The sequence below is a fragment of the Rutidosis leptorrhynchoides genome, chromosome 4 (genome assembly GCF_046630445.1).
Source record: "Rutidosis leptorrhynchoides isolate AG116_Rl617_1_P2 chromosome 4, CSIRO_AGI_Rlap_v1, whole genome shotgun sequence".
NCBI lineage: Eukaryota > Viridiplantae > Streptophyta > Magnoliopsida > Asterales > Asteraceae > Rutidosis > Rutidosis leptorrhynchoides.
This window is the reverse complement of record NC_092336.1, coordinates 15,927,060-15,999,148: the sequence shown is the minus strand read 5'-3', so window position 1 is coordinate 15,999,148 and position 72,089 is coordinate 15,927,060. Positions and strand designations below refer to the sequence as shown.

The 72,089-nt window shown below is 32.8% G+C and overlaps 5 protein-coding genes and 1 non-coding gene across 14 annotated transcripts; 2 read left to right on the top strand and 4 right to left on the bottom strand.

Moving 5' to 3' along the window:
• Positions 1-17,068: 17,068 nt before the first annotated feature.
• On the bottom strand, positions 17,069-19,531 carry LOC139843449 (uncharacterized). Of its 3 annotated transcripts, none has more exons than XM_071833526.1 (7): positions 19,326-19,531; positions 18,999-19,121; positions 18,870-18,927; positions 18,335-18,408; positions 17,629-17,717; positions 17,433-17,544; positions 17,069-17,361 (listed from the first exon to the last, which is right to left on the bottom strand). In XM_071833526.1, the coding sequence occupies exons 1-6, from the start codon at positions 19,497-19,499 to the stop codon at positions 17,475-17,477; spliced, it is 588 nt and encodes a 195-aa protein (XP_071689627.1). In that variant the 5' UTR covers positions 19,500-19,531; the 3' UTR covers positions 17,069-17,361; positions 17,433-17,474. The 3 variants fall into 3 exon arrangements, with proteins under 3 accessions (XP_071689627.1, XP_071689629.1, XP_071689628.1); XM_071833528.1 differs by having other exon boundaries at positions 19,322-19,450; XM_071833527.1 differs by lacking the exon at positions 17,069-17,361 and having other exon boundaries at positions 18,865-18,927.
• Positions 19,532-21,485: 1,954 nt separating this feature from the next.
• On the bottom strand, positions 21,486-27,274 carry LOC139839897 (elongator complex protein 3). The gene is made up of 9 exons (XM_071830101.1): positions 26,715-27,274; positions 25,295-25,364; positions 25,021-25,193; positions 24,608-24,782; positions 24,169-24,335; positions 23,093-23,312; positions 22,872-22,976; positions 22,207-22,359; positions 21,486-21,716 (listed from the first exon to the last, which is right to left on the bottom strand). Exons 1-9 carry the CDS (start codon positions 27,194-27,196, stop codon positions 21,558-21,560), a joined length of 1,704 nt encoding a protein of 567 aa, XP_071686202.1. The 5' UTR covers positions 27,197-27,274; the 3' UTR covers positions 21,486-21,557.
• Positions 27,275-27,905: 631 nt separating this feature from the next.
• LOC139840352 (uncharacterized) lies at positions 27,906-31,925 on the top strand. 7 transcript variants are annotated; one of them, XR_011757371.1, is made up of 9 exons: positions 27,906-28,150; positions 28,319-28,445; positions 28,539-28,631; positions 29,334-29,485; positions 29,674-29,794; positions 30,200-30,583; positions 30,852-30,916; positions 31,218-31,422; positions 31,764-31,925. XR_011757371.1 is itself a non-coding variant. In XM_071830620.1 (7 exons), exons 3-6 carry the CDS (start codon positions 28,596-28,598, stop codon positions 30,326-30,328), a joined length of 438 nt encoding a protein of 145 aa, XP_071686721.1. In that variant the 5' UTR covers positions 27,906-28,150; positions 28,319-28,445; positions 28,539-28,595; the 3' UTR covers positions 30,329-30,333; positions 30,547-30,669. The 7 variants fall into 7 exon arrangements, 1 of the variants encoding a protein (XP_071686721.1); XR_011757369.1 differs by lacking the exon at positions 31,764-31,925 and having other exon boundaries at positions 30,200-30,333; positions 30,547-30,583; positions 31,218-31,624; XR_011757370.1 differs by lacking the exon at positions 31,764-31,925 and having other exon boundaries at positions 30,852-30,908; positions 31,218-31,624.
• A 3,600-nt stretch (positions 31,926-35,525) lies between these two features.
• Positions 35,526-35,990, bottom strand: LOC139840435 (uncharacterized). The gene has a single exon (XM_071830702.1). The coding sequence runs from the start codon at positions 35,988-35,990 to the stop codon at positions 35,526-35,528; it is 465 nt and encodes a 154-aa protein (XP_071686803.1).
• Positions 35,991-40,752: 4,762 nt separating this feature from the next.
• Positions 40,753-41,433, top strand: LOC139840434 (uncharacterized mitochondrial protein AtMg00810-like). Its single transcript, XM_071830701.1, has one exon. It carries the CDS (start codon positions 40,753-40,755, stop codon positions 41,431-41,433), a length of 681 nt encoding a protein of 226 aa, XP_071686802.1.
• An 18,956-nt stretch (positions 41,434-60,389) lies between these two features.
• On the bottom strand, positions 60,390-60,496 carry LOC139845749 (small nucleolar RNA R71). The gene has a single exon (XR_011758508.1). It is a non-coding gene; the product is annotated as a small nucleolar RNA R71 (small nucleolar RNA).
• Positions 60,497-72,089: the final 11,593 nt, after the last annotated feature.

The window sequence follows — 72,089 nt, the reverse complement described above, 5'->3', positions numbered from 1 at the left end:
GGGAGCTCCTGTTTTGTTTGTCAAGAAGAAGGATGGTACATTTAGGTTGTGTATTGACTACAGAGAGTTGAACAAACTTACCATCAAAAACCGTTATCCACTGCCGAGAATTGACGACTTATTTGATCAACTACAAGGCTCGTCGGTTTATTCAAAGATTGATTTACGTTCTGGATATCATCAAATGCGAGTAAAGGAGGATGATATTCCAAAAACTGCTTTTAGGACGCGTTATGGTCATTACAAGTTTATGGTTATGCCGTTTGGATTGACTAACGCACCAGCTGTGTTCATGGACCTTATGAACCGAGTGTGTGGGCCATATCTTGACAAGTTTGTCATTGTTTTCATCGATGACATACTTATTTACTCAAAGAATGATCAAGAGCACGAAGAACATTTGAGAAAAGTGCTAGAAGTATTGAGGAAAGAAAAACTGTACGCTAAGTTTTCAAAGTGTGCATTTTGGTTGGAAGAAGTTCAATTTCTCGGTCACATAGTGAACAAAGAAGGTATCCAGGTGGACCCGGCAAAGATCGAAACCGTTGAAAAGTGGGAAACCCCAAAAACTCCGAAGCATATACGTCAATTTTTAGGATTGGCTGGTTACTACAGAAGATTCATCCAAGATTTCTCCAAAATAGCAAAACCCTTGACTGCATTAACGCATAAAGGGAAGAAATTGGAATGGAAGGATGAACAAGAGAAGGCGTTTCAATTATTGAAGAAAAAGCTAACTACGGCACCTATATTGTCATTGCCTGAAGGGAATGATGATTTTGTGATTTATTGTGACGCATCAAAGCAAGGTCTCGGTTGTGTATTAATGCAACGGACAAAGGTGATTGCTTATGCGTCTAGACAATTGAAGATTCACGAGCAAAATTATACGACGCATGATTTGGAATTAGGCGCGGTTGTTTTTGCATTAAAGACTTGGAGGCACTACTTATATGGGGTCAAAAGTATTATATATACCGACCACAAAAGTCTTCAACACATATTTAATCAGAAACAACTGAATATGAGGCAGCGTAGGTGGATTGAATTGTTGAATGATTATGACTTTGAGATTCGTTACCACCCGGGGAAGGCAAATGTGGTAGCCGACGCCTTGAGCAGAAAGGACAGAGAACCCATTCGAGTAAAATCTATGAATATAATGATTCACACTAACCTTACTACTCAAATAAAGGAGGCGCAACAAGGAGTTTTAAAAGAGAGAAATTTAAAGGATGAAATACCCAAAGGATCGGAGAAGCATCTTAATATTCAGGAAGACAGAACCCGGTATAGGGCTGAAAGAATTTGGGTACCAAAATTTGGAGATATGAGAGAAATGGTACTTAGAGAAGCTCATAAAACCAGATACTCAATACATCCTCGAATGGGGAAGATGTAAAAGGATCTTAAGAAACATTTTTGGTGGCCAGGTATGAAAGCCGATATTGCTAAATATGTAGGAGAATGTTTGACGTGTTCTAAGGTCAAAGCTGAACATCAGAAACCATCAGGTCTACTACAACAACCTGAAATCCCGAAATGGAAATGGGAAAACATTACCATGGATTTCATTACTAAATTGCCAAGGACTGCAAGTGGTTATGATACTATTTGGGTAATAGTTGATCGTCTCACCAAGTCAGCACACTTCCTGCCAATAAGAGAAGATGACAAGATGGAGAAGTTAGCACGACTGTATTTGAAGGAAGTCGTCTCCAGACATGGAATACCAATCTCTATTATCTCTGATAGGGATGGCAGATTTATTTCAAGATTCTGGCAGACATTACAGCAAGCATTGGGAACTCGTCTAGACATGAGTACTGCCTATCATCCACAAACTGATGGGCAGAGCGAAAGGACGATACAAACGCTTGAAGACATGCTACGAGCTTGTGTTATTGATTTCAGAAACAGTTGGGATCGACATCTACCGTTAGCAGAATTTTCCTACAACAACAGCTACCATTCAAGCATTGAGATGGCGCCGTTTGAAGCACTTTACGGTAGAAAGTGCAGGTCTCCGATTTGTTGGAGTGAAGTGGGGGATAGAGAGATTACGGGTCCGGAGATAATACAAGAAACTACCGAGAAAATCATCCAAATTCAACAAAGATTGAAAACCGCCCAGAGTCGACAAAAGAGCTACGCGGACAGTAAAAGAAAAGATATAGAGTTTGAAATTGGAGAAATGGTCATGCTTAAGGTTTCACCTTGGAAAGGCGTTGTTCGATTTGGTAAACGGGGGAAACTAAATCCAAGGTACATTGGACCATTCAAGATTATAGATCGTGTCGGACCAGTAGCTTACCAACTGGAGCTACCTCAACAACTCGCGGCTGTACATAACACTTTCCACGTCTCAAATTTGAAGAAATGTTTTGCTAAAGAAGATCTCACTATTCCGTTGGACGAAATCCAAATCAATGAAAAACTTCAATTTATTGAAGAACCCGTCGAAATAATGGATCGTGAGGTTAAGAGACTTAAACAAAACAAGATACCGATTGTTAAGGTTCAATGGAATGCTCGTAGAGGACCCGAGTTCACCTGGGAGCGTGAAGATCAGATGAAGAAGAAATACCCGTATTTATTTCCAGAAGATACGTCAACACCTCCAACTGCTTAAAATTTCGGGACGAAATTTATTTAACGGGTAGGTACTGTAGTGACCCGAACTTTTCCATGTTTATATATATATATATATATATATATATATATATATATATATATATATATATATATATATATATATATATATATATATATATATATATATATATATATATATATATATATATATATATATATATATATATATATATTAAATGAAATTGTTATTTACATGATTAAGTGTTTCCAACATGTTAAGAAATCAAACTTGTTAAGACTTGATTAATTGAAATAGGTTTCATATAGACAATTGACCACCCAAGTTGACCGGTGATTCACGAACGTTAAAACTTGTAAAAACTATACGATGACATATATATGGTTATATATATAGTTAACATGATTTTATTATAAGTATGTATCTCATTAGGTATTTTAACAATGAGTTATATACATAAAAATGAGACTATTAATTTAAGAAACTCGAAAACGATATATATAACGATTATCGTTATAACAACGTCTTACTACGTACATATGAAGCATATTAAGATATTGATACACTTGGTTAATTATGTTAAATGATAAGTAAATATATTATTAAGTGTATTAACAATGAAATACATATGTAAAAATAAGACTACTAACTTAATGATTTCGAAACGAGACATATATGTAACGATTATCGTTGTAACGACATTTAACTGTATATATATCATACTAAGATATATTATATATCATAATATCATGATAATATAACAATTTAACATCTCATTTGTTATAATAAACAATGGGTTAACAACATTCAACAAGATCGTTAACCTAAAGGTTTCAAAACAACATTTACATGTAACGACTAACGATGACTTAACGACTCAGTTAAAATGTATATACATGTAGTGTTTTAATATGTATTCATACACTTTTGAAAGACTTCAAGACACTTATCAAAATACTTCTACTTAACAAAAATGCTTAGAATTACATCCTCGTTCAGTTTCGTCAACAATTCTACTCGTATGCACCCGTATTCGTACTCGTACAATACACAGCTTTTAGATGTATGTACTATTGGTATATACACTCCAATGATCAGCTCTTAGCAGCCCATTTGAGTCACCTAACACATGTGGGAACCATCATTTGGCAACTAGCATGAAATATCTCATAAAATTACAAAAATATGAGTAATCATTCATGACTTATTTACATGAAAACAAAATTACATATCCTTTATATCTAATCCATACACCAACTACCAAAAACACCTACAAACACTTTCATTCTTCAATTTTCTTCATCTAATTGATCTCTCTCAAGTTCTATCTTCAAGTTCTAAGTGTTCTTCATAAATTCCAAAAGTTCTAGTTTCATAAAATCAAGAATACTTCCAAGATTGCAAGCTTACTTCCAAGTTTTCTAAATCCATTCCAAGTAATCATCCAAGATCAAGAAACCTTTGTTACTTACAGTAGGTTATCTTTCTAATACAAGGTAATAATCATATTCAAACTTTAATTCAATTTCTATAACTATAACAATCTTATTTCGAGTGGAAATCTTACTTGAAATTATTTTCGTGTCATGATTCTGCTTCAAGAACTTTCAAGCCATCCAAGGATCCTTTGAAGCTAGATCTATTTTTCTCATTTACAGTAGGTTAATCCAAGGAACTTGAGGTAGTAATGATGTTCATAACATCATTCTATTCATACATATAAAGCTATCTTATTCGAAGGTTTAAACTTGTAATCACTAGAACATAGTTTAGTTAATTCTAAACTTGTTCGCAAATAAAAGTTAATCCTTCTAACTTGACTTTTAAAATCAACTAAACACATGTTCTATATCTATATGATATGCTAACTTAATGATTTAAAACCTGGAAACACGAAAAACACCGTAAAACCGGATTTACGCCGTCGTAGTAACACCGCGGGCTGTTTTTGGGTTAGTTAATTAAAAACTATGATAAACTTTGATTTAAAAGTTGTTATTATGATAAAATGATTTTTATTATAAACATGAAACTATATCCAAAAATTATGGTTAAACTCAAAGTGGAAGTATGTTTTCTAAAATGGTCATCTAGACGTCGTTCTTTCGACTGAAATGACTACCTTTACAAAAATGACTTGTAACTTATTTTTCTGACTATAAACCTATACATTTTCTGTTTAGATTCATAAAATAGAGTTCAATATGAAACCATAGCAATTTGATTCACTCAAAACGGATTTAAAATGAAGAAGTTATGGGTAAAACAAGATTGGATAATTTTTCTCATTTTAGCTACGTGAAAATTGGTAACAAATCTATTCCAACCATAACTTAATCAACTTGTATTATATATTATGTAATCTTGAGATACCATAGACACGTATACAATGTTTCGACCTATCATGTCGACACATCTATATATATTTCGGAACAACCATAGACACTCTATATGTGAATGTTGGAGTTAGCTATACAGGGTTGAGGTTGATTCCAAAATATATATAGTTTGAGTTGTGATCAATACTGAGATACGTATAGACTGGGTCGTGGATTGATTCAAGATAATATTTATTGATTTATTTCTGTACATCTAACTGTGGACAACTAGTTGTAGGTTACTAACGAGGACAGCTGACTTAATAAACTTAAAACATCAAAATATATTAAAAGTGTTGTAAATATATTTTGAACATACTTTGATATATATGTATATATTGTTATAGGTTCGTGAATTAACCAGTGGCCAAGTCTTACTTCCCGACGAAGTAAAAATCTGTGAAAGTGAGTTATAGTCCCACTTTTAAAATCTAATATTTTTGGGATGAGAATACATGCAGGTTTTATAAATGATTTACAAAATAGACACAAGTACGTGAAGCTACATTCTATAGTTGAATTATCGAAATCGAATATGCCCCTTTTTATTAAGTCTGGTAATCTAAGAATTAGGGAACAGACACCCTAATTGACGCGAATCCTAAAGATAGATCTATTGGGCCTAACAAACCCCATCCAAAGTACCGGATGCTTTAGTACTTCGAAATTTATATCATATCCGAAGGGTGTCCCGGAATGATGGGGATATTCTTATATATGCATCTTGTTAATGTCAGTTACCAGGTGTTCACCATATGAATGATTTTTATCTCTATGTATGGGATGTGTATTGAAATATGAAATCTTGTGGTCTATTGTTACAATTTGATATATATAGGTTAAACCTATAACTCACCAACATTTTTGTTGACGTTTAAAGCATGTTTATTCTCAGGTGAATACTAAGAGCTTCCGCTGTTGCATACTAAAATAAGGACAAGATTTGGAGTCCATGTTTGTATGATATTGTGTAAAAACTGCATTCAAGAAACTGATTTCGATGTAACATATTTGTATTGTAAACCATTATGTAATGGTCGTGTGTAAACAGGATATTTTAGATTATCATTATTTGATAATCTACGTAAAGCTTTTTAAACCTTTATTTATGAAATAAAGGTTATGGTTTGTTTTAAAAATGAATGCAGTCTTTGAAAAACGTCTCATATAGAGGTCAAAACCTCGCAACGAAATCAATTAATATGGAACATTTTTAATCAATAAGAACGGGACATTTCACATTCCGAGCATCTATTGATTCTCAAGTTAAAACTTCAAATCAATATATAGGTAAGGTATCAGTTATCCCTTTGTTACTGACATCACGTTGAGCATGAGACATGGATAGTAATCAATCTCATATTTAGCTCATACATTATGTTACTCGATCAAGATTGAAAATGATAAAACAAACACCATTGAATATATCAACATAGTTTGAGCGTGGCCACGCATCTTAATCAATTTAAATCATCGAGGGGCCCATAGATGTCAATCTCTCATCCAGATGAGAGGAACAAATCCCGTCTAGACTACACACGTCTCTCATGTGTCTCATATTATACTTAACAATAGCTTTTATGATTGCCTGGCTAAAGAACAATGTTTAACTATGTCAGAGTATAACAATCCTCACACTTAAGACCCAATATGTATCTACGGTCTAAGGATATAAAGATATTACCATTTTCAAGAATCACTTATGACATCGATCCATGAAGTGATCTTGAAAGTGGGTCATGTCCAATGTTTATTCTTCAATAAACATAGGTGAATTTGGTTGCAACTCCCTTGCTCTACTTTCATCTTCATGAAAGTCAACCAACTTATTCACATTAGTCTTAACTTATAACTATTCCCATAGTTGTGATCGACTATGGACGTTTTTGAATAACGGGGTTATTCAAGGATTTAAACATACTAATAAAGAACACAACAATTATTAATGAGTATGATTATCTCCAAATACATCATATCATTTAATATAAATGTTGCATAAATGTTCCAAAATATCATAATACTAAATTACAAATCATTTCAATCATTAACATTACGAAGCCCTATGCACCGAGCATGACCCTCGTGTTTTGATTGTGCCAAAGCCTTTGTAAAAGAATCAGCAAGGTTTTGGTCTGTGTGAACTTTACGAATACATACATCTCCGTCTCCCACTATGTGACGTATGTAGTGGAATCTCCTAAGGATATGTTTGGTGCTGTGATGCGATCTAGGTTCTTTTGCTTGAGCAATAGCACCGTTATTGTTGTAAAATATTTCTATGGGGTCTTCTATGCTTGGCATCACCCCTAAATCAGCAATGAACTTTTTCATCCACGCAGCCTCTTGTGCTGCCTCTGATGCAGCAATGTATTCAGCTTCTGTAGTAGATTGTGCAACTACTTTCTGCTTAGAACTTTTCCAAGTTATAGCTCCTCCATTCAAGATAAAGACATATCCAGATTGTGATCGTGAATCATCTCTATCAGTTTGGAAACTAGCATCCGTGTAGCACTTTACAGTAAGATCTTCTTCCACACCACCATAAATTAAGAACATATCTTTAGTCCTTCTCAAGTACTTTAGGATGTTCTTGACAGCCATCCAGTGGCTTTCACCCGGATTTTGTTGGTATCTACTCGTCATGCTCAAAGCATACGATACGTCTGGTCTTGTGCATAACATGGCATACATAATGGATCCAATTGCAGAAGCATATGGAGTTCTATTCATTCGTCTAAGCTCATCATTTGTGCTAGGACTTTGAGACTTGCTCAATATTGTACCATGTGACATTGGCAAAAATCCGCGTTTGGAATCTTGCATCTTGAATCTTTTTAAAATCTTTTCAATATATGCACTTTGGCTCAAGCCAATTAGCCGCTTTGATCTATCTCTATGAATTTTTATTCCTAGAATATAAGCAGCATCGCCAAGGTCTTTCATTTGAAAACACTTCCCAAGCCAAGACTTTACCTTTTGTAAAGTTGGGATGTCATTTCCAATAAGTAGTATATCATCTACATATAAGATTAAAAATACTACTATGCTCCCACTAGCCCTTTTGTAAACACATGGATCATCTTCATTTTGGATAAAATCAAACTCTTTTATTTTCTCGTCAAAACGAAGATTCCAGCTTCTAGATGCTTGCTTTAATCCGTAAATGGTTCTTTTAAGCTTACACACTTTATTAGGATACTTAGGATTTACAAAACCTTCTGGTTGTTCCATATAGACATCTTCACTTAAGTGTCCATTAAGGAATGCGGTTTTGACATCCATTTGCCATATCTCATAGTCATAATATACGGCTATGGCGATGAGTATTCTAATTGATTTTAGCATGGCTACTGGAGAGAAAGTTTCGTCATAGTCAACACCATGAGTTTGAGTGAAACCTTTTGCCACTATTCTTGCCTTAAATGTATGTACATTTCCGTCCATATCGGTTTTCTTCTTGAAAATCCATTTGCTCCCAACAGCCTTGCTATCAGGAGGTAGATCAACTAAGTCCCATTCTTCGTTGTCATACATGGACTGCATCTCTTCATTCATGGCTTCATTCCATTTCTTAGATTCAGGATCTAATGTAGCATCTTTGTAGTTAGTGGGCTCACTTTCATCCACTAAGAAAATGTCGTCATATCTTTGGGGACTATGACGAGGTCTACTAGATCTACGAATGTCTTGTGTTACTTCAGGTTCCTGAGCAACCAATTGTTCAGGTTCTTCAACAATTTGTTGATAGCTAGTGCCAACCTCAGGTGTGATATTTTGTGGTTCTTGAATTTCTTCAAGTTCTACATTACTCCCACTTGCTTTATTTAATAGAAACTCCTTTTCTAGAAAAGTAGCGTGTCTAGAAACAAACACTTTGTTCTCCGTAGGATTGTAGAAATAATATCCCATAGAATCCTTTGGGTATCCCACAAAAATGCATTTGATAGATCTGGGATCAAGTTTGTTGGAAGTTTCTTGCCGAACATGAGCTTCGCAACCCCAAACTTTCAAATAAGATAAATTTGGAACCTTTCCATGCCATAACTCATATGGTGTCTTATTTACCTTTTTGGTTGGTACCATATTTAGTATGCGAGCAGCAGATAATAAGGCATAGGTCCAGAAAGATGGAGGAAGTGAAGTATGATTCATCATAGATCGAACCATATCAAGTAGGGTTTGATTCCTCCTCTCAGAAACACCATTATGTTGTGGTGTTCCGGGTGGAGTGTGTTGTGAAATAATTCCACAGTTCTTTAGATGATCGTCAAACTCTTGACACAAGTACTCACCTCCTCAATCCGATCGAAGAACCTTTATCGTTTTGCCTAGCTGATTTTGAACCTCATTTTGAAACACTTTGAACGTTTCAAATGCCTCATGTTTATGTTTCAATAAGTAAACATAACCAAATCTGCTGAAATCATCAGAAAATCTAATGAAGTTTCTTTCACCATTTCTTGACATAGTTCTAAAAGGACCGCATACATCGGAATGTATAAGTCCCAAAAAATCCTTTGCTCTTTCTCCGGAACCGGAGAAAGGTGCCTTTTTCATCTTCCCGCTTAAACAAGATTCACATACATCAAATGACTCAGAGTTAGTTGATTTTAAAATTCCATCAGATTGGAGTTTGGTTATGCGTTTCTTGTTTATGTGACCAAGACGACAATGCCATAGATAAGTTTGATTCAAGTCATGCTTGGATCTTTTGGTGTTTATGTTATACATAGAACTATTATTGGATGAATCTTGTATGTCAACTTCATATATGCCATTGTGAGGTCGTGCCTCAAAATAAAAAATACCTTTATTGAAAACTGAAATATTTCCATTAGGAAAAGCATACGAGTATCCAGATTCATACAAACGTGCAGCTGAAATAATGTTCCTAGTTAGACTAGGGACATAATAACAATTATTTAATATTAAATACAGGCCATTTGGTAATAAAAGTTCATAAGTGCCTATTGCTACGACCGCAACATGTGCTCCGTTGCCAACATGCAATACCAAATCGCCTGGTTTCAGCTTCTTAATCTTTCTTAGTCCCTGCACATTATTACAAATGTGAGTTCCACAACCAGTATCAAATACCCATGAATTACTAGAGAAAGCAAATAGTTCTATCATATAGATACCTGAGGTGCTAGCATTGCTAGCCTTTGTCTTCTTCAGCTCTGCAAGGTAAGTCGGGCAGTTTCGCTTCCAATGACCAATTTCTCCACAATGGAAACAAGTGGCATCTTTGGCAGGTTTTTCTTTCTTCTTGACAGAATCCTTTGGGACAAACTTTTTGCCTTTGTAGTTGCCCTGACTCTTAAGTTTGCCTTTACCTTTGCCTTTGGCTTGTGGCTTCTTGATTTTTCCTTCCCGAATCATGAGGACTTCAGAGGTTTTGGATGGAATATTCTTCTCGGCAGTCTTAAGCATTAAATGCAACTCCGAGATAGATTTCTCCAAATTGTTCATATTGTAGTTCAAGACGAACTGGTCATATGACTTTGGTAGTGAGTTGAGGATCAAGTCTATTGCCAACTCAGGACCAATGGAAGATCCAAGCCTCTCAAGTTGATCTATGTAGCTCTTCATTTTTAGAACATAAGAGCTTACAGATGCCCCCTCTGTCATCTTGCATGCGTGTAACGCTCTGACAGTTTCAAAGCGTTGTTGCCTAGCTTGTTGTTGGAACATTTCCTTTAGCTGCTTAAGCATCTCAAAGGCATCATGATGTTCCAGGTCCTTTTGCAAGTCTGGAATCATGGTGGCTAACATGAGGCATGCTACCTCTGTGGAGTCATCCGTGTGCTTAGTCCAAGCATCTCGGATGCTCTTAGTGGCATTAGCAGGGGGTTCTTCGGGAACGGGTCCATCAAGTATATACGACTTCTTTTCGACTTTGAGAACAATTCTCAAATTACGATACCAGTCTAAGAAATTCGTATCATTGAGTTTTTCCTTCTCTAAGACAGATCTTAGAGAAAGGTGGTGAACGGGTGTAGTTGCATTGGGTGACATCTACAAAATTAACAAAGTTCTTTTAGTATTTTAATATTTGATCCTTTAATAATTAATTACCCTAACTTTCTTATAAAAAATTAATTTGTTAAAGGCTAGAATTCAAGTTACATTTAACCTTGAGTGGTTGGCTGATGCTCTCTCCACTAAGTTTAAATTAACAAGGTAGGTAGCGATTACCAATTGCAAGTCTAATACAATTTCTATATCTTAATGGGATCTTTAACAACAATTGTCAACTGGTATGTTTAATCCCATCTATGCCTTGGGCCTCTTGTGTTTGGCTGATGCTCTCTCCACAAGAAGCACCAATTAAGTTGTCCTATTTAAAAACTATGATGTTCGGCCCAAGACTGTCATGGGAATCGCGAAACACCATCTCGGTAATCACAAGACGACCATGGTGGTTGGCTGATGCTCTCTCCACAACGACGTACAAATGACAAGCGAGTGTCTTAAAAAGGATGGCATAAACTTACATTTTAAAAGGGATTTTGTGTTTTGTATTATTTCAATTTGACAAAACATTTCATATAATAATTGTTGCATGCATTCAACAATATATTATACGTATACTTTAGATAAAATCATATTTTATATGTTGGTCTTGAGTTTATAGAATCTCTATTTTAGTCACTCACGGCGTGTCCAATTTTAAACTAATATCCTATATTAATATGTATACATTGAGCGTGCTAACTTAAGACTAATTTTAGTTTCTAATAAAACTCATTTTATTTAAAACTTTTTACAAGAGTTTGGTTTAAATTTATTAAATTCATAATTTATTAAAATTCATAATTTTAATGTTAACTTTGAGCTTTATGTAAAAACTCCTTTTTATTAAAACTCATTTTATACTTTTACGAAAAACCATTTTCAAAATTATATATAAATTTACCAAACTCTTATTTGTGTTTTATTTGTTAAAAAAAATTATTTTCTAGCATGCAAATATCCTATATACAAACATGCAACATACAAACATAAACACAACAATTAATAGGTGCATAGCCAAGCCTTTTCCTAATCGGTTTTCGTGAGCCAAACGAAGGGACCGGGTCAATCTAAGGACATAACAAATATCCATGCTTCATTGTGATGTCTTGAAGCTCCCACTTGCCTAGTCAACATTTGGTGTTGTAAATGGCTCCAAAATTGCTTAGAACTCCATCTTGAATTTTCTTCATGTCTTGTTACATTTTTATAGATAAAATATACAAGTCTACACTGTACTTTTACATCTCAAAATTAAACAAAACATGAAAAATAAAATTATTACAAACCATTATAAATGAAAGAATAATTTACAACCCAATCGAATTTCAACACAACCAAACATCACAAAATGGTCTAAAGACTTTCTATGCACCATGCAACTTAATATATCAACTATTATATATATATATATATATATATATATATATATATATATATATATATATATATATATATATATATATATATATATATATATATATATATATATATAACAACTTCTACAACCATACATGCATGTAAAAGGAATGGTTGTAGCAAATAAAATAACTAAGTTGCATTTTAGAAATCTACAACTTTTCCTTTTTAGAAAAAAAAGTTGTTCATTTCTAATAATAAGAACAAGTTCTTATTGTATATAACATAAGTTTCTTAACACATGCAAAAGCGGCTCTTGATATCACTGAAGGGGTTATGTATGAAATTTCATAAAACTATTTAGCAGCGGAAGCATGTACAACAATTATTTAAACCTTTCAAAACTCCCCACCAAAGATCCAATTGCATGTTGTTAAGAAAACTAAATAATAAATAGTGAGTTTAAAGACTACAACCTTTGAAGACTTTGAACTTGAGAAGTTATGGATACTAAGAATACCAAGAAGCCAACGTAGCCTTCCTCTATCGGTAATCCACACTTGAGCAAAGTTCCAATACCAAATGGATGCTAGTCCTTATCAACCAATAATAAGTGAAATAACAAGATGAAGAACACTAACACTTTTACTTACTAAAAGAGTTACTTGAAAGTTATTTGCATGAGTTAAAATGAAATGACACTTGAATCCATTTCATTCATATGTGTGTACGTATGTCAATAGCAAGTGTATGTAAGTCACTTATTTAAGAAGTGTTCTTACACACATCACACATACAAAAGCAACAATAATTGCTAGACATAATGATGGCATAAGAACTATGATCATATCACTCATGACTTATGACCATACCACTCATGATTAATGACCATACCACTCATGACTTATGACCATACCATATTGTATTTTTCTAATAAATATAACACAAGAGAATGTTACTTGTAACATTACTAGTTCATGTGTACATACTTATATTCTCATGCTACATCATTATTTTTCCTAAATAATAATGTTATTAAACATTTTATGGTTGATGATATCTAAATCCCATTTAAATACTTAATTGATATTTATTTGCTATTTGTGTGTGACCCTATAGGTTCATACCGTTAGCGACTAGTGGCTATTGGTATTATTATTAATCCCTTATCATGGATTGCAGTTGTACATGAGTGGTAGTGGCCTGCCTCTAACACACTTGAGGTCAAGAGTTCGACTCCACTCCAGGGCAACAATTAATGCAATTTTATCCCTGCCATGTAAGGATCCACCCATGACACCTTTCCCACATTGTATTGGGGGGTAAAGGGGAGGGGGTTTTACTTGACCGTGCCCTTGGATCTGTTCAAGGTTTCCTCCCGGGCAGCAATAGGGGCGAGTTAATATCACTGCATCGGCATAGACAAAACGGGAGATGATCGCAACGGGTGGTTAAGTCCCCCTCGGGTGATCCCAAATTCGCTGTTCTAAAAAAAAGTATTCTATTGATGATGTTATCATGATGTAATGTTGACGTTATTATCATTATCGTTTCATTATCTAAGTATATACTCCGTATATATAAGAACTTCAACTGTAGTTTTTAACAAGTGATCATTATTCTGTTGTGACTACAAAACCAAATTATTCCTCATTTTATGTATTTATAACTTTTTTAAATGTCAAGATACCTTTGAGGAAAAAATAGTTATACAAGGGATATGATTATTTTATTTTATTTTTTTATTTTGGCAAAAAGAAGCATATATTAAAAAACAAGCGAAGCATACAAGAATAAAGCAAACCATTCAGGCTTGCCTGAGTGGTCACCGAGTTGCTCAATGAAGCACACCACCCGGGTTAAATTCCTGGCTATGTCAAATTGTTCAAAAAGGGAGTGTGACTAGAGGGTGCGCATAATGCACAATTCACCCGGTACCAGGTCTCGCGCTCGGGGGAGCTTGATTACCCGAGGTTTTACCTTCTATGGGGAGTCAATGTGCTCGTTATAGGAGGGTTTACTCGCTTACCAAAAAAAAAAAAAAAAAAAAAAAAAAAAGAGAGCATGACATACCTCAACTCTACAAAACAAAACAAACGAAACCTATCCCTTCTACGGCAATACTAAACAATAACAAATACATCAAAATAATCGAAGTTGTCCCATCTTTCATGACACTCTAGGATTAAGATGCAAACACCCAACTACATAATGCTCAATTTCATGTTACACCTAGCTTTCAAAGTCTCTCCACCTGCATAATGGCAGCAGATTGTTTGACTTTAAAAGTCAACAGTTTGACCCGAATGAATTCTTTGACCTCTTTGCTTAATACATCAGTCGATCTCTTCCTATCTTTAAACACTCGCCAATTTCTTTCTTGCCATATATAATAGACCATGGCTGCCACAACCAATCTATTAATGATATTTCATATATTTTTGGTGTAAGGGAAGATAGCCAAATTTCCAACAATAGTCTGTAAATCATCACCTATTCCTCTGAACATTATCATAGCCTTCAGCTCATACCACACTTTTTTAGCAAATTCACATTTAAAAAATAAGTGACTAGTAGAATCATTTTGCTTCCCACATAGAGCACAAGTGTAACAATGATTAGGATACCATCTTTGCAGCTTGTCTTGAGTGGCCAATCTATCTTTTAGAGATAACCAAAGAATAAAAGCATGTCTAGGGTACATTTGAGGAAACCATACCACCTGATGCAATTCAACTAAAGGCATATTATTCCTCAAATCTTTCCATACCTGCTTGGTTGAATAGTTGACCTTTTCTCCATTATTTGTGACCCATAATGTCACATCTTTGGACTGCTCATTTAACACAGGAACTTGAATTTGTTGCAGTATAGGGTATTTTCCAGTCCAACCAGCAGGCCAACACCATTGGTTATTACAAATCATTTTGTTCACATTCATATTATCATCCAATCTTTCATCGAAAATATACATAAGATTAAAACACTAAGGTCGTCTCATTAATTTACAAGTGACTTAAGTTGGACTTGTAAACATTAAAGATTTCATTTACAAATAAAGATAATAATATATATTTTATATTCCTACTAATTATTTAGCCCAAAATAAAACAAGGATTTTATATGATTTATGTAAAACATATATATACCATATTTTTTAAAGTGTAAAGCCTTTTCAAACAGTTCTGATTTCACACACCCTCTAAGATCCTGTAAAACACACCCAAACACTTTGAATCTATAATCTTTGACAGAAACACTTATTCAATCCCTAACGAAAAACATGAATCACAATATTTGTATGATTATAATTAGGGCAAACTCCATAAAAAGGTAACATATTATACCAGTTTTTCTATTTTCGGTAATATATTTCGCTATAAAAAAAGGAGTCCTTTTTCAAAAGTTAATCAAAAAGAGGGGTGTCGTTAACTTTTGTTAACTTTTTCAGTTAAGTGTCAACTTTGCATAACATGTCAAGTCTTTTATCGGCCAACGTTTTCAACTCGCGATTTTGACGCACATTATCGACGTGCAATTCCAACACGAGTTTTCGACCTGTGTTTTCGACGCGCGTTTTCAACTCGCGTTTTTCAAGGAGCGTTGATCCACTTAAAACAACTTGAAATAATGAATAATAGATAATAGATATGCATAACTTATTATGTTTAGTGTAACATTACAGATGAGAGATGATCAAGTGATCTCAGCCCTGATGAAGAAATATAAACAAATTACACAAACAATCAGAAATCCATTGTAAGCGATCAAGTAGAAAGAATCACGAGAGAGAACCACACAAAGTAGTAATACCAGCACAACATCTGAAGACGAAAACCATCTATATTGGAGATCAACGAGCACGTGAACTCCAATATAAACCGCAGCAGCTAAAATTACTAAAAAGATGGGACTCACGCTCATCTCCTCGGACATTCCTGATCCTATTCAAATCAGATACTTGGTTATATCACATATATGAATATAGTATTTGATTTGCTTACCATGGGCATTAAATTACTGATGTAGGTAACCTAACCCAAACAGTTATTGATCAAACAGTTTGATAATGACAGATGATTAATAGAATTGATTTTTCTTGACAATTTAAATAATGAGGAAGAGCTAGTAAGCTACATGATTTTCATTTAATTGGATACGCTCGATTATTTAAATAGACCTGTACTTTTTGCTCGTAAAAAAATCCACTATTTCACTTGTACTCGCAATGAGGCGTTGTAGTTAAGACATGCACTTTTATATTTAACTACAAAGGTGATCGAAGCAAAGGATGATCTGAAAACTCGCATCTATCCCCTTAATCTAAGACCATAATCATAGACTTTAAAAGGTCTCACAAGATTAATGATTTATATGCAAGAGCTCATCATGAATTAATCATATATAAGCACCCCTAAATCCTAATAGAGGGACTAGAACAAAAAGTAATAACTAGAACCATTTTGGACAAAAAGTATTTCCGGTAAGGCCAACCCTACCGTTACAAACAAATAAACCAAATTATATCCAACCTACCCAACCCGACCATTTTGCCACCTCCGATAGGGACTTGACTCATAAGTCATATCATCATGCTCTGCCATGTAGAGCAGTTTGGTCCCACAAAATTCTATTGGATCATAATTCTTCCTGGCACCATGATGAGAATTCAGATGACCAAATCGAGAGTAGTAATGCCTTTGAACTGAATTACATATCACTACACTTTAAAGATTTAAGTCATTATTACAAAGAAAGGAAGCATAGCCTTCCCAAAGGTAATTTCAATGCTGTGAGTTTTAAGAAATGCAAATGCTGAAAAACATATCAAATGGTTGCCATTTCTAGTAATGACCAAACTAATTTTACACATTTTAGTTAGCAGTTATACAAGATACCAACAATATAATTTCCAAAAGTAGGGCTCTTCAGCTGTCTAAAAATGGTAATTCGTGCTCCCAATCTTCAATCTTGAATATGATCCACAAGCTTTGACTACATAATCGAGACAACTTTCAGTCTAACTTATCTGAGATACGAATATCTAATAGTTTCAAGAAACATACCTTAAGAAACCCTGAACCAAGCAATATCTCAAAACTAGGCAGCTATGATGGCTTTTTCTTTAGATTTGGTTTTGAGATGCGCCTCAGTACCTGAGTGCCCTTTCTCATTTCTCTGCAGTAATAAAACTTATTGTATTTAGTTCAACTTGAAGCTAGATTATAGGGAAGAAAAAGATGAAATGAAGTATGTGGGCACCTTTGGTACAAATATACAATTATATAGAAGATAGGGAGCAGCATCATGATCAATATTGATATAGCCAAGTAAAATATGCTGGTATGCTTCTGCAAACAATTAATGTAAGTCATCACTAGCACAGATATTCACAAAATTTACAATTGGAAAGATAAATAAATTGAGTTATGTTTGTAGAGACTTTTAATGAAACGATTCAATGTTTGTAGGAGGTGTGTGGATATGCGTTTAGGAACGGACTATTGCAACTTGTGGTCGGTTTCTGGTTGAAACGGGTCTACTTTATATAAAACCATTGTAGGTCAGGTTGACCCACAAATACTTTTGCGGTCTCATTTTTTCTTTCAAAATATAGAGTATATAATAATTATGGCATGAACTGAGATTAAAAAATCAAATTCTTACAACAGTAACTTTAATCTGACAAATATAACAATTTAGGGAGTTGTCTACAATAAAATTACTTTGAGCCATAAAAAGCCTATATGACTACTTCGACCAATTTGGAAAATTCCCCTTTTAGCTTAAAAACAATTTTACCTACTTGAGTTAAAACAATGGATATAATCAGCAAACGAATTGAACCTCTTACATAAAGCAACTGATTAATTTGGCAAAAGTATAATTTCTTAGACCTCTAGCATCTAATTAGTAGATTGTATTCAGTAACAAAGACATACGAAATACTATCGAAATGAATGCTTACCTTGCCTCCCCTACCAAAAGGCTTGCTTTTGCCTGAACAAGTGTGGGCATCACAAAACTGGCGCAAAAATAGTTCTGTCAAAACATAACAAGGTCACCTTTAACGTACATGGTAAGAATACTAAAAACAGCATAAAGAATCATTAGATGTGGCAAGATGAGCGGAATAGGTACCAGGGTCAAAACAAGTTCAGGTTATACCTAGTCATAATAAATTTTTAACTGATACTCATCAAGGTTCGGTTAACTTGCTAAAAACTTCAGTCCATATTTATTTTATTTTAATTGACAAAAGATGCGTTATATATCAATATGAACACAGTATTATTACAATATTCAAATATTCAATTAAAGATAAGACATTGGAGGTTGCGAGTATCAGAAATATAATCCGGACAACTTCCAACCCAGTGCCCTTTTAGCTATTATTATTCATTTAACTGACGGTTTGGATAAAATACAGGCCAAATCAACCCACTTATAAATAAATGATTAAAATTTCCACCTCTAAGAGCCATAGAAACATCAAACCTTACCATGAAGTCGGCCTGCCGATGGACCCTGATGAACAGGAAAACAGCTGTCTGCAAGACTCTGCATCAAAACTAAAACCGTAAGCCAAAATATTTTGTAATGAACACTAATGAATTCCAGTAGTAAACAACCTCACATAAGTGACGGTTTCTTGCTGCAGCTGCAGGGTTGCACTTTGTTTTTGGAACAGCAGAATTAGCTACATGATCACAATGCAATGCTCCACATAGATCCGCCAAACAATTGGTGTGAGTCTGAAATGTAAAAAAAAAAAAAAAAAAAAAAAAAAAAATGTTAAAAATTAAGGTTCTTAATATTTACGAACCCAAGCTACTACCGGTAATGAACGGGAGCTATAAAAACAAGATGTACGTTGCATCATTTAAAGACAAGTATGCCAATTTGAATTACAAACAGCTTATACATAAATAAAAATTAGTGGAACTGAACGCACATACAACATTTAGAAGATTGTAGTGCCTGTTGTCAAAATGTTGATCAAGAAATTTCTCTGCTCGAAAGCTTTTCTTACAGTATCCACAACGCCATTCATTCACGTCCACGTGAATCTTGTGTTCCTCTTGATCTCTAAAAATGTCATTGCCAGGATGAAGCTTACACTTATGTGACATCTGATAATTTTCTCGTTCAACAAATGGAACCAAATACTGCATGATACATAGGAACATTTTTATTCATTGTGCAATAAACCATAACCAGTTCATCATTTCAAACAGTTAAACACAAGTAATATCAAAAGAATTGATGCCAAGTATATCAAGATACATCAGTAACAGATACCTCCTCAATAATTTTGTATGCGGCCCTACTTCTTTCTCTGGAACAATGAACTTCATGAGCATGTTCTTCTGAATCCTGGAGCAAGAATAACGCAAAGTTGAAATCATTTTTGGTAAAAACCTCGTATATTTGATACACGAATAACATTCAAAATAAAACGAGTTAACCATAACAATCAAAATAAACTTTTCACTGATACACTATAGGCCATTCCATGAACATAACATATGAAGCAATTCAATAACACCTAATACTTCACTTGAGCCTTAATGGTGGAACATCTAGCAAGTACAGTTTCCAAAATTTGTTCATCCAAAGATTTAAACCTTAGAGTTGCGATAAATTTCTACATACTATATTTCTTTAAAATCGTATTTACAACGAAATTACCAAAATCAATATTTTCATATTGAAAATACTCAAAGCTAATAATAATAATAAACCTAGCTTTATACAAGCAGTTAAAATTAAAATTAGGGATTATGATCGAGAATACATTTCTTTACATAATATAGGCAGTAATCAGAAATTCACGTGATTAAACACCTATAAATGTATAATCAACTCAACGAAATGAAGTCGAAACTAGAACTTGAAACAACGTGATCTGAAGACACAATTTTGCGATTGAAATATAAGATATACATACATAATTAGGGCAAAACATACCTGTGAATTTGCGAAGACTTGAATTATCGATTGTAATGAAATGAATATAACGAGAAATTTACATGCCCTAATTCTCGGTCTCCCCATCACGTGATTTAAATCAATTTCTCAAACAAAACATACTTTTTGCTGGATTTTAGGCAAAATCAATAGGGAGGTGTGAACTGTGAAGGAATGTAAACCGAAATATTGTTAACATGAAGGGTTAAAATGAAAATAATAAGTTATACTTAACCCCCTATATGTTATGAATGTTTTCATTCAGCGCAATTTTTCAAATATGCAAAAACGAAACTGGGGAATGGGATGGAGAGAAACATTCATCATCGGTTATCTTCTTAATTTCGAAAACATTGTTGGATAAATTGTATATGTGGTAGCACACACCCCAGGTCACTACAGAGTAAATGCACACTCATTACTTATAAACATATTATTTGATCTTGGCAGCAATTTCCATTGGGAGATTAAGTACGTTATATGTTAGTATGTTACATAAAGATTACAGTGATACATTTTGTGCAAGCAGACATGTAATAGGATCGGTCATGACCAACCCTTAAAAAGATTACTGATATTACTATTATAGTAACACAATTTTGTAGTGTGTTACACACCCAAAGTACATACGTTAATTGATATTATACACGTCAAAAGTTAACAACACTTGTTAGCACATACCAACCAGTTCTCGACTTGGAGTATATTCCATTCCGATTAAAAATTAAGTTGGTCATATTGTCCCACAAACAAGTTTAACACCAACATTCTTTTAATGTTGTAGTCAAGCTCGCTATTTTATGGCACCAAACAAGTATCATCATCGTTCACAAAGACAAATAATAACTGCAAGGCCAAATCATTGAATTTTGACTTATAACCCAAACAAACGTAACCCGCTTATTTGGACACTTCTGGATATAATACCAGTTACTATGCCAAAGCTTAGCAAGATTCATTTGCTGGCAGGAAAACGTTGATTACATCTTAAATATGGCTTCTCAAATCTTTCTTAACACGATTTGCAAATTAATTACATCTCAGAATGAAATTTGTTAGGATAATGAGTTACTGACTAGCAGCAGCACATAAATTTCTTTGGTTCAACTTTCAAGTCTTTCAGCCCGATAGACTTAATAAATAAAGGCTAAAGGATTATAATTAAATAATTTCACACACAGTTACTAGCATACAAAACTGTGTTCTGTGCAAACCACTAGTTATACAAGATACTTCATCATGTAAGGACCTTCGAGCTCGTAACCCAATTTCCTATAGTAATGTCGTGTTCCTACACCTGAAATAACAGCTATCTTTGTTGACCTATGCTCCCTACGAGCAATTCGCTCTGCTTCCTCCATAAGCAGTGTGCCATACCCCTGCCAAATCCAACAAAACAAAAAAAACAAGTATTCAGTGAAGCTGTAAACGTCAATCAAAATAGAAAGCATACATCTAGCGTATATAAAATATAGTACTTCTAAATAATTACTGTGTTGCTTTACCATTACAAGTGTAGTTGTCTGCAAGTTGTAGCCCAAAGATTTAAGCAAGAAAAATAATAATAACAATAAGAAAAAACGCACCAGATTTAACAAGCTGAAATTTTCACGTCCATTTTGATAAATAGTTTTGTATTGGTCATAATTAATAGTTATATATAAATATATAAATAATCAAAAAAGTGTCTGCGAAACAACGCGACTAGCAGCTCATAACCCACACTAATAATAGACACGTTTCAACCAAGAACTATTTTGACCTGTTAATCAACCCACCCATATTTTGACTCCTATAGAGAACACGCATCCTCTACTATTAAAAGTTTACCAAGGGAAGTTGTGAATGTTGCTGAACAATTAGAAGTACCTGGTGTTGTAGTTTATCAGCATCACGGCCATGTACTGGAACAGCAGTTCCATAAACATGGAGTTCACGAACAATGGAGCATTTCCCAACAAGTTCTGGGCATGTTACGTTCTTACCGCATCTTCTCAGACGAAGTAATCCAACAAGAATATCCTGCAACCGTTAATAACAATATGTAAAAAGGATATAGGTAATAATGATTAATGAATTCGGCTAGCAGCCAAAATCGCCAATAATATAAGGCTGATCAGCACTGTGAGTGTTAAGTACTGTCAAAACAGATTCCCCACAACCCACCCGCCAGTCAACAAAAAATACTGTCAAAGTTTAATCATAAGAAACAAATTTGGCACAAAAGAACACTTATTAAAGATTTAATAGAAAAGATCAAAATCTTCATTTGATATACTAAGCTACAAGCATGATAAAAATTGGGAAAAAAAACTGCAATTTATAGTATAATGTTATTTATAACATTCAGGTGACGCGTAACACCAAAGCTATACATACACTGAAAAAATCAAATACTACCGTAATTAATAATGAAGCAACAATCCAGGTGCAGCACAATAACTTTTCAAATATTCATTTTTCAGCAGGGCATTGATTGGTGGGCATAGTTCATGGTGAACCGTGAACACAAAAAGGAAAATTGTGGTATTTACCTGTCGTGTGTCTTCATACGAAAGGAAAGTTTCCCATCCCTCATTGGCAGTATAATCTCGCCTAACAAGCTGAACTTCATCTGGTCTAATTTTATGGTGAATATCCTAGGATTAACGAAGAGGGAAATTGAATGTGAGTCTAATCAAAGTAGATGACAACTGTTAATAAGAATGGTAAAAAAGTTGAGTCAAGTATATTAAAGAAAAGAAATAGTGCATACTTGAATCCCAGCTTCACGTGTACGAACATCTCTGCATTTTAAGCCCAAATCGTCCATACGAGCTAAAGCAAGCTCTCGAAGATTCCCTTTTTCAACACCAGAGGTGACGAGAGGCATAGGAATATCTCTCTGAACCCTGTATACACGTGTCCATGGAGGTACCAGGGCCAAGATTCGAGCCACAATGTCTACAAGCTGCTCTGGAGGGTAGTTTCTATACCTGCAAATCATATCATGATTTAAGATAAATATACAATCATATTAGCTAAAAAGCGACAATGTTAGGGCACGCCGAGTAATGGTTTTAAAAAGTGCAGATGAAAACAGTATATGTTTAACACCAATTGACATGGACCAGGCCACCAGGTTAAGTAGACCCGCAAAAACGTTTGTGTCCATCTTTTAAATTGTTAGTATTTATAGATTCAAGTGTATTAATAAAGAATGTTAGTTACGAGTACGATAACAAATTAATACAACAAAACAGCAACATTAATAATCTAAATCTCTAAAATAATTTAAAAGGTTGTATGCACTAAAAATTAAGGTAGTAAAAGTTGCTAGTCGAAGATAATCAGTCGGGACCTTGGAGAGATTAATCGGGGATTATCGAAGATTAATCAGGTTGTATTCACATTTAAATAATAATTATATATATAAATATAAATATACAAGAGAACCATATACACAAAAAATAAACTCTGGCATAATTATCTAGAAAGATCAAAAATCGTTCAATTATTCTATTACTCCAAAACCTTGATATTAATGTATACTAATATGTTGACCACTTTGAGTTTGACCAATTTAAACCGATTTTGACCTGCTGACCGGCCTTTAACGACTTGGGCCAAGTCGAGTCGGACCAATGCCCAAGCCAGACTAATCCGCCGACATTTACAACGTTGCTAAAAACAACCTTTTAGCTTTTAAAACTGGATACAGTCACCCGTTTGAGATAAACTCATAAACACCACCCCCTTGTCATAATAGATGAGTAAAACTTGCCCCTCCTATATCGGATCTAAGTGCAACATGACAGAATGTCTATGTTTTCGAGTGTACAACACACTAACCTGCCAGTTTTCCAGAGCTCATAAAGACCTGTTCCACGAATAACAAGTGTTGGATATATTTTGAGCCCATCAGCTCTAAAGCGAGGACTCTCAAAGAACTCCTTGAAACTTTCCATATCCCTCTCAACGCCAACATTTGGAAGATCAGGCATCATATGAGCAACCACCTAGGACAAACCATGAAAAGTTAGGTCAAGTGAAAAATAAACGGAGAAAGTCGCAAGAAACATAAAATTAGTAAAACCTACATCTAGCATTCATAAGGTAAAATTGGACATGAATGGAACCCGTGTCATGAGTCCTTACAATATAGATTTGAAATGAATAATCATAACAGAAAGAACGATTCATTATTCGACCGATGACACAATTTTAAACAAAAATTAAACTAGTGATATCTGATTGAAAATACAAGATCATAAATCGGAAGTAGGTTCACCTTAAAACCAGCATCTTTTGCCAAAGCAAAGCAATCGGCAACAGCTGCTACCGTGTGGCCTCTATTGGTATCACGAGCAACATCCTCGTATGTGCTCTGGACCCCAATTTCTAATCGCGTACAACCATAAGAAAGCATTTGTCGCAAATGAGGCCCAAGACAGTAGTCTGGTCTCCTAAAGAAGCAGAACAGTCGATTTACGAGTGAATCTCAAAAACATAAACTTACAGAATCATGAAGCATTTCATTTTATTCAATCATTCCAAATCATAACATAAACTAAATGCCCATAATCAACTAATTATTGCTGGTGACAATTTCTTGCTGAAAGAACTTTGACTACAATTTGCTTAACACCTAGAATGACAGATTTAAATCTAAGTACCATATAAAAATTATGGTAAGTAACTTACGTCTCAATAGTCATCCCAATACATTTAGTAGCACCATGCTCAGAATAAGCAACTGCCTCTTCAACATTTGCAGAAGTGTGCCCCGATAAAGCATCATGAAGATTCCTAATAAAGTAGTCCCGGTATTCAGCTGGTAATGACATGAAAGTGCCACCCATCAAGATGAATTCAACCTGGATCAACCGTGTAGATAATTTTCCATGAGCAACGTCAATAATTCTCATTTACAGCATTTTCTAAAAGAGGATATATAGATAATGGAATTGTGTCAAACCTTATCTACACTATGACCCAATCGCTTAAGCTGATCAATCCTGCTCCTGGCTTGGACATATGGGTTATATCTGGAAAAAGTCGAATTCAATAATCAACGCATGTCAACTGTCACAAAGAAATTTTTGATGTAATTTAAAGGCTTTAAAGGCTTAATGCCAAGTCCATAAATAATAACCATGATATCCTACAGCATGATACCCAAGCGGTGCAGTAGACAGTTACCTCCACTTACTGTATAAACTAGGTGAAAACTAGATCTGGATTATATCCATATCCTCCCAAAATCTCAGACCATATTGACAATTCTACACATCCCTCCCCTCTCCCTATACAATCAGCTTACATGGATGATTATCCCCTAACTTTCCATGTATAATCAGATCATGATTAGAATAACATCATCAAAAGTTTAACGCTCAGAATGTTTCTTTCGAATCAAATAAATAGAGACAAATATGACAAAATAAAATTGTCCAAATGTAGATTTCATGTAAGTGATAAATTCATAAATACACAAATCCACATTACATGCACCCCGAATATATGCACAAATTTAAAGTTGTAATTTTAGTAATTCTAACGCTTCAGCATATTATTGAGCACATACAAATATAAAAACGAAAACTAAGTTGACTACGTATCTAATTAAATGGAGTAATTCAGTTTTATATATATTGCTTGTGCTAACAATTCTTATGATGTGTTTGTTTACCTCTTAATTGAATGGTGAACTGCGTTTGTTTCTGACCTCTAAATGCCATATAAATGACATGTGATATAAATGGTTCAGCATTCAATTCCATTCAGAGTTGAAACAATCTCTTAACCATTAAGCACCTAAAATTTCTTTAATACCCTCCAAAACACTAAACAGACATGTATATTGAGTTTTTTATTCATGTACCACGTTAATAAAGTAATTTTACCCAATTCCCAATTCATATCGTTTATTCAAAATGATTATCAAACAGCTTATTTTCATTCATAAGCAAATTTATTCAGAGACTTTGAATCATTCAGATTGCAAACCATTCAACACTAATCATTGAATTTTATAAAACGCAACCTTACTTTAGAAGCCTCCATACATAATCCATCAGATTATTATTTATCATTGAGCACTTCAGTAGGGATATAAAAACGAAAACTAAATTTGTTCCTTCGTATCGACTTTAATAATTCAACAATACAAACTGTGTGTCCTAACAATTTATATTTTAGTAGCCTTCATACATAACCATTCATTCATTCATTCATTCATTCTTTTACCTAAACTGCCAGTATTTCAGCCTTAATCTACTATTGGGCATAAAACGCAAATCTGTAGGTAAGTTAGGGTTTCTTATGTACTGCAGTATATGAACAAATGAATTAACAATACTAGAACAGAAACAAAATAGCTATAAACTCGAACTAACCTAGCACGAATAGCTCGCATACTTGTAGGCTCATATCCAGTATAAGACTGTGTACTATACTCAAAATCCGAATCAGGTCCACCAGGACAATACACACATATATTCCCCGTTGTAGCAATATGCGGACACCGATGCGGTTTCGACATAACCGCAACAACTGCAATTCCAGATGCGGTTCGGACCGGTTTCGCTCGAAGTTTAGGCAATAAAACCTCACGTTCAGCATCAGGTAACGCAGCGATCATTTCAACGAGCTTCGGAGCACGTGATAGACCGTATTTACGGCACGCGGCTGATTTTAGGGCATTTAGGTCAACATTTTCGCCGTTATGTGAGAGTTCTACCATGTTATTGACGATTTCAGCTATGGCTCGAACTCGTGATTCTTCTTCGGTTAGTCCTAGTGAGATGACGCCGCCACGGCCTGGACGTGGAAGCTTTCTGGTGTCGGTTGTGACCGTCGCCGTCGTTGTTGTCGTCATGGTTGAGTGACGGAAGAGTTGCGAAGGCGGGGATGGAAGGTTTCGAGGGTTTTGACTAATTTGGCGACTTCAAAACGTGTCGTAATGACTTGATGGTTTAAGAATAAAAATTCTGATTTCTAATTATTATTTTTTTTTTTTTAAGAAAACAAATAAACTTTTATAAAGAAAAAAGAATACAGAGTAATAAAAAAATTAGATTTCTTAGACCAATCCTAACTGCCCGCCATGCATAATGGCTTCGAAACCGCCCTTCGAGGGCGCCGATGGCAATCAAACCGTCCTCGGCCGCCCTCAAACTCCCTCACCTTGTTCGTCCTGAGATATTTCATCGCTGAGCATATATGAGGACGTGCAACGGCTATTTTTTTAATATTTAACGGATCAATTTGCAGCTATATATATATATATATATATATATATATATAATCTATTAATCTATTAATCTATTACTGTAACTATTAACTACATATAAATCTATAACCATTTGTCCACATGTCATTCAACCCATGAATTAAGAGCCACTAAGCAACACTCATATAAAACTTATACATATACAATATTTGTTCCTATTTTTTTTACCTCACAAACTACCTGTACATAATACGGAGTACATGTAGATACATACACCACATCACCCTCTCATGTGGCCCAAATTTTTTAAATCATATTCAAATTTGAATTTTTAATCCCCCTGCAGGGGCACCATGTGCTCAATATCTCTCTCTTCTTCATCGCTCTCAACCTACATTAGAAAACCGCATCGGTCTCTTTAATTCATATTTGAATTTTGAAGGGTTAATCAAAATTAGGGTTTCCTTAATCAATTTGTTTCATTGATTACTTCAATGGCGTCCTCAATCATGTTTTTCAGCTCTCACGACTTTGAATCGATTTCTTCAATCCTCAAGGAATCCGAACCCGGCGATCCTTCACATCCAACTCATATACAAGGTTGAACTCAAAATTCGTAATATATAATCTTGCTATTTGATTAATCTCTTCACCTCTTTCTTCTTTATCTAAAAGTTTCTCACTAATATATATATATATATATATATATATATATATATATATATATATATATATATATTTTTGGGTACTCATCTCATATTTCTGCAGGATTGAACGTATTGGACATTCATAATCTTCTTCTATTACTTCACAATTGGGTTTTCTTCTTCCTCGCATCAAATTTCCTGTTTGCTTCAATTTCTCTTATATTTCTGCTGCTTGCGTTGATTTTAAGGTTACATGTTTTCGATTTATAAGTTTTAAAGTTTGTGTTTGTAGTTTAGGATTTGATTTCACACTTACTCTTTTTGTATTTATTATTTAATAGCTTCAAATTGGAACAAAAAAAATCATCTTCTTTGACGCTCACTATGTGTTCGATGAAATGATTGAGAGAAGTTTGACTATAGGCATGTGTAAGGTATCCATGTTTTTTTATTGATTCTTATGGTTTTTGATTTTGGGAGACTTGGCTATGGCAACTTTACTTAGTTTTTGGATCCTCGGCCTTTGTTTGGCAGTTACCATGGAAACTCGAAAGCGAGATACACATGTTTGTATCTTACAAAGTTTTATCTACTAATTAGGGTGTGTTTGTTAAAGTGGTTGTCAAAGTTTTATTCTTTCTTATGTTCAAAGACATATTTACTGAAGTTGAAACCATGATTGTTGCTTATTGCAATAGATTTTTATGATTTACTTAAAATTTACTTTTTATAATTCTTGATTACCTTTAAGTTTACATGTATAATTTAAGTTTATAATTCCTAATAACCCTGACTTTGCTTTACATGTCATTCTCCACAAATTTAATTGTGGAAGAATCTATACAGCTGGACTTAGGTTTAAGGTTTCAACTTTTAATCACATCACATAAGTTAGCAAAAAATTACCATTAGTCTATAACCCTAAATAGTCCTTTTTAGATTCGAGGTTTTAATAGTGCAATTTAAAGCATAAAAACTATCAGAAGACTATGTATCTGAGTAGGCTTTATAACTTAAGATAAGTTGCATTCTGTACCGTAGACATATTAACAAGATCAATTATTATACTACTAAACGATTTTTGATCAACGATTCTATTAACCGACTTACACACAGATCCTCTAAAACTTTAACAGGTGATGCCGAAAGCTGGGCCCACAGTCCCATCTACTGCGACATCGATGGAAGCTGCGAAAGTGGCATCTTCTCCCAAAGTGGAGGTTGCTACTGATCTTTTCGAAGAAACCGTTTTCATACGATTCGCACTAAAGAATACCATTTCAGTCAGGTGTTGATTTTTATAACATTTAATTATGAACTCATTGTTTTCTTTGAATAAAAAAACTTTTCTTTATCAAGAATGAGTAGTGAACTATGTATATTTATCAGTGTATAACTCAATGGTATGAAATTCAACTAATGATCATCCCTATGCACGCACTTCATCTCCTTATGCACGCGCTTCATCTTTCGAAGACCCATGAACAAGAAATTCAGAATATGCCAAATCACCTCCATGAACGTTGGTTTTACGGTCACAATTACAGTGTCACTTGCAGATGGGTGTGAATCTGTGGGTTTTACAGTCACAATTACAGTGAGCCAATCTATACCTTATTCTTTGTGTGTAAAAAGTCAAAATAAGGGTCGGATGTAAGAGAAGCAGTATCTTTATATTGTGCTTTCGACAGTAGGTTAACTTAATGCACAACGAATAAGTAAATGGGTCAAAATTATCACCTACACTATAAGCCTATAACAACTTTTTATGCAGGAACCGCTAAATAAAGATTCATGAACAGATATTCACTATGCAAGATGTCATCTTTACACAACCTTTCATGAGTAAATGGGTCAACATTATCCCCTCCACTATAAGCCTCTAATAAATATTTACGAATAACTTTATTGCTGCAACATGTAGATTTTCTTTTATAGTCATGGGTTGTTTCTTCTATTTTAAGATTAAGACTTTAGTGTTCTGTATTTATTTCACTTTCAGGGAGTATTGAACAAAATGAAGCTGAATTATGAATTCAGAAGGTTGAAAATGTACTTTTTAAGGCTGCAAAGCCTTTGTCTTAAACTCTGTATCCGTCTCAGCATGTGGCAAATAGGATTGCTGATCTGAAAAAGGTATTTCTAAAAATAATTATACAAAAGAGGGTCTAAATACAAGTGATAAAATTCAGCTCTTCTTAGTACATTCAGGTACCTTTCAAAGAAGAAAGATTAGAGTAAAAGTGTAGCGTAGCTTTTCTAGGGTCACATTTTAATCACATTTTTTTCCTTTTACCTATATTTATGTTCTTTGTGTCTTTAATTAGTTTTGTAATGTTGTTGTTTTAGGTGATTCAGCTCCAGATCGATTACGGCTTCTGTGAAGGTACATACATTTTTTCCTGTATTTTAATTTCAGATGTTTGTATCACTTTTATTCAGTAATATATTTCTATTTTTTGACTTACATTTGTTGTTGTTACGCCCCAAAATACTTTGATATTAGGGTTTGTAATTAAATGGTTCAAATCGAGCTTGAACGTGTTCATGAAGTCGTTCGAATTGTCCCAATCAAATTGCTGTTACATAATATCATTGTGCAGATCCGATTTTATAAACAGGTATTTTATCGTTACATTTTTCTTTGTTTGCAGAATGTTGGGTTGACTTGGAGACATGTATTGGCTTCTTATCGAGATATCGATGTTGAGGTAAAACGGTTAGTATTAATACTCCTTTTTATGTTATATTGTTAACAATGGCTAGGCTACGCACTCTGATTCAGCCATTCAGGGCTTTAATATTAATTTAAATTAATATTTACACCATACTAACATAAATCACAGGCCCTTTGTTCATAGCTTTATGCATCTGTTTATGGTTTGTGTAACTGATTATTTTTGAGAATCTTAATATGTTTATGGTTTCTGTAACTAATTTTGAAGTTGCATTCGTTGTAAATTTGTTGTTTAAACATAATTAACACAATAATTCGTTATAAATTTGTTGTCTATATGTAGGTAAAACAACATGTCGTGCGACCATTAATCCAAGTGAGGTCCATTCGGGTGATTTTTTAGCTGTGTCAAAGATCCGCGGACGATGGGGCGGGTTTGAAACATTGGAGAAATGGTTACGGGTGCGTTTGCGGGTCATACGGCTGTTTGTATGAAGGATGATGTCGGAAATCTTTGGGTTGGGGAATCGGGTCACGAGAATGAAAAGGTAAAGGTGTTTATAAAATAATTCTATCGTATCTGAATTTACGCATGGTTTAGTAATCTTGGAGAAATAAAGAAATCGAGTCGACCCATCGTTAACACCCCTGTTAGTCTCATTTAATCATATTGCATTGGATATATTCATGTCACTGTCTTAGTCATTCTTTTTTTTTTTTTTAGTATTAACCATCCTTGGTCATTCTTTTTTTTTTTTCTTCCTTTTTTTCATCGATTAATTCTCAACTGAAGATAAAATGGTTCTAATACGGGCTCATAATGTATGCGTTCGTATAAGCTCAATAGAATTTTTAAACTTATGGAATGTAATGTTTGCTTTTATTTCAGTCTATTCTATTAGACATTGAAACTGCAGTTATTCGGTTTTTGGTTGCTCATTGCTTATCCAGCTGGGAGGTCAAAACGGTAATCCTTCATGGCTTCATATATACTTGAAATTGTACTTGCATTTTGTTTTTTGAAAAATATTACAGTAGATGTGGAAAATTCAGAGGGTCAACTTGCATTCAATATGATTCTCTTTTTTTTATTGTTATAAGTTTGCTAAATTAATTATTCACACTATTATTTTGACTTGCTAAAAGTATATTTAGCTACAAGAATTCAATTCAAATGCTATTACTCTTAAACTATAAGAACTTAAATTAACTTATAATATTATCCGTTTCTTCCACCTTGAGATGCATTACTTAACATCAATTTGTTTTTTTGCTATATACATATATAATTTCTATGTTGTCAAATCCGAATTAACTAGATTTCATGTATTATTAAAAATATCAATTTTTAAAAATATAAAGATGAAACACATCTTACGAGTGTTACTTTTTCGGTAATTATATCATTTGTTGATACTAATTTAATAAAAATTCATTTATAATAAGTTATAATATATCCACCGTGCATCGCACGGGCTCAAAAAATCTAGTATATATATATATATACACACACGCGCGCACACACACACACACACATACTATATATACATAAACAAAACACTACACACCCAAAACACTTCAACATAAAAATCACACACTTCACACACACATCTTCAAAAATGGTAACAATTCTCCCGATGATCGTCTCGTTCGATGTTTATTACAGCAGTGAATTCAATTACGAATCCAAATTGTTCGATTACAAACGTGGTTCAAAAATTTCGTTTGAAGACATTGACATTCGAGACGTTTGTTTAGACAAGTTGCTTGAATTTTTGAAGAAAAATGTACCGTTTGAACATACAAACGTGTTATATTATGACGACGACTATGTTATGGAATTGTTCGCTCTCTACCTTCGTACCGAGGAACAACGCAACGGTATAAAAGAAACTCTCATCTTCCGTTCAAATCGAATTTCTCTATATTTGGAATTTGATGATGACGATGATGTATCATTTGACCTATATGAAGGTGATCCATTTCATCCAGATTCTCGTTGAAAATAAATCGTACGTTTTAAGTTTTAGGATTTTAAAATAAAGTAGTAATTGTATTAGGACTTGCTAATTATTGTAAATTTTAGTTTTTTAGGACTTTTAATAAATTGTAATCGTTTTTTATTAAGTGTATTTTTATTTTAATAATAGTATTATTTAAAAAAATAAATATATTATCGAAATTTAATAATAATAAAAAATAATAAAATTTGAGTAAATATGTCATGATTGGCAATGGTGTGTTATGGGAATAAGTGATGAGGAAGGAGGAGAGAGAAAGCTGATGTGGCGTGTGAAGTGTTGAGTAAGGCGTCACAACGAACCACCTAGCTAAACATAAACGAACCACCTAGCTAAACATAAACGAAATTATGCTGATGGTTGTGATTGGTCTTGCCACAACGAACCACCTAGCTAAACATAAACGAAATTATGCTCACCACAAAAACTAGGCTATAAAAACAAAGAACAAGTAACGAGCTAAGAGGTATCCAATATATATTAAATATATACGGAGTAATTTTTTAAACTAAAAGTTGAAATTTATTAATTTTTTTATTAGTATTTGTTAAAGTAATTGAAGTTTATGGTTATAAATTGGTTGTCTAGTAACAATAATAAATAAAAGATTATTTAGTTAGTTTATATTTCATAAGCTATAATTTTTTCTGATTAAATTATTTTTTAAGAGTTCAAAGCTTATGATTTTCATAAGATCTCGTTTTCATAAGCAAAATTTATGGCTTGAAGTTTATTAAAATTGTAAGTTCACTCTACTAAAAGCTCTCGTAAGTTCGTCGGCCAAACACAAATAATCATTGGTTTACAAACTTCAAAACCACATCTTCTTTGAAAGACAAAAAGACATGGTTACAAATATCAAACATAACATCTAAAAAAATAAACAACGTAATAATATTTACATTTTTGTTGAGTTATTATTAGCTTTTTAAAGTTTACATTTTGTGTGTTTTGTTTTATAGTGGGTGTCTCATATATATGTGGTTTCTTTTGAGGGTTGATGTTTTGATTACAAATTTTGATTATATGGTGTATTTCGGAATTTATTGTCGAAAGTGTATATTAATGTAAATAGTGTTGCACAAATATATGGTGCAACACTAAACTATTTTTGGCAAAAGGTGTAATTGGCAGTAACACCCAAATCTACGGTTTTTTTTTTTAAACCCTCAAACTCACTACGTAAGAGTCGAATGTCTATAAAATACATCCATTGGATACCTTTCATGTGTTAGGATCGAGTATCATCTCACTTTGTCAAGGGGTTTAAATCTTTGTCAAGAGTGAGACTCAAACATACGTCCATTTCGACAAAAGCTTTTACATGACGAACCTCAACTTCTAACGCTACTGGGCTATTAGCTCATTAGTAACGTTATAATTTTTGTATGCACTAATATATATGTATTATTTTGTGCTAACATTAGAGTTACTTTGTACACTTTTATAGGAGTACAATTTTAGTATAATATTGTAAGGTTGAAGATGGGTTTATCAAATATGGAAATAAATCGATAATGTTACATTTATTTTATTATAAGGTCTCAAGTATTTTTCATTTTGAAAGTGTAAATTTTAAAAGAAAAAAAAAAGTGCGAAAGTAGATAAAAAGGTTTGTGTGAAGAAAATGTGGAGATAAGGTATGTATTTATAATGAGAATGCTAAAAGTTTAGTAGGATAAAAAAGGAACTAGTTGTTAAGGTTTAAATTCATTTTTTATTGTATCAACTAAAAGAGTCGTTGGCTGGTGGTGTGATGTGCTTAGAAAAGACGGGTTATAGGGTGAGGGGCCAAGGGCAAGTCCGAACTATTGCAACAGTGCTTTTGAGGGCGGTGTGTAGAGGTGAGCACAAGTAGCATCATGGTCGTCTCAACAATTTAGTAGGCCCTAGACGAAAATAAAAATGAGATCTCATACATGTTTAATTTTTTTAATACATATACATATAATAAATAATAATAATGTATCTATTTTATTTACAATATATTTAATAATTTAAAATTATAGGATTAAAACTTTAATTGACAATATTTTATATAATTTACTTGACGATTTTGACAAAATTGTATATATATTAAAGTTTTTGGGTCTTTCTAAATTTTCGAACCCTTGAAAGTTGTTCATCTTGTCTATGTCGGAAGACACCTCTTACTATCATTGGGAATGGTCTTCGACATATTTTCATGTAGTATATGTATGTAGCCCATAATAGTTTTGTTGGTCAAGTCATCTTCAAAACAATAGCACATGAGATACTACCCGCCAAATGTAAACCATTCATTCATTTAGTAATAAAAAAGAATTTATTTATTGCGTGATATTTAGGCTAAACAAATTTAGTAAGAAAGATACATATAATATAATACCAAGCATAAGTTAAATCAAACTAATATAGATAACTATTGGCTAATAAATAAATAAATAAATCTAAAATATCATTTACTCGTATAATTTGTAAATCCCTTTTATACTTTTTTTTTTTTTCGAAAAGCAAAATTTTATTACTCACGAAGAATGACCAAGCGGAGAGCCCGGTCAACAAAAACACGAGGCTATGGCATAGTTACATACTCGATTCTACGCTATAGAAAACAATATGAGGTTGCTAAGAAAGCAACATACAACAAATCATTCAACACAAAACTTAATAGGGTTAGTTAACCAATCAAGCCACTCGATTTTCTCTTTTGAATAACGCGAAGCAATCCACTCATATGATTTCAATTGGATGTCCATAAGAGTCGAAGAACTATTCCAACTTTTGTTCGAGAAAACTTTGAGGTTACGATTACGCCAAATGAGATACGCACAAGTCCACTCCAAAGCTTGCCAAATTAGCTTACCCGACCTCGATAAAGGGCGAATACAATTACCTCGAAAGGCCTCACTTAAACTTAGATTAGAGACTCCACCGAGATTCCACCATTTATAAACTCTTTCCCAAACGTCCAATGAAGATCGACAAAAGAACATTACATGGTCAATGGATTCAATATCATCGTCACATGAAGGGCATCTAACGGAGTCCAAGTCAATACCTCTTTTGTCAAGTTCGGTACGGACCGGGATCTTCCTGTTTAACACCCTCCACATGAATATTTGAACTTTTAAATCCCTTTTATACTAATAATCCTCTGCATCACTATTAGTCAGTAACCAAACTTGATCATTCTCTAATCAATTTATCTTTAAATCCCTAAGTCCGATATCATGTAAAATAATAAAATAGTTTACTATTGATATAATCATAGAGATTTCATAGAGATTATATATTATAGACAAAATTATGTAAAAAAAACTAACGCTGAATAAAACTAATGATCTGAATAACTGACTAATAAATCTAAATATTATCTACGAATAATGTTCCTTGATTAGTAACGTTCAATGCATTGCATGTAGGATGTAGCCCATAATATTTAGCAACGTGTTGTTAGTATCTCTTCACAAAACAGTGGCACGTGAGTTGCTAGATTCACCACATGCCTTCCATGTTCTTTCACTTCTTGGAATTTAGGGACAAGTAAATTTGTTTGTTTTATAAACTGTTTTATTATTATTATATACGGAGTATTGTTTATTGCATATGTTTACTTCTTCTTCAAGGAAAACAAAGCGAATGACAATAAGTATCCACATAATTTTATGTACGGGTATTAGCACCTACTTATATATTAGTATAGTGCAAATTTTTTGTTCAGCTATTAGCACCTACTTAGGAAGCTATTTTACTATTTTAGGTGTCTTTAGACTAAAAATGAACGATTAATTGTGAAAGTATTGAAATATAGGTCAAATCTGAGAGCTATCAACTAACACGTTGCATTTATTGAACGATGTTTAACAAGATTGTTGAATCTGGCAAATTGCCATTGAACTCAATTGAAAAACATGAATATATATGTCGATTAGGTTACAACTGAATACAAAGCTAGCTATTTATACTACCACTAAATGACAAAATATGACTTAAGAGACTATCAACTAACTAACCAATTTCTCAACTCACCACCAGGAGTCGTGACACTGGGTTCGGTGTTAAATTTCAGTGTTAAGCTATTTAACATGGGAAATCCTTCAGTGTTAAATTTCAGTATTCAATTCATTATTTAATTATTATTTTTAATACTTTAATAATATTATTTAAGAAAGAGAAGAAAAAAAATAAATAAACCACAACGTTACCCATCCAACATTGAAATTTAACACCGAATTTAACACCGGAGGGGAGTTGTGCGCACCGGTGTCCCGGTGTTAAATCTCCTTAACGCTGAAAAATGTATACGACTCCCGGTGCTCTACTGCATAATTAGCATGACTATGCTAGACTATCAACTAACTAACCAATTTTCCCAACTCACTAACTGCATAATTAGCATGACTATGCTAGATATAACTACAAGTAACAAAGTGACTTTTCCGCTTCATATATTGGGATGATATAGTGTTGACCATAGCTTTCACTTTTGGTGTCGACTTCATGTATCTCTTTAACGTTTTAAGCTAAAATGAAGGATTAACCGTAAATGAGTTGCACTAATTGAACAGGTTCTATGTTTGCACCATATATTTTAACTTAACATCGTATTACTTATTAGTCATATTGTATATAAGAGACATATTTATTAAATATTAGCATATAAGAGTCATAGTTGAGGTAGGAATCATGGTTATGGTAGGAGTCGATTTTCTAATTAAATTAGCTTAATGCCCAAGTCATAGTTGTGTATAAATACATCAATTGTAATCAATGAGAAGGCAAAAAGATTTATTATCTTTCATGGTATCAGAGCAACTTCGATCCTCACGATCAATTAAGAAAAAACACGTAATCTTAATCTTTTCTTTTTATCCACGATCGACTATCGGCGTTTTCATAATTTTGCATATTAATTAACTCTGTTGCACAGGTTTTCATGTTTGCATATTAATTTCTTATTCCCAAAGAGTATAAGAAATCTCATCTACTTTTGTGTACACCGCCTCAACTTTGTTATCGATTTTCTTTTTCTATTTAATTTTATATATCATATTTGTTGAGGATTCTTTTCCTATATCATTTATCTTTCTATCGATAAATTTAATTTTTTTATCGTTTATATCATTTCTTTTTTTACTTAATCCCCTGTCACATATATTTGTGAAACATTCTTTTGTTTAATCCCCCACTGCAACATATTATCGTCTAAAATTCTTTCTCATTTATTTATTAATTTCTATTTTTTGTCAAATAAATCACCATGGGATCTCCTTATGCAATCAGTGGCAATGGTAGTCGTAGATGTAGTCGGATTAATTTCGTGTCAAACCAAAACCTCAATTCGAATCACTATAATGGTGGGCCTACTAATAATTATAGTGCAAGACCACCTTCTCTGACTACACCACATAATAATTGGATTCGGCCCAACAACACTTCTACTGGAATTTTAGGCCCAAGATTACAACAAGCAAGTTCAAGTTATGCTAATAATCATCCCGACGCAAATTGGTACATGGACACCGGTGCTTCCTCACACATGATAGGTTCAGGAGGAAATCTCTCTCCCTATTTTAATACGCGCATTAATAAAAATATTATTGTCGACAATGGTCATGCTATACCAATTACAGGTCATGGAAATACCACTTTACCTCCTCCCTAACCTCCTCTTTTACTAAAAAAAACGTCCTTCATGCACCAAATTTAATTAAAATTTTAATCTCTGTTTGTCGTTTATCTGTCGATAATTATATATCTATATCTTTTGACCCTTTTGGCTTTACTGTAAAAGATTTCAATACCGGGATTCCACTCATGAGATGTGATAGTACCGGGGACCTCTATCCACTCACCGCTTCCGCACTTCAAAAAATTTCTTAACCCACTTCTTTTGCTGCTTTCACTCAAGATTTATGGCACCGACGTCTAGGACATCCCGACGCCAATATTTTACGTTTTCTTAGAAATAAAAATTCTATTAGTAGTTCTTCTAATAAAAGCTCCACTTTATGTGAGTCTTGTGTTTATGGAAAACATATTCGATTACCTTTTTTTATTCTACTTCGCGAACTACTTCTCCATTTGAAATAATACATAGTGATATTTGGACTTCGCCAATTGTTAGTTCCGCAGGACATCGCTATTATGTTTTCTTTTTAGATGATTATACAAACTATTTGTGGACTTTCCCGATTGGACACAAATCTGATGTGTTTAAGACCTTCTTACTTTTCCATACATATATCCAAAATCAATTCTCGTCAAACATTAAAGCATTACAATGTGACAATGGCACCGAGTACAACAATTCTTCCTTTCACAACTTCTTTCAACAAAAAGGATTAATCTTCCGCTTCTCTTGCCCTTACACTTCTCCTCAAAACGGAAAATCTGAACGTAAAATTCGTGCCATTAACAATATCATCCGTACCATCCTTGCTCACTCCTCTATGCCCTATCACTTTTGGCATCATGCTCTATCCGTTTCTACCTATCTTCTAAATATCCTACCTAGTAAACTCCTACACAATCTTTCGCCCACTCATATTCTCTTCAAACGTCAACCCACTTACGACCATCTTCGAGTATTTGGTTATTTATGTTATCCTCTTTTACCTTCCACTACTATACACAAGTTACAACCCCGTTCTATGTCATGTGTTTTCCTAGGATATCCTACCTCTCATAGAGGATACAAATGTTATGACCTCAAATCTAAAAAGATTATTCTTTCGCGACATGTTTTATTCGATGAGAATGTTTTTCCTTTTGCTAATCCCCGACCTTCTAATAACGACAATTACTCTTTCCTCCATTATAATCTTCATCTTATTACTTCTCCTGCACTTACTCGACCTTCTATTATACCAACGGCCCAACAACTAGCTCTACAAGTCTCGCATCAATAATCTATTCCTACTCCAGCCCACTCGACTGCTTCGACACAACCTTCCATCTCAACCCAACAACCTTCACAAATTAATTCTTCTCCTTCACATTCCTTAGCCCACTTAAATTCTTCACATACTTCGCCTAATTTACAGCCTTCGGGTCAACCACACTTGCCCAATATCTCTACTACTGGGCTTGCCCATTCGGCCCAAATCTCTTCACCTACAACTAATGGCCCATTTCTTCCTTCCTCTCCTACTTCACAATTTTCATTCGGTTCTCAATCTCCACAACCCACTGTAAGTCCAACAACTCCTCCATCTTTAGAAATACACTCCTCTAATACTCCAAATTTACCCCCCAATCGTACCATAGTCACACGTAGTATGTCTGGTATTTTTAAACCTAAAATTCCATTTAATCTACACATCACCATCCTCTCTCCTATAGCACGTAATCCAAAAGACGCTCTTAATGACCTTAATTGGAAGCATGCCATGACTGACGAATTTAATTCACTTATTAAAACTGGGACTTGGGAACTCGTACCACGTACACCTAATATGAATATTATTCGTTCAATGTGAATTTCTAAACATGAGTTTCGTTCTGACGGTTCTTTTGAGCGATATAAAGCTCGTTTGGTTGGTGATGGAAGGTTGAAATTGTTTGGTTGGTTAAACCCGCAACTATTCGATTAGTTCTCTCATTAGCACTTTCTTACTCATGGGCCATCCATCAACTTGATGTCAAAAATGCCTTTCTACATAGACATCTTCAAGAGACAGTTTTTATGCATCAGCCTATGGGTTTTCGCGATCATCGTTATCCAGACTATGTTTGTCATTTGAAGAAATCTCTCTACGGTCTCAAGCAAGCCCCCCGAGCGTGGTACCAACGATTTGCGGATTTTCTTTTTAGCATTGGATTCACCCACATCAAGTGTGATCACTCTCTTTTATCTATCATAATGGTCGCGATATGGCTTATATTCTATTATATGGTGATGATATCATAATTACTGCATCTTCGGATGACTTACACCACAATATTATTCAGCAACTCTCTGGTGAATTTGACATGAAGGATCTTGGACGGTTGCATTATTTCCTTGGTATTGCTGTTACACATGCTCCTACGGGCATTTTTCTAAGTCAAGCTAAATATGCTCGTGAGATTCTTGAGCGAGCTGGTATGACTACTTGTAAACCCTCGAAAACTCCAGTCGACACAAAGTCTAAACTCGGGTCTCATGCTGGAGCTCCTTATGATGATCCTACATCTTTTCGTAGCTTAGATGGTGCACTTCAGTATCTCACATTCACTCGTCCAGATATCTCTTATGCTGTTCAACAGGTGTGTCTGTATATGCATGCCCCTCACGTCGGGCACATGGGTGCTCTGAAACGCATTTTACACTATATCCAGGGAACTTTAGATTTTGGATTACATCTTACTAAATCTGCGTCAAATAACCTTGTTTCTTATATTGATGCGGACTGGGCCGGTCGTCCAGATATTTGTCGTTCTACATCCAGTTATTGTGTCTATTTTGGTAATAACCTTATTTCATGGTCGTCTAAACGAAAACCAACACTATCCCACTCCAGTGCTGAGGCAGAGTATCGTGGAGTTGCTAATGTAGTCTCTGTTGTTAATTGAAATGACAGAATTGAACAAGAATATTGATCGTGTTTGTAAAAGAAATGCTTGAATTGATATCTTGTTTGATTTACAGAAGGTCTAATTTATAAACCTTGTACAAACGGCTAGTAAACTATTTACAGAAGGATAATCTCTATTTTTGGTAACTGAATAAGCCTTGATCTGTTGTGAAGCTGTTGGTGAGCTGTCATCGATAAGGAGATGATGACATTGTGTCTGATCCTAGAATGTTCTTAATTAAGTTCTAACACTCCCCCGCAAGTTGATACAGTGGGATTCCCAATGTTCAACTTGTAAAGAATATCCTTAAAAAGTCATCCATTAACAGATTTTGTTAGGATATTTGCTAACTGGTCTTCAGATCGAATGAATGACAGAGATATTATTTTCGCCTCGAGTTTTTCTTTGATAAAGTGTCGGTCAATTTCAATGTGCTTTGTTCGGTCATGTTGAATTGGATTTTCTGAGATCTTGATAGCGGCTTCATTATCACACATGATTCTGATTGAGTCTTCGGGAGGAAATCCAACTTCTGTTAAGAGTTTTTTAATCCATAAAGCTTCTGTTACCCCTTTTGCGATTCCTCTGAATTCTGCTTCTGCACTTGAGAGGGCTACAACTTTTTGTTTCTTACTTTTCCAAGTGACACGATTCCCTCCTACTAGGGCAAAGTATCCGGATGTTGACTTTCTATGCCCTTTTTCTCCTCCTTAACCTGCATCTGTATATATCTGGGTTCTTAAATGACCATTTTTCTTGAACAAAACCCCGTGACCTGTTGTTCCTTTTAGATATTTGATTATTCTCCAGACTGCATCCATATGATGTTGTTGTGGTTGATGCATGAACTGACTGACAACTCCTACAGCATGTGCTATGTCAGGTCGAGTATGTGCTAGATATATAAGTTTTCCCACTAGTCTTTGATATCGGCTTTGGTCGGTAGGTTTTGCATCTTTCTCTATGTACAGTCTTGTATTTGGGATCATCGGAGTATCAGCAGGCTTGCAATCTACCATTCCTGTTTCAGCAAGGAGATTAAGAATGTATTTTTTCTGGTAAATAAAGATCCCCTGTTTAGATCTCAGAACTTCAATTCCCAAAAAATATTTGAGTCTCCCTAAATCTTTCATTTCAAATTCTTTAAAAAGGTTAGTTTTTAAGTTTGAAATCTCTTCTTGATCATTACCTGTGATAATCATGTCATCAACATAAATGATGAGACATGTAATAAGATTATTTCTTTGTTTTAAAAATATTGTGTGATCGGAATTACTTTGTTTAAAACCATAATTTTTCATAGCTATGGTGAAACGCCCAAACCAAGCCCGAGGGGATTGTTTTAGCCCATAAAGAGACTTTTTAAGACAAACTACTTCCCTTCCTTTAAAGTCGGATGTAAATCCAGGAGGCCCTTTCATGTACACTTCTTCTTTGAGTTCCCCATGTAGGAAGGCATTTTTCACGTCAAATTGAAGGAGTGGCCATTCTTTGTTTGCTGCAATTGAGAATAGGACTCTAATAGTGTTGATTTTAGCAACAGGTGAGAAGGTCTCTGAGTAGTCAACACCATAGGTTTGTGAAAGGACCCGTTCATATACATTATAAACGATTCACAATAGTTGATTACATTGCGAGGTATTTGACCTCTATATGATACATTTTACAAACATTGCATTCGTTTTTAAAAGACAATCTTTCTTTACATCGAAAATTGACAGGCATGCATACCATTTCATAATATCCACTATCCAACTATAAATTGATTTAATAATAATCTTTGATGAACTCAATGACTCGAATGCAACGTTCTTCGAAATATGCTATGAAAGACTCCAAGTAATATCTTTAAAATGAGCAAATGCACAGCGGAAGATTTCTTTAACACCTGAGAATAAACATGCTTTAAAGTGTCAACCAAAAGGTTGGTGAGTTCATTAGTTTATCATAATCATTTATTTCCATCATTTTAATAGACCACAAGAATTTCATTTCCAGTTCTCATAAATATACGTTCCATGCATAGAGACAAAAATAATCATTCATATGGTGAACACCTGGTAACCGACATTAACAATAAACATATAAGAATATCCCCATCATTCCGGGATCCTCCATCGGACATGATATAAATTTCGAAGTACTAAAGCATCCGGTACTTTGGATGGGGTTTGTTAGGCCCAATAGATCTATCTTTAGGATTCGCGTCAATTTGGGGGTCTGTTCCCAAATTCTTAGGCTACCAAGCTTTTTAAAGGGTGATATCCGGTATAATGATTCAACCATAGAATGTAGTTTCAATACTTGTGTCTATTTCGTAAAACAGTTATAAAAGCAGCGCATGTATTCTCAGTCCCAAAAATAAATATAAAAAAGGGAGTAATGAAACTCACGCATATAAATATTGTAAAACAGTTAATAAAGCATTTACATGTATTCTCAGCCCAAAAACGTAAAGAGTAAAAAGGGCAAATGAAACTCACCATACTGTATTTCGTAGTAAAAATACATATAACGTCATTGAACAAGTGCAAGGTTGGCCTCGGATTCACGAACCTATATTAATTATATATATTTATATGTTGGTCAATATTTGTATAGCAATTTAGGTCAGGTCATAGTGTAATCCTATCCTATAGCTCGAGTCTGACTCTACAGTATAGTAACATATTATATTACTCATGCTCAATTAAGATTCTAGTAAAAGGTGACGTGTGAAACAACGTAACACAAATGGTTTCATAATCATAAAATAGTATTTTAGGTTTTTTTTTTTTTAGAGAAAATCAACACAAAAAGTTAACTGAAAAGTTAACAGGAAAAGTCAAAGTTCAAAGTCAAAAGTCAAAGTCAAAAGTCAAAGGTTAAAGTCAAAAGTCAAAGGTCAAAGTAAAAATGAGGTCGCATGCAAATATATAATAACTTATACAAAAATGATTTTCGATCAAACATGACTAAACGGGCCACTTCAGCTATTTTTAGAAAAATTATCGGAACTCCGATTGATAAACGGCCAAAGATAAAAGTTACACATTACCAAAAAGATTAAGCATAAATATTACAGAAGTAAACTAAACCTAGACAACTCGTAGTTGCCAACGCGTTTTCGGCGTTTCAAAGTTAATTTTTCAGCTTTAATAAATTTACAAAAGTGACCGAGTAGCCTACTTTGGATATTTTTAGAAAATTCCTCAAAACTCGTATTGACAAACGGTCAAAGCCTGCAAATTCTCGTTACCACAAAGATATAACATGATTTTTAGCAAGAGTAAACACATATCAGGCCGACCATGACAACTGATACAAAACTGACATTTTTAAATAAAAAAGTTTCAGCTCTTTTTAGAATTTTAAAATGTGACCAAACCGTCAACTTTGATGATTTTTAGAAAAATCGTCGAGACTCGAATTGACAAACGGCCAGAGTCGTTTGTTAGACCTTACAGCAAAGAATTCAGTGGTATTTTTTTTTATATATGAAACAACGCAGATCAGCGAGAATTTCAGTTTCCGTTTCGACATTTCATCAAAATTTGCAAAACTTCTTTTGTCCATAACTTGACAACCGTTCAATGAAACTAGACGTGCTTTATATGAAAATTCATCTACTCGACGAGTAGAATCCAAATAACCACTTTTTATAACCCAGAAAATTAGTTCACTAATTATCATCAGCAATTTTAATTAAGAAATTAATTATGCAATTTGTTTATTTCATAACTTTCTAACCGTTACTTGGATTCAAGTGATTCTTAAACCAAAATTCAACTATTTTTCGCTAGCTTTCCAACGACATGCATATCTTATACCTTATCTCAATCGTATATGTAACTAATTCAGGAATCAACATAACCTATCTAATGGCAATATCAAAAGTACAAGCATGCATAATCCTATATACTCGAGCACTAGTCAGGGATACACTATTAGTATGTAAAAATTAAATTATGAGTACTCACATATCAATATTGAGATTCAATATTGCAGAAAAGGTACGTAAACGCAACGGAGATGATAAACACTATATTGACCTCACGAGCATACCCATGAACCATACTCAATCACCTCCATAGCTATAACCAATAATTTCCTTAATCCTATCCCACTTGAAAAAACAACTTCGAAATCACTCGGACAGCACTCCGTCGTAATATTTTATGTATACTAATAATATCTTGAGATAATACGGAGTAAATATATATATGTAAATCGATTGAGAGAGTTTAGAGAAAACTATTTTCAAGTTTCTATGAAATAATGAAACCTATTGAATTCTATTTATAATAGATTTTTGAATTATTAAAGTGAATTATTAAAGTATGAATTATTAAAGTAAATTATTAAAGTATGAATTATTAAAGTGAATTATTAAAGTATAAATTATTAAAGTGAATTATTAAAGTGAATTATTAAAGTTAAAGTAAAGTAAAAATAAAGTAAAGGTAAAGTTTAAGTATAGTAAAAGTATAAAACTATGTACGTATAATACGCGTATAAATATATATAATATTAATTTAAATCGTTATATATATTTAATAAAATAAAATATAAATATCGTTATCTTTATCATACTAGTTAAGTAATGAGTTGTCAAAAGTGGTTCTAGATATTTATAAAAGTTATATACGTTTTAATAATAAAGTTCTTTTTAAACTGAAAACGTTTTTGTACGTTTGAAACTAAATAGATCAATCGAGTCTTTATGAGATTCAATCTTCCACTATCCTTTGTCTAGTTCTCAATGATTGACAATTTGTTCATATTTATAAATCACTTTACCATTTTTCGAATATTGTTAAAATGAAAAGATTTCTCAAATCAACGTGGGCCTTTCAACAGAGACTTGTAATCATAATTCAATATATCTGATAATTCAATCATTTGATCTTATCTTCTAATTCCATTGATAAATATTTTGAAACAGATACAATCATATAAAGTATTTAATCTAATATTTTGTTTAAGTTTCAAGTTATAATATATATACACATATACATATATAATCATATTCGTTTAATGGTTCGTGAATCGTTGGAACTTGGTCGAGGTTGAATGAATGTATGAATATAGTTTAAAATTCTTGAAATTTAACTTAACAAATATTGCTTATCGTGTCGGAAACATATAAAGATTAAAGTGTAAATTTGGTTGGAAATTTCCGGGTTGTCACAGTACCTACCCGTTAAAGAAATTTCGTCCCGAAATTTGAGTGGAAAGGTCGTGAATGATAATAAGTATGTTTTCATGATGCATACGGGCTGAAATTTAGAGTTTTATCATCAGCGAATAATTTGGATAAACAATCCATTTATATGAAGAGTACGAATGAAGCTAACATAGAAGAGTGAAATGAGTAAGTGTAGATTCATCTTATCATTTGACGTAGATATGATTGATTCCCAGATTTTAAGGGATTTGAAGAAAATCTTCTTAATAAGATTTGACTCTCCGGTAATCAAGGGAATTAGGATCCGCTTTAAATGCGATCGTCCATTTTAATTGTTCTGTCTGAGATTTTCTTATAAATTCACCTCCTTCGTTTCCTTACAACTCACACCATCTGTTGATGCATTTTATGCAAGTCCCTAGACATCTACCCACGTCCATTGCAGGTACAACAGTTTACATGCCACCATGATTGCTCGTTATTATCCTATCCGTGTTTGTATGTGGTTACAGGAACTGCAGGAACGAGATTTAGATGTTTGACTATGTTAGACTTAGTCAGACGTACGAGTGAAGCCTCACTAGTACGGCTGACAGGCTCATACGCATGGTTGATGCTGAGCTAAGTCACAATTACAACCTAAATGATAAGACACGAGTGAGTGATCACCCGTACGGTTGATGAAGCCAACTCGTACGTGTGATGAATGAATCGTATGGGTGTGTCAACAGTAGGGGTATATAAAGTCTTATGTTCTTCATTTTAGGTTAAGCCTCTCATTTGTTACACACACTCAGATCTAGTGAGCTCCTTCGATTCTCTCTCAGTCCAAATCACCCAGGTGGTGAATAATAGCTCTAGGTGTTGATCTAATCACACTTGATTTAGTTGTGGTTTGACTAAATTAATAAAAAAAAAAAACTTAACCTATTCACTAGAGGGTTTGATTCACTTATTCTGCCATTGTGTGAGTTAAATCTGTTGATTTCTAAGTTCCTAGTCATGTTTCATCACCTTCTATTCTTTCCCCCTCAACTCATATTTTAAAGTATTCATCAATATGCTCCATCCAGTTCTGATTCTCGATATACTTCTAACTTTCATATCGGTCATTCTTCTTTTTTTTTCATCTACCGCCGGAAGAATCTATTTACTTCTACTATACTCTTGGGTTTATAGTGTTCCTAGTTCTCCCGTGTCTTTATATTGCTATATGCATCGATATATATGGTTTATAATTTCTGGTTTGTCGTTGGGCTTTATATGTTCCCTTATATTTCAAAGTCTCTGCTTCTGTCTTCTATAATCATTATCATTCACAGTTAATGCTCTCTTTTATTTGCTGCAATTTATACCCCAATTTCTATTTCGGAGTTTTGTCCTTTCGTTTCTTCTTCTTGCGATTAAGCACCGCTTGTAATGGTCCAGAATTCACAGATATGAATTTTGAAATGAACATTGTTAATGTTCTAGGAAGGAAATTGTGATGGCACGATCTTGACTTGTCAAATTACTAAAATACCTTGGAAAAGGCCGAATCATCAAGAAATATTTTCTTGATATTTTAGAGGTTAAATAGAATACAAGAGTCGTATAACATGGCACATGATGATGTTATGATCTGTGAATCATTACGTTCCATTTAGAAACTCAGCATGACTTACTGTAATATGATCACATTGATCAAGTGTCATTATATTATACTAATTCATGCTTTAGTTCCCAACACTACTTCAAAATATTCCTATTTTAAACTTGAATGTTTCAGAATTTAGAAACTAAAATAGTTTCTTTTATGATGTAATACAGATAGCGCGAAGAGGTAAATGATTTCAAATAAGAAAAATTAAGAAAATATCTTCAGAAATATGGAGGATATTTATAATGAAAGATATGATGATATTTTAGAATTTCTAATATCAGAGGATGATGAAGAATATTGTCCGCAGGGGTTTAGAGTCAGGAGCAAGGTATTCGTTAATGACTTCAGTAGATACTGAATTATTTGGATCCTTTGAAGTCAGGTTCAGTCTTTGTAATTTGTCCACAGCCTCCTTCCTACTTTCCTCAATCCGTTTTCCAGTTCCAAGACTTCTCTTTTTCTGCGCTTTGCCAGCACACCTATTCATTATCATCAAACTTTTACTGTTAAGGTCGTTTATAGTTTTTTTTGCTGCTTCATCAGTATTTTTCCATTTTCGGAGAACCAATTCGTAGTTCGAAGTGTTTTTCAGAATCTTCACATTCAAATTAAGTCCAGAAGATAGACGTTATATATACACATATAACTGTTGGCGTAGACATGCTGCGAGATTTCAAAATACTGATTGCTAATTCCCAATGATTCGTATGGAAATTCTCATTACAAGATGCGAATGAGTAAATGATGGGGTTTCAATGAATAATTATAATGACTTTTTGGAGAGGCTAAAGTCAAAGGGTAATGAAGTTGTTGATACATCTGTTAATAATGTGGTGGAATGTAAAAGGTTCCCTGGTAACGATGGTATATATCTCAAGGTTATAATAAGGTTAGTCTGACTGAAAAGTCGAAGTTGACTTGCTGGAGCTGTGACAAAACTGGCTACTTTGAATAGGAGTCGCAAAGTTATTTTTGCTAATAAATGCTAAAGAATCTGACGCGGATACGTTGTTTAAACTTTTACTTTGGTTTCAAGAGTTTTTCGGGTACACAACTGTGGGTAACATGCGGTTGGATCATCATCTCGATTGCTCATCATTCGAAGTGTCTTCAGAAATTTTCGAAGGGTTTGAACACAGATTGTAATCGTTAACATACATTTGATGTTCTAACACAGTTTTGAAGTCAAAATATAGCTTGTGAAAGATGTAAGGATCTAAGAGTGATGATTTTGGTCATATCTCAAGTTGAATTTTGAGATTTCAAAATCAGAATATGTAATTAAATTTTGAATGAGTATGGTTGTTTTGATTTCTATAAAAGAATGTATATTGTTGTGAAAGTAGGGAGTATAATGAATGATTTGCTGAATCAGATTCGAAGAATGTAATATATTAATTGTGAATTTATATATCTCTCGGGTATTACCTACCCGTTAAAAAAAAATTCACAATTAATATTTTGTACAAAAGAATTTTATTACAGTCTTTATGAAAATATATATATGTATATTTTCTTCAGATGTAACATAGATTTAATGAGTTAATGTTAAATTAAACTCATTTGATTTACGGTTGAAACTAGAATTGAATAATCCCTAAAGGCTTTAAAAAGTACATAACTTTTACGCAGTATTTCTTTAATGACATTGAAATTATGAATCAATACTTCGTTATTTGTTGATGTATGATGTTCAGTTCGTGGAATTCTTGTGAATTTCGCAAAGTACGAATGATGTTATCTGAAAAGTTTCGGGTACATCGATGATGAAAGTGTAAAATCAAATATATACTTGATTTATTATGAATTGGAATTTGTTGAATTGCGACAGAGATTGTAGTTAACGCTGGTTAAGTTGCGGCCGAAGGACGTACATTATTGCATATTTGTAATATGAATTAACCGAGTAGTTAAGATTCACACACAATAGCTTAGCACGGAAAGATTTATTTTTATTTTAAAATATATAAAATATACATATAATTTCTTCAAAGGGAATGAGTTAATTCTTCATAACTCGTTGATACAATATACGGGTTATTGATTCATAATGATGTCCATAGTGATTCTTGAGTTGACGGAGTTTGTGATGTTATAGGTGTTGTTGATTCTGATGTTGACTGTACTGATGATGCTGGTGACGCTGACGGTACTGTTGATGCTGTTGGTAAAACAAGTTTAGCTTGTTAATCACACACCATTTTTGTCAGGGTTTCTACTCTTCCTTCTATCATTTTGGTTCGCTTAACTGATTTATGGTTAGGGCTAGATTAGATAATCTCTAAGACTTTAGAGATTACATAATCTGCGCAGAATGTTTCTTCAATGAAGTTATGAATTAATACTTCGTCGGTTATTGTTGTTGGTATTCCTTGGTATCTACAGGGCGTATGACATTGGTGCTCGTGGGATAGAGTGTAAATTTGAGGTTTATGGCGTGGTTATGGTTGGGGTGGTAATGGTACTATTGGCGTTGATAATGGTGTTACTGGTTATGCTGCTGATGCTGCTGCTGGTGTTTGTAATCTCTGCACCATATTCTTCAAAGCCACTACCCGAGCGCGAAGCTCGTTGACTTCTTCTATTACACCGGGGTGATTGTCGGTTCGGACGATCGGATAAATAAAATCTAAAATTTGATGTAATATATAATCGTGACGAGATACTCTGGAAATGAGCGAGAAAATGGTGTTTCGGACAGGTTCGCCGGTAAGTGCTTCAGGTTCTTCGTCAAGAGGGCAATGTGGTGGATGGAAGGGATCACCTTCTTCTTGTCTCCAATGATTGAGGAGGCTACGAACCCATCCCCAATTCATCCAGAATAGGTGATGACTGATTGGTTGATCTATTCCGGTCACCCTGCTTTCGGAGGTGGAGGGGGATTCCATTTCGAAATCCGAGGAACTTGAATTAATGATGAATTCCATTTCGTACGATTGAATAAGGATTTTTTTTTTCGATATGAAATGATTTTCGGTTATCGGATGGTATTCTAATTACATAGAATATCCGTATATATAGAACAAAAGATTTCGTAAATTACGGAGGAATTTACGAGATATATCAGGCAACGTTTACAATAATAGATACGATAAGATATGATTTAGCAGATACGCTAAGATATGAATTTTTGTCTATACACTATTCATGCAATCAATGCAGCAAGACGTGTCTTAGACTAAAAATGATAAACAGGTAATTTCCTGAAGATGATAAGTAGTTAATTTTTGACACAAAATGATAAGCAAAACTATTGACATGCAGACACGGTCGAAGTCCAGACTCACTAATGCATCCTATCGACTTATCTGTTAGACACACTAATGCAGACCTGGTTCGCTAAGACCACCGCTCTGATACCAACTGAAAGGACCCGTTCATATACATTATAAACGATTCACAATAGTTGATTACATTGCGAGGTATTTGACCTCTATATGATACATTTTACAAACATTGCATTCGTTTTTAAAAGACAATCTTTCTTTACATCGAAAATTGACAGGCATGCATACCATTTCATAATATCCACTATCCAACTATAAATTGATTTAATAATAATCTTTGATGAACTCAATGACTCGAATGCAACGTTCTTCGAAATATGCTATGAAAGACTCCAAGTAATATCTTTAAAATGAGCAAATGCACAGCGGAAGATTTCTTTAACACCTGAGAATAAACATGCTTTAAAGTGTCAACCAAAAGGTTGGTGAGTTCATTAGTTTATCATAATCATTTATTTCCATCATTTTCATAGACCACAAGAATTTCATTTCCAGTTCTCATAAATATACGTCCCATGCATAGAGACAAAAATAATCATTCATATGGTGAACACCTGGTAATCGACATTAACAATATACATATAAGAATATCCCCATCATTCCGGGATCCTCCATCGGACATGATATAAATTTCGAAGTACTAAAGCATCCGGTACTTTGGATGGGGTTTGTTAGGCCCAATAGATCTATCTTTAGGATTCGCGTCAATTTGGGGGTCTGTTCCCAAATTCTTAGGCTACCAAGCTTTTTAAAGGGTGATATCCGCTATAATGATTCAACCATAGAATGTAGTTTCAATACTTGTGTCTATTTCGTAAAACAGTTATAAAAGCAGCGCATGTATTCTCAGTCCCAAAAATAAATATAAAAAAGGGAGTAATGAAACTCACGCATATAAATATTGTAAAACAGTTAATAAAGCATTTACATGTATTCTCAGCCCAAAAATGTAAAGAGTAAAAAGGGCAAATGAAACTCACCATACTGTATTTCGTAGTAAAAATACATATAACGTCATTGAACAAGTGCAAGGTTGGCCTCGGATTCACGAACCTATATTAATTATATATATTTATATGTTGGTCAATATTTGTATAGCAATTTAGGTCAGGTCATAGTGTAATCCTATCCTATAGCTCGAGTCTGACTCTACAGTATAGTAACATGTTATATTACTCATGCTCAATTAAGATTCTAGTAAAAGGTGACGTGTGAAACAACGTAACACAAATGGTTTCATAATCATAAAATAGTATTTTAGGTTTTTTTTTTTTTTTTAGAGAAAATCAACACAAAAAGTTAACTGAAAAGTTAACAGGAAAAGTCAAAGTTCAAAGTCAAAAGTCAAAGTCAAAAGTCAAAGGTTAAAGTCAAAAGTCAAAGGTCAAAGTAAAAATGAGGTCGCATGCAAATATATAATAACTTATACAAAAATGATTTTCGATCAAACATGACTAAACGGGCCACTTCAGCTATTTTTAGAAAAATTATCGGAACTCCGATTGATAAACGGCCAAAGATAAAAGTTACACATTACCAAAAAGATTAAGCATAAATATTACAGAAGTAAACTAAACCTAGACAACTCGTAGTTGCCAACGCGTTTTCGGCGTTTCAAAGTTAATTTTTCAGCTTTAATAAATTTACAAAAGTGACCGAGTAGCCTACTTTGGATATTTTTAGAAAATTCCTCAAAACTCGTATTGACAAACGGTCTAAGCCTGCAAATTCTCGTTACCACAAAGATATAACATGATTTTTAGCAAGAGTAAACACATATCAGGCCGACCATGACAACTGATACAAAACTGACATTTTTAAATAAAAAAGTTTCAGCTCTTTTTAGAATTTTAAAATGTGACCAAACCGTCAACTTTGATGATTTTTAGAAAAATCGTCGAGACTCGAATTGACAAACGGCCAGAGTCGTTTGTTAGACCTTACAGCAAAGAATTCAGTGGTATTTTTTTTTATATATGAAACAACGCAGATCAGCGAGAATTTCAGTTTCCGTTTCGACATTTCATCAAAATTTGCAAAACTTCTTTTGTCCATAACTTGACAACCGTTCAATGAAACTAGACGTGCTTTATATGAAAATTCATCTACTCGACGAGTAGAATCCAAATAACCACTTTTTATAACCCAGAAAATTAGTTCACTAATTATCATCAGCAATTTTAATTACGAAATTAATTATGCAATTTGTTTATTTCATAACTTTCTAACCGTTACTTGGATTCAAGTGATTCTTAAACCAAAATTCAACTATTTTTTGCTAGCTTTCCAACAACATGCATATCTTATACCTTATCTCAATCGTATATGTAACTAATTCAGGAATCAACATAACCTATCTAATGGCAATATCAAAAGTACAAGCATGCATAATCCTATATACTCTAGCACTAGTCAGGGATACACTATTAGTATGTAAAAATTAAATTACGAGTACTCACATATCAATATTGAGATTCAATATTGCAGGAAAGGTACGTAAACGCAACGGAGATGATAAACACTATATTGACCTCACGAGCATACCCATGAACCATACTCAATCACCTCCATAGCTATAACCCATAATTTCCTTAATCCTATCCCACTTGAAAAAACAACTTCGAAATCACTCGGACAGCACTCCGTCGTAATATTTTATGTATACTAATAATATCTTGAGATAATACGGAGTAAATATATATATGTAAATCGATTGAGAGAGTTTAGAGAAAACTATTTTCAAGTTTCTATGAAATAATGAAAACTATTGAATTCTATTTATAATAGATTTTTGAATTATTAAAGTGAATTATTAAAGTATGAATTATTAAAGTATGAATTATTAAAGTGAATTATTAAAGTATGAATTATTAAAGTGAATTATTAAAGTATGAATTATTAAAGTGAATTATTAAAGTATGAATTATTAAAGTTAAAGTAAAGTAAAAATAAAGTAAAGGTAAAGTTTAAGTATAGTAAAAGTATAAAACTATGTACGTATAATACGCGTATAAATATATATAATATTAATTTAAATCGTTATATATATTTAATAAAATAAAATATAAATATCGTTATCTTTATCATACTAGTTAAGTAATGAGTTGTCAAAAGTGGTTCTAGATATTTATAAAAGTTATATACGTTTTAATAATAAAGTTCTTTTTAAACTGAAAACGTTTTTGTACGTTTGAAACTAAATAGATCAATCGAGTCTTTATGAGATTCAATCTTCCACTATCCTTTGTCTAGTTCTCAATGATTGACAATTTGTTCATATTTATAAATCACTTTACCATTTTCCGAATATTGTTAAAATAAAAAGATTTCTCAAATCAACGTGGGCCTTTCAACAGAGACTTGTAATCATAATTCAATATATCTGATAATTCAATCATTTGATCTTATCTTCTAATTCCATTGATAAACATTTTGAAACAGATACAATCATATAAAGTATTTAATCTAATATTTTGTTTAAGTTTCAAGTTATAATATATATACACATATACATATATAATCATATTCGTTTAATGGTTCGTGAATCGTTGGAACTTGGTCGAGGTTGAATGAATGTATGAACATAGTTTAAAATTCTTGAAATTTAACTTAACAAATATTTCTTATCGTGTCGGAAACATATAAAGATTAAAGTGTAAATTTGGTTGGAAATTTCCGGGTTGTCACAGTTTGAGTGTATCCTTTGGCCACTAATCGAGCTTTGTATCTTTCAATGGTACCATCCGCTTTGTGTTTGATTGTGAATACCCATCTAGACCCAACTGGTTTATTTGATTCTGGTAATATGCACTTCTCCCATGTATCGTTTTCTTTAAGAGCTTCCATTTCAGTTTCCATTGCTTTTCTCCAATGTGGGGATTTTAAGGCTTTTTCAACGGTAGTCGGAATTTCTTCAGAGTATAATGCGGAAGTGAAATTTTTTACTTCAGTTGCGAAATTCTCAGTTGCGATGTTTGCTGTAGGGTATCTGGATCTAATATCTTCTTTATCTGGATCGTATCTTTTGGGTGGTATTCCTCTATTTGCTCTTGCTGGAAGTTTGTATTGTTCCTGTTGTTCAGTCTCGGGTTGTGATTCAGGGGGTTGATCTGTTTGATTTGTTTCAGATTGATTGTTTTGATTGGTTTCTTCAAGATCTTCATTTAGATTTTCTTGATCGAACATACTTTCCTTATTGGTTTCGGACTCACCTTCCTCATCCTCTTGTACATGTACACTTTCCTCATTTTGCTGTACTGACATACTTTCCTCATTTCCATGATTAGTAGTATTGGTTTCGGAGAAATTTGTACTTACATGAGAATTATTAGGAAGATCCTCGTTCGTGGTGCCGTCAGGTGGTATACTATGTGTGACCTCTGCTGATGAAGGTATATCAAGCCAACTCATGGTGTCATTTGTTTCAGTTTCAGTCTCCCCCTGACTCGTGTGTTGGTTATAAAAATATTCGGTTTCTAAAAAATCACAGTTCATTGTGGTGAACATATGTTTTCGTTTAGGGCTATAGCATCTATATCCTTTTTGATTTACGCCATAACTGACAAATACAAATTTTTCAGCACAGGCATCCAACTTTGTTCGTTCGGATTTTGGGATGTGAACAAAAATGGAACATCCAAATATCCTAGGTTGGAGAGTAAGGTTTGAAGGGGGTTTGAAAAAGGTTGCAAGAACTTGGAGAAGGTTTTTAAAATCAAGAGCCCTAGTTGGGAGTCGGTTAACAAGATAAGTAGCTGTAGCAAGGGCTTCTGGAAAAAAAGATTTAGGAACGTTGGACTCAATTATTAAAGCCCGTGTTATTTCTAATAAAATCCATTTTTTTCTTTCGGCAACCCTGATAATGCTAAAAACGAACACATATTTCATAGCATTATCCTTCCAGAAAGATAAGCTTTTAGTTGCAATTGTTCTATTTCCAAGTAATATTCGTTTAAATAATAAAAGGTGAAGACAAAAGACAGAATCGACGATTTGAAGACGCAAATGACCAAAATGCTAAAAAGTACAAAGTACAATCCAAGTGGTTCAATTTATTGATGATCAACGTCTAAAAATGACAAGAGTACAAACCGCAAAACGCAAAGTACAAGATATTAAATTATACGAAAAGGCGTTCGAAAATCCGGAACCGGAACATAAGCCGAGCATCAACGCGCGAGTCAACGGACCTAAAATTACAAGTCAACTACGCACAAGAATATAATATAATATATATATATATATATATAATTAATATAAATAAATTATATACATTATATTATATATTAAATTAATCTCAGCCGCCCACATTTTAAATGATATGTGAGTAGGAGAAGGCTGCCATGCGATCGCATGGCCTGGAAGCCTTATTCCCATGCGATCGCATGGATCACTGTAGCAGGCCAGGTTCTATAAAAAGGCAGTTTGCTCGACGAATTATAGACACCTTCATCAATATTATCTCTAACTCTCTCAATTATATATTTATATTTATATTTTATAATTATAATTTGAATATTAAGTTAATAATAATAAGGTTATAGTAGCGAATGTTTTAAGTTTGTAAGTCAAAACTCTGTCCGTGTAACACTACGCGATTAATACTCATTGTAAGTTCTGTTCAACCTTTTTAAATTATTGTCTCGTAACTAAGTTATTATTATGCTTATTTAAGCCGAAGTAATCGTGATGTTGGACTTAATATTAAAGACGGGGTTGTTGGGCTTTGGACCATAATTGGGGTTTGAACAAAAGACTGACACTTGTGGAAATTGGACTATGGGCTATTATTGGGCTTTATATTAATTAAATGATATCTCGTTGTTTTGATATAGAGATTTATAATTTGACGTATTTATATATAACCACATACGCTTGACTGGGTACGGTGGGCGGGATATTTATAAATACTAATAATTATTCATTTGACCGGACACGGGAATGGATTAATAGTCAATGGACTCATTAAAACAGGGGTGGATTATATTCAAGGGTAATTGGTGTAATTATTAATAAAGTATTAAGACCTTGGATTACATGCAGTCAATAACCTGGTGTAATCATTAACAATGTATTAAAACCTTATTACGGTTTAAATCCCTAATTAGTTGGAATATTTGACTTCGGGTATAAGGTTAATTTGGCGAAGACTCTCGCACTTTATAATTATGACCGATGGACTATTATGGACAAAACCAGATGGACTTATCAAATAATCCAGGACGAAGGAAAATTAACCCATGGTAATAAATCAAAATCAAAACGTCAAACATCATGATTACGGAAGTTTAAATAAGCATAATTCTCTTAATTTATATCTCATCGTACATTTATTTACCGTCATTTTATTTATCGTCATTTTATTTATTGTACTTTAAATTATCGCACTTTTAATTATCGTCATTTACTTTACGCTTTAAATTAAGTTATTATTTTGTATTAGGACTTAAAATCGACAAACCGGTCATTAAACGGTAAAACCCCCTTTTATTATAATAATAATACTACTTATACATATATATATATATATATATATATATATATATATATATATACAAATATAGTTAATAAAAATATAGTGTACGCAATAAGTGGATCCCAGTGGAACGAACCGAACTTACTAAAAACTACACTACTCTACGATTAGGTACACTGCCTATAAGTGTTGTAGCAAGGTTTAGGTATATCCATTCTATAAATAAATAAATAACTTGTGTAAAAGTGTATCATATTTAATAGTATTTCGTAGTAACTATAATAGTATTTCGTACTACACCTCGCACACATCAAGTATTTTTGGCGTCGCTGCCGGGGAACATCACGCCGAAAGCGAAACGCTATAAAAAATTAGTTTTTAAGGTATTTTTGTAAAAATATTTTTATATAAGTTTTAAGTTTCAAAAATATAAAAACCTAAATATATATACCTAAATATATATATATATATATATATATATATATATATATATATATATATATATATATATATATCTATATTTTTAAGTATTTAAATTAAAAAGTTTATATTACTTTTGTTAAAAGTTATAAAAACTAATAAGTAAATTTTTTTTAAAAAAATATAAGTTTTTTTTATTTTCTATAATTTTAAAATCAAAAAATTTAAACTCAGAAAAAAAATAAGTAATCGGGCCTGGTACTGTAGCAGCCCAACAAACTGGCCTGGTATCCATTCCCATGCAATCGCATGGCCCAGACACTTAGAACTCATGCGATCGCATGAGCGTGTCTGACAGGAAACCTTAAACGCCATAATTACAGAATTAGGGTTTTATTTTTAATTAATATTATTATTATACCCTAATTAGGTTTACATTAAATTAATATATTTGTTTTTGGTTTTAGTTTTTATTTGTAATTTGAAGTTTAAATATTATTATTAACTATATAAATTAATACTTTTATAAAATAATAATATAAAAATAATATTTTTATCAAAATAAGCAATTTTATCATTTTTTGTCTCTTTTTATAAATTGTATATTTTTATCGTTTAATTCGTAAATTGTATATTTATCGTTCGTAATTAGTTTTAACTTAGTTTTTGCCGTAGTGTTTTATATTTCTAGATTTTTAGGCTTTGCCATAAAATTCCTTAAGTACTTTTTCTTTAGATTAAAATTTAGGCGCTTTAGAATTTTGCGACGCAGTTTTAAGATTTTAGTGCCTTTTAAGTTATTGGCGTTTTAGATATAGAATTCCTTTTAAGCTTTAATACCTTTAGACGCAAGTTTTAATTTTTAGTTTTTAGACTTTTAAGTTTCGACGCTCTACTTTCTTATTATTATTTTTCAACTTTTTGTTTTTCGACCTTTAATTTTCGACGTTTGTTTTTCGACTCTTATTTTTCGACGCACTCTTTCTTTCTCATTTCTACGCTCTAGTTTTTAGGACATAGATTTTTATTTCAAAATTTCGACGAAAAATTATTTTAAGCGGTTAAATTGATAGACATCCAAAATTTTCTGGTTCGTAGTAATAGTTGGATTTGTTAGTGGCGAGTTGTGGGCTTCCGATTTAAAGGGTCCTGGCTACCTGCTGCATCTATTGGCTATTCGAAACATGGGCAAAATCAGAAAAGTCTATTAATTTGATAACTTATATAATTTTTATCTTTATAACTAATAGGTTATTCAGTGAATGCACCGAGTAAAGCGTTCACCACCTTTCATACGTTCACCACCTGACTTGATCAAGATTTTTAGCTAATATCGTCGCCATTGATTTTTCTTTAGAATCATCATCTAGTCAACCAAGTATTCCAATTCAAATTTCCGATAATTCATTTTTTTAACCCGACCTCACAATTGAGAACCCGGAGGATATTCAAGGACAATTCAGAGATCCTGAACCACTAATTATTCCTCCTGAACCACAAATCATTCAACCAGAGGTTGTAGAGGAAGAAACCATTAAATCAGAATCCTCTAGTGATTCAGATTCAACAAATTCAATCATGGAAAATCAGGAACCTCTAAGTATAGAAGACCGAATGAGAGCTACACGCACGGGCCAAGGTCATGCCATTACTCAACCAGACATTAATGCACCATATTATGAAATCAAAGGACAAATCCTACACATGGTAACTAATCAATGCCAATTTAGTGGTACGCCAAAAGAAGATCCAAACGAACATCTTCGAACCTTTAATAGGATTTGTACTCTATTCAAAATCAGAGAAGTTGAAGATGAACAGATCTATCTCATGTTATTTCCCCGAACTTTAAAGGGAGAAGCCAAAGATTGGTTAGAATCGTTACCTGAAGGAGCGATTGATACATGGGATGTTTTAGTTGAGAAATTTCTTAAAAGATTGTTTCCGGCATCTAAAGCCGTGAGACTTCAAGGAGAAATTGTTACGTTCGCGCAAAAGTCAAATGAAACATTATATGAAGCGTGGACAAGATTCGGAAAGTTGTTGAGAGGATGTCCTCAACATGGTTTAGACACTTATCAAATATTACAAATATTCTACCAAGGATGCGACGTTGCTACACGAAAAGACATCGACACAGCAGCTGGTGGTTCCATTATGAAGAAAACTGCAACTGAAGCTCATAAAATTATTGATAACACAACATCCCAATCGCATGAGTAGCACTAAGAAAAAGATATTCTTCGTTCATCTAAAGCGGCTAGAGCCGATTCTAGCCATGACTTTGATTCCATTTTCGCAAAGTTAGATGCTTTTGAGAGACAAATGGAAAAGGTGACTAAAGATATTCTAGCAATACGAATTAGTTGTGAGCAATGTGGAGGACCACATTTGACAAAAGATTGTCTCAGTATTGAACAAACAATGGAACAAAGAGAGAATGTTTCATACATTAATCAAAGGCCTAAAAATAATTATCAGAATAATTATCAACCGCTAAGACCAAACTACAATCAAAATTAGAATTATAAGTGAAATGTTCCATACAACAACCAACAAGGTCCTAGTAATCAACAAGTATATAATAATACTTACAACCAGCAAAGACCTATTTTTCTAAATAAACCACCACAAACCGATGATAAAAAGACAAATTTAGAAGATATGATGTCGAAGCTAGTTGAATCTCAAACGTAATTTTTCACATCTCAGAAACAAAGTAATGAACAAAATGCTCAAGCATTTAGAAATCAACAAGCTTCTATTCAAAATTTGAAACAAGAAGTGAGCAACCTAGCAAGGTTAATAGGTGAAAGAAAACCGGGGAGTCTACCTAGCGACACAAATGCTAACCCCCGAAATAAAATAGCTAAAGCCATTACCACAAGAAGTGGTATTACACTTAAACCACCTGAAATACCTGTAATTTCTGATGACTCTATTCCTACTACACAGGCACCACAGCCTAAGCAAGAAAGGGAAACAGAACCGGTAGTTGAAAAGGTTAATGAAGATAACACAGTTAAGGCAAAGCCTTATGTTAAACCATACCAACCACGACTTCCTTACCCTAGTAAAATGAGAAAAGAAAGACTTGAGCCGAGCAATCCAAATTTTTGGATATGTTTAAACAAATAAATGTCAACCTTCCTTTCATTGATGTGATTTCATGAATGCCAACATATGCTAAATTCCTGAAGGATCTAATCATAAATAGAAAGAAAATGGAAGAACTCTCGGCTGTTACAATGAATGCTAATTGTTCTGCAGTGCTGTTGAATAAGCTACCAAAAAAACTCTCTGATCTAGGAAGTTTCACAATTTCATGTTTTTTGGGTATTCTTAATTCAATAGAAGCATTAGCAGACTTAGGTGCTAGTATAAATTTAATGCCGTATTAACTATACGCTAAACTAGACCTTGGAGAATTGAAACCAACACGAATAAGCATATAACTAGCCGATCGATCAGTAAAATATCCTAGAGGGATAATGGAGAACATGCTAGTTAAAGTTGGTACTTTAGTATTCCCAGTAGACTTTGTTATTCTGGACATGGAAAAAGATTCTCGAGTTCCTCTCAAATTAGGAAGACCATTCTTAAACACGGCTAAAGCAATAATAGACGTGTTTGGTAAGAAACTGACCCTAAGTATAGAGGACGAGAGTATTACCTTTTCTGTGGATAGAGCCATGCAACAACCGCAATCTGTAGATGATACATGTTATTATGTTCAAACTACAGATTCACATGCAGAATTGTTACAAGAATTTCCAAAATTACAAGGAACAGGAGAATGTTCTTTAGGAGAAGGAACTGAACTAATTGATGAAGCTGAAATGTTAGCTACACTTATAGCTAATGAGTATGAACCAACAACAGAAGAACTTCAAGTGCTGAAAGAGGAAGATAGATATCGATACAAATCATCGATAGAAGAACCACCAATATTAGAGTTAAAGCCACTTCAAACCATTTGGAATACGCCTATTTACATGGTAAATCTGAATTACCTGTAATAATATCGTCTTATCTTACGGAAAATGAAAAATCTCAACTTATTTATGTGCTAAAAGCTCATAAACCAGCTATTGCATGAAAGATTCATGACATTAAAGGCATAAGTCCTTCGTATTGCACACATAAAATCCTTATGGAACAAAATCATTAAACCTATGTGCAACGCCAACGAAGACTAAATCCTAATATGCAAGACGTTGTTAAGAAAGAAATTATTAAACTGCTCGATGCAGGTTTAATTTATCCAATCTATGATAGTCCATGGGTAAGCCCAGTTCAATGCGTACCTAAGAAGGGTGGCATCACTGTCATCACAAATGAAAAAGATGAGCTTATTCCTACTAGGACTGTAACGGGATGACGTGTTTGTATCGATTATAGAAAATTAAATGACGCCACCAGAAAAGATCACTTTCCATTACCTATCATTGATCAAATGTTGGAAAGGTTAGCCGGAAATAGTTATTATTGTTTTCTTGACGGTTTCTCCGGATACTTTCAAATTCCAATAGCACCCGAGGACCAAGAAAAAACCACGTTCACATGCCCTTATGGTACTTTTGCTTACAAACGCATGCCATTTGGAATTTGCAACGCCCCTGCAACTTTTCAAAGGTGCATGATGGCGATTTTTCACGACATGATAGAAGAATGCATGGAAGTTTTCATGGATGACTTTTCAGTCTTCGGTGATACTTTTGAAACATGTCTAGTTGATAGTGCTCTAAATGAACATATATTTAGGTGCAATATCGTTCCAATATGTAATATTTTTAGTTGTAATTGCTCTATTTTTAAGTTGTAATCGTTTAAATAAGTAAATGCGAAGACGAAGCACTAAGATTAAAGAATTGAAGAAAAAGTTCCACTAAAACTGGAAAAGGGTCCTTAAAGCCATAGTGCACTCAAAAGCGTCCTAAAAAGTGAGTTAAAAGACTTGCGCGGATTTTGGGAGTTAAGGAAAATAATTTTTTGTGCAAATTACAAATTGCAAAACGCAAAGTACAAGATATCTAAGCTTACGAAAGGACGTTCGAAAATCCGGAACCGAGACATAAACCGGGCGTAAACGAGCGAGACATCGGAGCTAAAATTACAAGTCAACTATGCAAAAGAATATAATATATATATATATATATATATAATTAATATAAATTATATAAATTATATATATATTTAATAAATATGTCGACAAGCTAGAAAACAAGGGATAGTGAACTGGCCAGAGGTGCCATGCGATCGTATGGCATTAACACCTCAAGCCCATGCGATCGCATGGGCTACTGTAGTTCAAAATATTCCTATAAAAAGCAGGCTTCTGGTCGACTCAAAACACATCTTTTTCTTTCTTTTCTTTCTATCTGTAATGTGTGTGTGTGTGTATATATATATATATATATATATATATATATATATATATATATATATATATATGTATATAATATTAGGTTTAATTTAAGTTTAATAATAATTGGATTATTGTAAGAAATGTTTTATGGGTTTTAAATCGGAACTCTGTCCGTGTAACGCTATGCGATAAATAATCACTGTAAGCTATGTTCTTCCTTTTTCAATTAATGTATCGTAACTAAGTTATTATTATGCTTATTTGAGCCGAAGTAATCGTGATGTTGGGCTAAATATTAAGACGGGGTTATTGGATTTTGTACCATAATTTGGGTTTGGACAAAAGACCGACACTTGTGAACATTGGACTAAGGACTATTAATAGATGGGGGGTATTGTCTAATCGAATGACAACTCGTTAGAATCTGTCGAACCTATCTTCAAATTAGTTAATCTAATAATTATTAAATGATTATGAATGTCCTATTTAGTGACGTTTATACGACATCTGTTACAAATCATTTAATTAATCAATTGGATTGAGTAATTTATTATTCATTATGGCCAAGTGAATAAATTAATGTATCATGGACTAATTATAACAGGGGTGGATTACATACAAGGGTAATTAGTGTAATTGTTAACAAAGTATTAAAACCTTGGATTATACGCAGTCGATAACCTGGTGTAATCATTAAACAAAGTATTAAAACCTTGTTACAGTTCGAATCCCTAATTAGTTGGAATATTTGACTTCGGGAATAAGGTTAATTTGACGAGCATTTTATAATTATGACCGATGGACTATTATGGGCAAAAACCAGATAGGTTTCAAATAATCCAGGACAAAGGATAATTAACCCAGAGTAATAAATTAAAATCAAAACATCAAACATCATGGTTACGGAAGTTCAAATAAGCATAATTGTTTTACTCCATATTCTATCGCACTTTTATTTACTGTCATTTTATTTATTGTCATTTTAATATTGTTATTTATTTTACGCACTTTAATTATTGTCATTTATCTTTACGCTTAAAATATAAAATCGACAAACCGGTCATTAAACGGTAAAACCCCCCCTTTTATAATAATAATACTACCTATATATAATTATATATATTTTGTATAAATATAGTTGTTAAAAATATAGTACCTAATCACTAGCTCCCTGTAACAACCCGTCCTAATCCATCAGGACGGATACATTACATTTGGTTAGATCGCGAGGTACTTGACCTCTATATGATACATTTTACAAACATTGCATTCGTTTTTAAAAGACAAACTTTCATTTACATCGAAAGTTGACGGCATGCATACTCTTTCATAATATATCTATCTATAATTGACTTAATAATAATCTTGATGAACTCAACGACTTGAATGCAACGTCTTTTGAAATATGTCATGAATGACTCCAAGTAATATCTCTAAGATGAGCAAATGTACAGCGGAAGATTTCTTTCGTACCCGAGAATAAACATGCTTTCAAGTGTCAACCAAAAAGGTTGGTGAGTTCATTAGTTTATCATAAATAATCATTTCATAATTTTAATAGACCACAAGATTTCATTTTCAGTTCTCATAAATATACGTCCCATGCATAGAGACAAAAATAATCATTCATATGGATTGAACACCTGGTAATCAACCTTAACAAGATGCATATAGAATATCCCCATTATTCCGGGACACCCATCGAACATGATAAAATCGAAGTACTAAAGCATTCCAAATTCCAGAATGGGGCTTGTAGGGCCTGATAGATCTATCTTTAGGATTCGTGTCAATTAGTATACTGGTTTACTAATTCTTAGGTTACCAAGTAAAAAGGGGCATATTCGGCTTTGATCATTCAACCATATAATGTAGTTTCGATTACTTGTGTCTATTTCGTAAAACATTTATAAAAGCAGCGCATGTATTCTCAGTCTCAAAAATATATATTGTAAAAGCATTTAAAAAGGGAGCAAATGAAACTCACCATACTGTATTTTGTAGTAAAAATACATATGACTAAATTGAACAATGCAGGGTTGGCCTCGGATTTACGAACCTATATCATTTGTATATTTATTAATATACATAGTTGTAATCGAACAAATGAATATATATATATATATATATATATATATATATATATATATATATATAAATTTATTAGTTATATCCTTTTATATTAATAATATATATATGTTGCTTATATTCATTTTGTTATATAAAAATATTAATCTTTGTTATGTTATATGTATTAAATATATTTTTAATATATATATATATATATATATATATATATATATATATATATATATATCATTTGTATATTATTTATAATAGTAGCCAAAATAATATTAATAGTGGTAAAAAATGGTAATAATTATATTACTTAATATTACTAATAAAATGATAATGTTAATAATTCTATTAATGATAATAATAATGATATTAATAAATATAACTGTAAAAATATTAATTTTACTGTAAATGATAGTTTTAATAAAAGTAATAACTTTGAAAACTTTAAAATATAATGATACTTTACTTTGATAATATAATGATAATAATAATAACAGTGTTAGTAATAATAAATTTTATCATAACATCGTGTTAAATTTGTAACCTATATCTATAGTTCCTATAATTTAAAGTTATAACCAATTTCATAACATTTAATAATAATAATAATAGTAAATATAACATCAGTAATACTTATAATTCTTGCACCCATGATATTAACAATAAATACTATATTACCAAACATAACAATAAATATAACAATAATAATGATCATAATAATAAAAATAATAAAAATAACAATAATAAAAATAACAATAACAGTAATAATAATAATAATAATAATAATAATAATAATAATAATAATAATAAAAACAATAAATGATAAATAACTACCTTATAAGCTCATTTTAAAAACAATTGCACCCAGCAGGGATTGAACCCGAGACCACTCGAAACCCGACATAACCTCCCAACCATTCTTCTGGCTCGTGTTTTTCTGATTATTCCCACACTCGTATTTATTTAACCCTATACTGTGTTTCTTCCTTCTTCTAACTTTCAAAACGACCAGAGACCAAAATTATGTAACAATCGAATTATTTTATTAGTTTTAGGTTTTAAATATATATAAAAACGATTAATGGATGACGGTTAAATTTATTTGAAAACAGAATAATAATATATATATAAAATAAGCTGTAACAGCTTTTATTTGGAAACGAAGAACACGTAAATCAAATTAAAAATTTCGAACGTTTTAGCTTATAGTTTATACATGAAAAAGATTCCTAATTACTTCTATAAACTTTCTGTAACCTCAATTGGATCCAAAACATTGTATAAATCTCAAATTTTATGATGAACACATGGTTAACTTTTTGAAAATATAACTTTAACCTCTAAATTCGTTCACGATATGAACAATTAGCATTTGAAACTTTACAGAACATTTAAGTGAAAGATTTCTAGCAACTTAGCATTTAAAGATTTTTAAATGGAATTCAAATCCGAGGTTTTGATGAATTTATGAAGAACAGAGTATGACGAGCTGAATACTTACTTTTCTGGTTTGAATTCGATTTATTAAAGCTGTTGAATTAATAATTTGGATATGGTGATAAAGAAATTGAGTCAGTGAGCTAGAATAATTGATAATGTGTTTGATTTTTAGCCCAAGTGGTTGCCAGAACTATTATTCGTTCAGTATGTGTATAAAAAAAATAAAAAATAAAGGTCGATGTGCAATTCCAACAACTCAGTACGATTGCTTCTTAAAGTTTATCAATTTAGGAATCAAACAAATGTCATTACTGTAGGATAGCTATGGCTAACGATTTAATACGATTTGGTTGAGTTATATAATTAATAAATATATTAATAATAATAATAATAATAATAATAATAATAATAATAATAATAATAATTATTATTATTATTATTATTAAATAATAATGCAGATGCCTAATATATATAACTGTGTAATTCGCATATGTATTATATGCTGCATATATCTATTCTATTTATATGTATATATCTATGTATTTGTATAATTATGTATCAAATATATATATATATATATATATATATATATATATATATATATATATATATATATATATATATATATATTAAATATTTTAAAAAGCATAATCTTATTAATTATACAAATTTTAATATCTAATATTTACACATAATAATAATACTAATAGAAATAATAATGGTAATAATATCAATAATATTAATAATAAAGATAAATTGTATTATTTCCTAATAACTATACTAATTATAATGATAATAGTTTATAATAATAATTCTTAATATTAAAATCTAATAATAATACTAAAATAATAATACTAATTTTAATATTAATAGTAATAATAAAATACCAAAAAAAATATTATTATTATAACTCTATTTTAGATTATAATTACATTTAATAAATAAATATTACATATTATTAATTATGTAGTATTTAATAATTATAATATATATATAGTAACATATATTTAGTATTTATACATTTTAATATATTACAATATAAGTATATCATCAATTATGTATTGCAATCATGTATATATTCAACTATAATTGAGTTTTGTTATTTAGATAAATATATCAATTATTTATTTTGAAACAAATAATTCAAGGTATACATTTTAATCGTTGACAAATCATATTCGAAATCATTTATAGTTAAAATACTCTACATATTCAAATATTCAGTTTTGGTTATATTAAGTTATCTTATAATAATTCAGTAATATATTTAATTTATTATATATAACTATTTACATATATAATCATTTATATATACATTAGAGGTTCGTGAATCGTCGAGATCGGTCAAAAGGTAATTGTATAAATGCAAACAGTTCAAAATTTTGAGATTCTTCATTACAGACTTTGCTTATCGTGTCGAAAGTCATATAAGATTAAGTTTAAATTTGGTCGAAAATTTTCGGGTTGTCACAGTACCTACCCGTTAAAGAAATTTCGTCCCGAAATTTGAGTGGAGTGGTCATGGTTAACACAAAACATGTTTTCATGACGAATATGAGTTGATAAATCAAGTTTTATCATTATAGATAAAACGATTCGATTATGTGAAGCGTACGAATGAAGCTATCACCAAAGATTGAGATAGAGATTTAACTTTTGACGTAGTTACGGTGGATTTCCGGAATTCAAGGAATCTAAAGAAAATCTTCAAAACCTATATCAGATTCGATTCTTCGATAATTAAGGAAATTAGGATCTTCTTCAATTAAATGCAATGATCTATCTAGATTGCTTTGTCGGATATTTTACTATAAATTCATTCCCTTCTTTTCCTTATTTTCACAACTCACACTTTCTATTCTTTCTCCCTCAATTCATACTTTTGTTTCCTCTTTCCGATTTTAAGTCAAGCGTATAATGGTCCAGAATTCGTAGATATGAAGTTCCGAATGAACATGACTAACGTTCTAAGAGAGAAATTGTAATAGCACGATCTTGATTGGTTAAATTACCAGAATTTAGGAGAAAAGATAGAACTATCAAGAAAATATGTTCTTGATATGTTTGGAGATTAGATAGAATGTAAGAGTCGTGTAACATGCCACATGATGACGTTATGATCTGTGAATCATTATGTTCCATTAGAAACTCAGCATGACTTACTGTAATATAATCACGTTGATCAAGTGTCATTATATTATACTAACTCATGCATCAATTTCCAACACTACTTCAAAAACATTCATAATTTAAATTCAAAGATTTATAGAATATAGAAACTAAAACAGTTTCCTTTTATGAGATAACACAGATAACGCGGAGAGATAACTAATATCGGAAGAGAATATTTATGAAGATATCTTCAGAAATATTGAGGATATTTACATTGAAAGATTCGATAATATCTTAGAAATTTTAGATTCATAGTGTGATGAAGAAATTCATTCACAATGATTTAGATCAACTAAGGAGTAAGGTATTCGCTAAAGATTTCATCAGAAACAGAATCATCAGAATTCTTTATGTACAAGTTTAGTCCTTGTGATTTGTTTAGAGTCTCCTTCATGATTTGCTCAACTCATTTTTCAGTATCAAATTCCTTGAGCTTTTTCAACACTCCATTCTTTATCATCAAACTTTTGACTATTAAGGCAGTCTTCAGTTTTCACTTCTTCATCAGCTTTCTCAAGATTCAGAGAACTGATTCGTAGACTAGAGTGCTTTTCAGAATTTCAAAATGGGAGATCATAATTCTAAGAGATGAATGTTATATGTATACATATAACTGTTGATGTAAAAATGCTGCGAGATTCAAAATACTGATTGCTGATTTCCCGATACTTGGTATGGCAATTCTCGTTACAAGATGCCGATGAGTTCATGATAAGACTTCAATAGATAAATATAGTGATTTATCGAAGAGATTTAAGCCAAGGAGCAACGAGATTGCTGGTACGTCTGCTGGTAATATGATGGAATATAGAAGGTTCCTTGGTAACAATAAAAGAGCACACATATATATCAAGGTTATAATAAGGTTACTCCGAATGAAAGTCGAAGTTGTCTTGCTGGAGCTATGACAAAATTGGCTAATTTAGAAAGGGATTGTACGGCTATTTTCGGTAATAACAACGCCAAAGAAGCTAGCACAGATATGTGTTAAATGTTTACTCAGGTTCTAAGTGTTTTTCAGGTGCATATCTATATACATCAATCTTTTCTTCCGTAGATGAAATGCGGTTGGTTCATCTTCTCAATTGAGGTGTTTTAACGAATCATGAAAGGTTTGAACGCGGATTGTAATCGTCAAGATACAAATGAGGTTTAAGATGAAATCAAGTGGCAACTTGAAGAATTGTTTAATTTCATATGTTATAATCAATATTTTAATTCATTTTAATTGTCCAATGTTGGTAGTCCACAGTTAGTAATTCAATAATTCATATATAGTTTATAATATTCGAATTAATTAATACGTATCGTGACCCGTGTACATGTCTCAGACTAGATCACAACTCAAAGTATATATATTATTGTAGAATCAACCTCAACCCTGTATAGCTAACTCCAGCATTACTGCATATAGAGTGTCTATAGTTATTCCAAATAATATATATAGATGCGTCAAGATGATATGTCAAAACCTTGTATACGTGTCTCGATATTTAAAGTGCGTAAAATAAATAACAGAAATTAAACGACGATAAATAAAATTGTGAGAATATAAACTGCGATAATTAAATTGCGATAAATAAAATGTAATCAGTTAGCTAGGAACAGTTAGCGTGGATTCTTAACAAAATTTCTCATAGTTAATTTGTCTGTTTCTAACAAATTTTATTTTGTCATATGTTTTCTTCATTATGCCACTTGTTGGATTCTGATAGGTCAAAATCCAAATATGAAAATGGTTATTCTGCGGTGAACGGATACGTATATCGGTGGTTGTAAGTAGGATAGTAAATGTCTGTTGAATCAACTTTGACGAATGTACAGTGTAACTTATTAAGGTGAAATCTAACTATTCCTCGGGTATTACCTACCCGTTAAAATATTTTCACCATTAACAGTTTGTACGAAAGAATTTTTAATTACAATCTTTATGAAAACATATATACATATATATTTTCTTCAGATGTAATCATGAATTTAATGAGTCAATATGATATTAAACTCATTTGCTTTTCGGTTTGAGCTAGAATAAGTAATCTCTAAAACTATTAGGAACCACATATTCTTCGCAGAATATTAATGAAGTTATGGATCAATACTTCATCGTTAACTGTTGTTGGTACTCCTTGGTATCTATGGTGTGTATGATGTTGATGTTCGTGGGTCAGATTGTGATATTGAGGTGTGAGATGTGGATGTTGCTGAAGCTAGTACGTTTTGCACCATATTCTCCAAATTGATTACTCGATCGCGAAGTTTGTTGACTTCTTGTATTACCCCGGGATGATTATCGGTCGGAACGAGCGGATAAATAAGGTTTATAATTGTGGATAGAATATAATCGTGTCGAGCTATTCTGGAAATGAGGCTGAAAATGGTGTTTCGGATAGGTTCGCCGGTAAGTGTTTCGGGTTTTTCACCAAGAGGTGAACTCGGTTGGTGGAAGGGATCGCCTTCTTCGTGTCTCCATTTATTAAGTCGACTACGAACCCATCAGATGAATTGGGGATGACTGATTTGTTGAATCATTCCGGTGACTCTGCTTTCGGAGCTCGAGTGAAACTCTATGTCGGAATAGCTGTCGGAATAACTATCGGAATAGC

What these genes read in the sequence shown, in the direction of transcription:
- LOC139840434 (XM_071830701.1), top strand. Translation starts at nt 40,753, where the DNA reads ATGGCTTATATTCTATTATATGGTGATGATATCATAATTACTGCATCT.
- LOC139840352 (XM_071830620.1), top strand. Translation starts at nt 28,596, where the DNA reads ATGATTGAGAGAAGTTTGACTATAGGCATGTGTAAG. An exon ending in TGACTATAGGCATGTGTAAG is followed by an intron (nt 28,632 to 29,333) that starts GTATCCATGTTT and finishes AAACTTTAACAG; the next exon opens with GTGATGCCGAAAGCTGGGCC. An exon ending in AAGAATACCATTTCAGTCAG is followed by an intron (nt 29,486 to 29,673) that starts GTGTTGATTTTT and finishes CATCTTTCGAAG; the next exon opens with ACCCATGAACAAGAAATTCA.
- LOC139840435 (XM_071830702.1), bottom strand. Translation starts at nt 35,990, where the DNA reads ATGTGGAGGGTGTTAAACAGGAAGATCCCGGTCCGTACCGAACTTGAC.
- LOC139839897 (XM_071830101.1), bottom strand. Translation starts at nt 27,196, where the DNA reads ATGACGACAACAACGACGGCGACGGTCACAACCGACACCAGAAAGCTT. An exon ending in GAGCTCTGGAAAACTGGCAG is followed by an intron (nt 23,313 to 24,168) that starts GTTAGTGTGTTG and finishes TATGATTTGCAG; the next exon opens with GTATAGAAACTACCCTCCAG. An exon ending in CTGATAAACTACAACACCAG is followed by an intron (nt 21,717 to 22,206) that starts GTACTTCTAATT and finishes TGGATTTGGCAG; the next exon opens with GGGTATGGCACACTGCTTAT.
- LOC139843449 (XM_071833526.1), bottom strand. Translation starts at nt 19,499, where the DNA reads ATGTCACATAAGTGTAAGCTTCATCCTGGCAATGACATTTTTAGAGAT. An exon ending in ACTACAATCTTCTAAATGTT is followed by an intron (nt 19,122 to 19,325) that starts GTATGTGCGTTC and finishes TTTACATTTCAG; the next exon opens with ACTCACACCAATTGTTTGGC. An exon ending in ATTGTATATTTGTACCAAAG is followed by an intron (nt 17,545 to 17,628) that starts GTGCCCACATAC and finishes TTATTACTGCAG; the next exon opens with AGAAATGAGAAAGGGCACTC.